General features: G+C 38.8%; 5 protein-coding genes across 5 annotated transcripts; 3 read left to right on the top strand and 2 right to left on the bottom strand.

Moving 5' to 3' along the window:
• Positions 1–10,996: 10,996 nt before the first annotated feature.
• Positions 10,997–13,180, bottom strand: LOC109156442 (ent-kaurenoic acid oxidase 2-like). The gene is made up of 7 exons (XM_019304316.1): positions 12,948–13,180; positions 12,387–12,861; positions 12,025–12,303; positions 11,816–11,905; positions 11,507–11,692; positions 11,270–11,391; positions 10,997–11,166 (listed from the first exon to the last, which is right to left on the bottom strand). The coding sequence occupies exons 1-7, from the start codon at positions 13,178–13,180 to the stop codon at positions 11,049–11,051; spliced, it is 1,503 nt and encodes a 500-aa protein (XP_019159861.1). The 3' UTR covers positions 10,997–11,048.
• Positions 13,181–31,500: 18,320 nt separating this feature from the next.
• Positions 31,501–33,789, top strand: LOC109156293. The gene is made up of 2 exons (XM_019304143.1): positions 31,501–32,106; positions 33,064–33,789. The coding sequence occupies exons 1-2, from the start codon at positions 31,501–31,503 to the stop codon at positions 33,787–33,789; spliced, it is 1,332 nt and encodes a 443-aa protein (XP_019159688.1).
• Positions 33,790–34,152: 363 nt separating this feature from the next.
• On the top strand, positions 34,153–34,620 carry LOC109156292 (uncharacterized mitochondrial protein AtMg00810-like). Its single transcript, XM_019304142.1, has one exon. It carries the CDS (start codon positions 34,153–34,155, stop codon positions 34,618–34,620), a length of 468 nt encoding a protein of 155 aa, XP_019159687.1.
• Positions 34,621–46,733: 12,113 nt separating this feature from the next.
• LOC109156227 (ent-kaurenoic acid oxidase 2-like) lies at positions 46,734–48,903 on the top strand. Its single transcript, XM_019304086.1, has 7 exons — positions 46,734–46,966; positions 47,053–47,527; positions 47,611–47,889; positions 48,009–48,098; positions 48,222–48,407; positions 48,523–48,644; positions 48,748–48,903. The coding sequence occupies exons 1-7, from the start codon at positions 46,734–46,736 to the stop codon at positions 48,863–48,865; spliced, it is 1,503 nt and encodes a 500-aa protein (XP_019159631.1). The 3' UTR covers positions 48,866–48,903.
• Positions 48,904–53,195: 4,292 nt separating this feature from the next.
• Positions 53,196–54,872, bottom strand: LOC109156291 (glutamic acid-rich protein-like). The gene is made up of 2 exons (XM_019304141.1): positions 53,647–54,872; positions 53,196–53,571 (listed from the first exon to the last, which is right to left on the bottom strand). The coding sequence occupies exons 1-2, from the start codon at positions 54,870–54,872 to the stop codon at positions 53,196–53,198; spliced, it is 1,602 nt and encodes a 533-aa protein (XP_019159686.1).
• Positions 54,873–66,766: the final 11,894 nt, after the last annotated feature.

Below are 66,766 nucleotides of genomic sequence, written 5' to 3'. Positions count from 1 at the left end.
TTTTTCCTGGCTGCGGTTAGATGACATTCTCTTGGGCTGCGGTCCACTGTTTGGTTGCGATCAAACACTCTGATGAGCTGCGGTTCATTGGTCGGTTGCGATCGGCCCCTCCGTGTTGCGATACGGGGCAGGGTGCTGCGGGGCCGTGTCAGAGCTATATGCGCTGACCCTCATGTATGGGCATGCGATTGGTCCTGTGGCGCCAACAAAGTGTGCTATGTGTTGAGATATGGTTGAGTGGTGATCATGAGTGTCTTGGGGGATGTGACTATGGGATTTATGTTGGGGATTGTTTATGTTGGGTTGTGACTATTGTTTATGCTTTGCCTTATCTGCCTTATCTGTTGTGAACTGCATATGTTTGTTATAACTGTTGCTCGTGTCTGGCCTTATCTGTCGAGTCATTCCCGGTTTTAAAGCTAGAGTTCGTAGGATATATCTTCATGCTCAAAATGGTTTTCGTATATCTATATATATCTCTATATATATTGTATTTCAACGCGTTGGAGTGGGTTACCAGCATCTCTCGCTGAACAGATATATTTGGCTTTCAGGCACAGAAGATTAAGTCACTGGAGCGTGCTAGAACTTGGAGTATAGAAGTAGATAGCTTTCCTTTTTGGCCTACGTGCCACGTTTACGTAATTACGCTTTGAGGATATTAGTTAGTTAGCCTGTGCACTTGGGTTCTCTAGCCCAGGTGTGGCATAGCACCCCGTACGCTTGTATTTATTTCTTGGGATTTAATGAGATTCTACCTTTATTATAAGTTTTAAAAAGTCTTGAAAATCTGGGGTGTTACAGTTAAGGTTTTTGAAAATCCTGTTCGTGTTCGTTTGTTAAGCGTTTGTTAGTGTTCGTTAACGTTCGCGAACACGTTCACGAACGTGTTCATTAACGTTAACAAACACGTTCACAAATATGTTCATTAACAAGCACGTTCACGAACATATTTATTTATGTTCATGAACACTTAATAAACAAAAACCTGCACATGTTCATGATCGCAATTCGTTCGTGAACAATAAATAATCTACGTTCACGAAAAATAATCAAACAAACAACACAACTACATAACTAATATAATATATATGTTTGTGAACATGTTCGCGAATATTATTAAACGAACACAAACGAGCTTGTTCACGAACATTATTAAACGAACATAAACGAGCTTGTTCACGAACATTAGTAAACAAACACAAACGAGCTTGTTCACGATCTCTTAGCAAACGAGCTTATAACTGTTCAAGCTCTGTTCGTTTATTAACCGAGCTCTAAATTTTGTTTGTTAATGTTCGTTTACATTAACAAACGAACATAAACGAACGCTTACCGAACACGAACACGAGTAGTTTGCCGAAAGCTCTGTTCGCTAACACCCCTAGTTATCCTAAGTGTATCTCTATCTAATGTTTCTATGTCTACCCGAAATAAACAGCTCTTATTATGATATAACGAAACTTTATTTGTTTCCTATTATCTCAACACGAATGATAACCCGATGACAACACGAGAGAAGTAGATCTTTATTTGATTTACTTTATCTTTTCCAGCACGAAATGTCATATCTATAGTCTCAAGTCAGGAATCTTTCTACACATTGGAACTTGGCAAACTTACAGTGTTTAGTCTTTCAAATGAAAATGTGTCATACTTCGGTATGAACACCCATTCTGGCTATAAATAGGCACACCTTATGCCTCTTTGATTACTCAATTTCCTACAATGGATAAAGGAAAGAAAAAGATTTCCTCCACTGTCTCCTTGCCGAAAAAGGACCTAAAAGAAGTTCAAGAGATGTTCAAATCTCTCAACTTATCATCTGAACATGGAGAAGGCTCTCATGGTTCGGTTGCTAAGAAGCTCCCCTCGGCTCTTCTCCAAAATGTGCCACCTCCACTTGGCTTATCATCCCCTATGATGAGCTCCTTAAAAAATGATCCATCCTATTTAATGTGGAAGGACTTCAGTAAGGAACAAATTAAAGAACTTGAGGAGCAGCTGAAAAAGAGGGTGAAAAGATCTTAAGGATATTTCTATCTCGTGTAGACCGAGAGATGAATGTAATATCTATCGTCAATATACGTTCGTGTAATAACTCATCTCTTTGTATCATGTGTGCCCCCTTTGTGTTTTAATGCATCTATGATTAGAAGTCTCGGCTTCTTAAAACTCTATTTCAACCGAGAGTTAAGTATGTTGGTCACAATATGCATTTAAATCAGACTACACGTCTTGGCGGTTGCTTGGGATTGAGGAAATTCACTCTAACCGTTCGATTATAATGATGAGGAGCTGCGTGAGGCAAGAGTCGTAGGCTTGATTGATCAACAAACGAAATCTTGGGATCCTCATATTTTATGCGATTTATTTGAACCTGACGATGCGGCTCGTATAGCTAGGATCCCTGTTAGCCCAGAGTATGAGGACTCGTGGTATTGGTACAAGGATCCAAGGGGAGAGTATTCTGTTAAAAATGCATATAGGCAGATTGTTGGAAATTTTAAGAATAATTCTGGTGCTTTTGATAAGTGGATCACATTGTGGAAGTTGAAAGTCCCACCCAAAATGGAAAACTTTTTTGTGGAGAGCCTTATGTGATATCCTACCAACCACAAACAACCTGATTATAAAGAGAGTAAAAGTTGATCCTACATGCCCTATGTGTGATACATCTCATGAGCATGTTATGCATACACTAACTTCTTGTGATTATTCTAAAATAGTTTGGAATATTTCAGGTTTGCCTATTATAAATATTATTGCTGCTACTTTTCCAGAATGGATAATGGGTGCTATGGCCAACTTAACGGATGATCAATTTGCCACAATGGTAGGGGTTCTTTATCACTTATGGAACGCCCGGAACGAAGCTGTATGGAAGAGGGCATTACCACGACCACCCGTTACATGGAGGCGTGCCGTGACGGCCAAGACGGCGTACGCCCAAGCACACTGCCTGGGCAGTATTCACGCTACACCGCCACTTGCACCGACGCAACAGGGATGTCCGCGCTGCTTCTTCGACGGAGGTTTTCGTCCACAGTCGGGCGACGCGGCTTACGGTGTTGTACTACTCCATCCGGATGGTTCGTTCAAGGCAGCAACGAATGGCAAGCTACCGAGTTGTTTTTCACCCCTTATGGCGGAGGCCCTTGCATGCAAAGAAGCTTTATCATGGCTTAAGGAGCGCAACGAAGTCAATGTGGATATGCTGACCGATTGTACACAACTACGACATCATTTACTATCTAGTCCTACGACCATCCTATCTTATGAAGGGGTGGTGGAGGATCAATGTCGGGCAACTATGGCCCTTTTTACTTATTGCTCTTAAAGTATTATTTCTAGACTAGTTAATGTTAGTGCTCATACTTTAGCTACGTTAGCTTTTGATCAGGAACACTCTATGTATTGGGACTATGTCCCTCCTGATTGTTTGATTCCTTTCATTAATTAAATTATGCCAAATATTTTGGCTTTCAAAAAAAGATAATTGGTGCGTGCAATATGTTGGGCCCTGATTTTGGACTGTGCCTCCAGCCGAAATTGTTGAATACATTTGAACATTTGAGTTTGTTGAATTGATTATCCTGTCCATTGAACTTGCAAATTTAATAGTTGATCAAATGAAATGTGAAGAGATAACTCATGATTATATTTGTGGGGTTAAGAAATGAGTAAATTCCAGTAATAATCCTCCTGCTATGTTGATTTTTCAAAATTGGTCATCGACTTTTAAATTGGACAATTTAGACATTTGACTTTCGAATCGTTTCAATATTGGTCCTTCCGTCATATGAAGATTAAGTGGACGTCAGTTTGAAGGGTGAAGTAGTCATTTCACCGCTTTGAATATAGGTCTCAACTTGTCTTTGAGTGCATCAATGTGTAGTAAAACGTCTTTATCTTGGTCAAATCCAACAACTTTTGCATCATAAGTACGCTGATCAGATAGAGTGACCCTGAGATCTGATGCACCACGAATAACATGATAATTCGTGACAATGTTACCATCTCTATCCTACACAAAACCTGAACCAGAACCTTGAGGCACCTCAAACACATCCAATGTGAACACATCTTGCCTGGCAGCAAGCTATGAAGGCGGATGCGGCATGTGACTACGAAGGCGGATGCAGCATCGATATCGGCAAGGAACAACGATGGAGACAAGACGACGGAACTGCAGGCCACGAAGATAGTATCCAAAAGCTTATTGAAGCACGAGTCCTCATCGGCGAGTAAATAAGGTCTTACAGAGCGAAAATCTGGAGCTGATCGAGGGCGAGGAGCAAGAAAAAGCTTGAGTTCAATTCGCGGAGAAAAAAGAGGAAGACGAAATCAACGAGTGCGGGCACGAAGCCATTTCCGAGGAAGCAACAGTTGACTTACATGCGTATATAGACTAGAGTGTATGTCGCGTATAAGGGAGAAAATTATACTCTAAAAAGGAAATGACTACTTTACCCCTCAAACTGACGTTGACTTAACCTTAATTTGACGGAAAGACCAACATTGGAAATAATTCAAAAGTCAAGTGTCTAAATTGTCCAAATTAAAAGTCGGGGGCCAATTGTGAAAAATCAACATAGTCAAAGGACCATTGCTTGAATTAACTCTAAAGAAATCATCCCTACACTAACTTTTTATTGATAAGAAACCGAAAGTGAAAACAGAGGATAACAAAGATTAATTTTAAAGAGACAATAGAGTAGCTATTAAATATTGCATAGTTTAGGTACTACATTGTTAGTTTTTAAATTAAGTACTAAAAGAATATTCTACTATATATGGTTTAGGTTCTATTTGGTGTGCACATATAATATAGTTTTCTAGGAACATAACAAACCAATGACTCTTAAATTACTATATACTTATATAGTATGCTAAGAAGAGTACTAAAAAAAATGTTCTACTATGGTTTAGGTTCCTCTCATCTAATGCCTTACTATAAAACAACAACATTTTGGACATCAAGGCAACTAAGGGAATTAATTAATAAAACAAAATCTCTATATAGCACAGGTATGTAGGGATTTAATACCAATATAAGAAAGTGCTATACATTACATTACTAAGAAACAAACACTAAGATACAGTGTAGCTAATCCCTACCAAGTTCACCAAGAAACTAACACATTTTAGCCTACAAAAAAAAAAAAAAAATAATAAGGAGAATCCATAAATCTGCTATATGTTCATAGACAAATGTGAACCATCAAATGGTATTTTAAAGGCAGACACATATGAAGACATTAAACATTAAACATTTCCAAAAATCAAGAAATAGACCAACAAAACACTTAAATGTATTTTTGTTTAGTCCCATATTGTTCATGTCATTATTATATGTGTTATTTCACTATCCAATTCGTTTACAAAAATTTATAGGATTAAGTGGACATGTAATTTAATTAGATGACACATGGTTTTGTAAAATTTTGTATGGCTAAATTAATAAGATAATTGGTCCATGCAACATGTTGGGCCCTGATTTTGGACTGTGCCACCAACCCAAATTGTTGAATACATTTGAAGATTTAAGTTGGTTGAATTGATTAACTTGTTCATTGAACTTGCAAATATAATTGTTGATGAAATGTGAAGAGATAGTACGTCATCATTATATTTGTGGGGTCAAGAAATCATCCCAACAATAAACTTTTTATAGATAAGGAAATTTAAAGGGAAAATAAAGGATAACATAGATTAATTTTGAAGAGATCGAGACAATAGAGTATGCAGCTACAAGTTGAGGTTGTTTATTTTGCTGTCTTGACAGTCGAAGATGATGTTCTTATTATTTTTCCCAGACAATTGTCTTTAGGCCTGGTGTGTGGTAAATACATGAGCGGACTATCAGGATTTTTTCACTGCAGCCTACAAATTAAATAAAACAAACAACGTAACCCAGTCAGCAGCGCAAAAATCCAAGAAACCTTGAAAACAAGCTAAGCAAATGTATTAATTAAATTAAACTCACTCGTAACCCAATAGAAAATGGTGAAGAAAAATAGAGATTTCGAGCTTGGCAAGGTTGTTTCCTGGGCAGAGTCTGCTTCCCGCTCCAAATGGAAGAAACGCTCCTGCTTTTGGTGTAAAATCCTGCAACAATTTCAATTATTGTGTCAGTCATATATATATATATATATATATATATATATATATATATATATATATATATATATATATATATATATATATACATTTCCAATAATAAAAAAAAAAATGTGGAAAAGAAAAGATGGATTGCTAAACGAATTGATGGAATTGAACTTACATCCCATCTAGAAGGTTTGAATGCGAATGGGTCCTCGTATAGCTCCTCATCATAGTGAGGACCTCTAAACCACGTCAAAGCTTTCCAACATCCGACATCAACTTCATCGAATCCAGAGTACCATTCATCGTTGGTGGAAGCATGTGGGATGCCCATGGATTCTTGGAATATGTTCTTGACCGCTCATTCGGAGAAAAAGTGATTAATCTTCTCAAGGAAAGCGGTTTGTATAACTTTGTTGCACACTTATATACCTACTGGTTCCCAGTTGATGTTGCTCAATTTTATATGAATGCAAGTGTTTCTACCGATGGATTGGAAATTACCTCCGAGGTAAATCATACCGCCGTAGTTCTAATCGTTGACGACTTGAAGAAGGCCTTCTCCTTTCCAGACCGAGATGACACCTATCATCCAGATTTCTCTCGATACTACTATGAGCAGAATGCCTTTTATGAAACAATCAAGAACAAGCAGGGACCAACAAGTGCAAAAATTACTTGGCCTCTAAAGAAGAAATGGTTGTGAATGGACTACGAGTTTACGATTGACATCTTCAACAAGATTGTAGAACACAAAACCTTGGGAACAGATGATGTCATGAAGGAACAACGACCGCTTGACAGAAACAATGTCTCGTCCACATCCCAACACTTCAAATCCAGATGCTCAAGATAGGCTTGCACACGAACTCAAGGAACAACGAGCTACTCTTGACAAAATCTCTAAGGAACAACATGCTCTTAAATGTGCTCACTTCGGTCTTAAAGAACGAGTGGATCTTGCTTGTACAAAGATTGATCTCGGGCATGATAATATGTTTCGGATGGCTGAATATCAACTCACCATGTTTGAATACCTCAAGGATATTCTCATTGCAGTTCAAAGCCTGACCAGATTCTCTGAAACTCCGTGTGATGATGCCAAAAAGGGGGAAAAAGACATAAAAGATTATGATGACAAGGACGATGACAGAAACAGATCTCCCCTTGGAAGAAGCAATGAAGGAAGACCAACAAGACAAGAACAAGAAAGAAGAAGCTCACCAAGACAAGAGGAAAGAAGAAACACAAGATCATCACCTTCAAGATCAAGATCTCGTCAACAACACCACTCTCGACCCAAACAGCATTCCATCAAACCTCGCCAATCCTTCGGATCCACCTCCGAGTTCTCACTTTCTGGGAAAATGAGCAGAGAGCAAAAGAACCTTCGCCAAAGGTTGATGCGAAAGGATACCGTAACGATGGATGTTGTAGGAAATTTCCACACATACCAACCTTACGAAGAAGGAAGTGGAAAACGGTTTGAAGGGTACAACATACCCGTGTGGATGAAGAAAAGAGATAATTACTTCCGGTAAGTCCATCAGACTCAAAGAAACGAAGAAATCAATAGGGCAAACCGAGAACTCTGGAATAAACAAGAAGAAGCAAGACTTGCCAGAGAGAAATAACTGGTTGAAAGAGAACGAATCAAAGAAGCCATAAAAGATGTCACAAAAGTCAAGAAAGATGTTGAGACTGGAGTCAAATATAATGTTGCCTTCAAAATTCACAAGGAATCAGGAAAAAGCTACGCCGAAGGAATGCACTCATGTGAACTCATAACATGGTGGAATCTCGGCATAGTTGAAAGAGAAAACATCCTCGAAGCATACAACAATTACGTGAGCAGCAACATCAAAGGTGAATATGAAGACATTATGAGAGAAAGCTCAATTCAAAAATACAGAGAGCATATCAACCGAGACATCGACATGAAAAGGATGCTCAAGAAACAAAAAGAGAGAGATGACAAGGAAAGAGAAGAAGCTCAGATTCAGAAGGCGAAACTTTTAGATATGTAAAGGTTTCTTTTCCCTCAACACCAGTGACAGTACTTGTAAGTGTTTTTTATCTTTATAAAAGTCACTTTTATCTCAATCTATCGTGTCTTTATCTAAGTTATTTGCTTTGTATACTTGTATTATCTTACATTCTTTTAGAAATCATATGTAAACTCTTCTCGATGGATGTTTTGTAATGAAAAATCCTTTATGGGATATTTATCGGCCTTATAAAGAGAGTATAGGTTTTGGCATAATTAAAAATGGGGAAATTGTTAGGAACATATGTATTAGGATTTTGATGATACCAATGTAACTTAGAAGTAGACCCCTAACTTTTTGTTGTTTGGCTTGTTACCTTCGTTCTAGACGAAAGGTACCTTAACTCATTCTTGTAATTCGTGTTAAGCTAGACAAACACACGAAACCGGGTTAAGCTTATTTTTAGTTAGGTATCGCTCAACGAAAGAAGAACAGTTCAATGAAGCACAACCTCACCTCTACTGGACAACGAAAGATGAGATGATCTTATAATACAGAAAGCAGAAGCTGAAAGAAGCATTCAGTTCAAGAGAACTTTATGACAGTCAAGACAACCTATTTTCTCTCAACTCAAAAAGAATGTTGTCAAACGTCTCATCTAAAGATCATCCTAGGAATAAACTCTCCTAAGGATTGAGAGCACACTTATCAAGGTGCATTAAATGACACAGTACTACTTTTCAGAGCTAGAAGACAAAATAAGCAAAAGTGCTTATCTCCAACGTATATATAGTACAACTGCATTTAATGAAGCAACAAATGCACAAGGCTCTCCGGTTATTAACCACTGGATCATAGGTTTGAAATGCCATCTCCCTCCAACGGATGGATTTCTTCACACCTATAAATACTCATCTTCTCCACATTAGAAGGTGCTGGTTTTTAGAACAACTGAATTCATTCTCTCAAAAGCTCCTTATACAAGTTCATTCTCTCAGACTTTTGAAATCCAGCGATTGAAGGTGTGAAATTTGAAGAAGACTCATCTGAATTCATTCACACATCCTTGAAGAAATCTTGCATCTTTGTACACGCTGATCATCCATCCAGCCACCAGCCAGTTAAGATTTCAACGTGTTGGAGAAACTCAATGATTATCCAATCCAACCCTCAACTCTGAAGAAGAAGTTGATAGAGGCGGAGTAAACTCAAGGAGTTGAAAAACCTTTAAGTAGCTATCTGGCTTAGTGATCAAGGAAGCTATCTTGGTGTAATTTGTACTAGGAGTGATAGTGCAAACCTTTCACAAGTTGTGGAAAAAGAGTGGAGTAGGCACAGTTGGCCGAACCACTATAAAAATTCTCTTGTCTCGGTCTCTTTACATTTCAGCATTTACTTTCGTGCATCGCATTCCATTAGCCCTAACCGAAAGTTTCTCATAAGATCAAACAGTGCAAAGAAACTTTAAAATTCACCTACATATCCGCTGCGTAATAACCCCGAAAGGAGTTATTATTCGTGAAAAATGAATTGAGTCTATTCACCCCCCCCCCCCCTCTAAACTCTCCTTTCGACCCTACCGGGACCAACAATTTTGTAAAATTTTTTATGGCTTAATTAATAAGATAATTGATGCGTGCAATATGTTGGGCCCTAATTTTGGACTGTGCCACCAAACGAAATTGTTGAATACATTGGATTGCTATATATTTAGTCGGGCTAATTATTTGATCAAAGTTTATGTTAAATTTTATATTATATATATATATTTTTAATACATTTTAACATATTCATAATATATGTTTAACAATTATGCCAACTCTAATTGGGATGAGGTTCGAACCTAAGACCTTTCTTATATAAATTAATCAGTATGTTAAGAATAATAAATAGTTAACGGAATATTCCGTTACTAAAGTTTATACTAACAGAATATAGGGTTATTTTAGGGAAGGAAATAATATAATAGAGGATAAAAAAGAAAAATAATTAAAAATTACTAAAATCAAAATAATATTAACCATTCATTTTAAAAAAACAATAGTACCAACATTTTTTTGTTTCAGTTAAGGGCCTAACATTATTGGCTCTTACTAAAATTATAGATACATATACTTATATAGTATGCTAAGAAGAGTACTAAAAAATATGTTCTACTATGGTTTAGGTTCCTCTCATCTAATGCCTCACTATAAAACAACAACATTTTGAACATCAAGACAACTAAGGGAATTAATTAATAAAACAAAATCTCTATATAGCACAGGTATGTAGGGATTTAATACGAATATAAGAAACTGCTATACATTACATTAATAAGAAACCAACACTAAGATACAGTGTAGCTAATCACTATCAAATGGGAGAATCCATAAATCTGCTATATGTTCATAGACAAATGTGAACCATCAAATGGCATTTTAAAGGCGGACACATATGAAGACATTAAACATTGAACATTACCAAAAATCAAGAAACAGACCAACAAAACACTTAAATGTATTTTTGTTTAGTCACATATTGTACATGTCATTATTATATGTGTTATTTCACTATCCAATTCGTTTACAAAAATTTATAGGTTTAAGTGGACATGTAATTTAATTAGATGACACATGGTTTTGTAAAATTTTGTATGGCTAAATTAATAAGATAATTGGTCCATGCAACATGTTGGGCCCTGATTTTGGACTGTGCCACCAACCAAAATTGTTGAATACATTTGAAGATTTAAGTTGGTTGAATTGATTAACCTGTTCATTGAACTTGCAAATATAATTGTTGATGAAATGTGAAGAGATAGTACGTCATCATTATATTTGTGGGGTCAAGAAATCATCCCAACAATAAACTTTTTATAGATAAGGAAGTTTAAAGGGAAAATAAAGGATAACATAGATTAATTTTGAAGAGATCGAGACAATAGAGTATGCCGCTACAAGTTGAGGTTGTTTATTTTGCTGTCTTGACAATCGAAGATGATGTTCTTATTATTTTTCCCAGACAATTGTCTTTAGGCCTGGTGTGTGGTAAATACATGAGCGGACTATCAGGATTTTTTCGCTGCAGCCTACAAATTAAATAAAACAAATAACGTAACCCAGTCAGCAGCGCAAAAATCCAAGAAACCTTGAAAACAAGCTAAGCAAATGTATTAATTAAATTAAACTCACTCGTAACCCAATAGAAAATGGTGAAGAAAAATAGAGATTTCGAGCTTGGCAAGATCGTTTCCTGGGCAGAGTCTGCTTCCCGCTCCAAATGGAAGAAAAGCTCCTGCTTTTGGTGTAAAATCCTGCACCAATTTCAATCATTGTGTCAGTCATATATATATACATTTCCAATGATAATAATAAAAATGGGGAAAAGAAAAGATGGATTGCTAAACGAATTGATGGAATTGAACTTACATCCCATCTAGAAGGTTTGAATGCAAATGGGTCTTCATATAGCTCCTCATCATAGTGAGGACCTCTAAACCACGTCAAAACTTTCCATCCCGCTGGAATTGTATATCCCGAAATATTGACATCCTTATTTGCCACGCGAAACACCATGAGAGAGAAGGTTACCAGACGAAGTGTTTCATCAACCACCTTAATTTCAAAACAAATAAAGATTATGTGTAGGTGAAAGCATATATAGCATATTTGGATGAGCAATATAATAAAATAATAATAGCATATATGCGTGAGAAAGGATAAAGGGCAGAGATTGACCTTGGACAAATACTCCATTTGTCGGACCTCTTTGAGTGTCAAACTCTTCTGATCAGGAGGCATATTTCGCCTAATTTCCTCTTGCTCTGCCTGCATGAGCATTATATATATGATATGATGAGAAATTAATTTATGTTTGGAAGAAAAGAAAAGAAATGATTATATTGTCCAAATAAAAATAAAAATTTTAAAAAAATAAAGTAACGAACCCTGGCTTTTTTGAAGGCCTCAGGGTGGCTCTGCAGAAACACAGTAGCCCACATTGTGATATGGCCTGATGATTCATGCCCAGCATTTAAGTACATGAGCATAACATCAATTATTTCCTCATCATCCAGCTCTCTCCCATTCTCATCTTTAACATCCATTAGTCTATCCATCATATCTTTCTTTCCATTCTCAAGAAGACTAGCCTTAGGGTTCTTCCTTCTCAACTCTCTTCTTTCATCCACTACAGATTGAAAAATAGCCACGAGCCTTTTTCGCGCCTGACAGACAGACAAACATTATTCATCAAAATCAAATCTTTTCTTTTCATCAAAATAAAATAGATTGAACAATATATATATACCTTGAGACTATTATAGTAAGCAAATCCTGGAAGATTAATTGCCAGAGCTCTAACCCCATAGTTGAGAGTTGTGTATTCCCTCTCCAAAGCCTCCGTGACCTGTTCACTCTCTGAGCTCAAGAAAATGTACATAATTATGGTAAAGGTGAGCTTCCGCATCTGTGTCAAGAACTCTATTTCTCCCATGGAAGCCCATTTCTCGAGTGCTATCTTCACACTTTTTTCAATGTAGGTAATGTAAAAAGACAATGCTTCGTGCCCATTCACGGGGGCGGCTGTCAGCTTCCGCAAACGCTTGTGCTCTTCCACAGAAATGCCAATGAAAGACTTTCTGCCCATGAGTACATTGGTGGATTCAGGCCACCCAGGCTGGAATTCATCATCTGATAGAACTCTTCGGCAGGCCTCAGGTGTTGTAACGATGATACTTGGGCTACCAAACATGAAGGTCTTGTACATCCCAGTTGCTCCATATCTATATACATGTATAGATATATATATGAGATTGATAGAGAAATTAAAGATCGAGATATATCTATCAGATCAGAGTACTATACATACTTGGAAACAAATGAGGCGATGAAGGAATCCGGGTTGTTGGACTTGAAAGCTCTTAGGAAAGACCACATGTGGCCAATGAAAGGCCAACCTAAATCACCTGGAGGCAAACTCAGTCTTTTCTTATCACCAAGCTTCAGTATCTCATAGTACCAGCAATTCACCCTCCCAAGCACCCACCAAAAGCTGCTTAAACCCAAAACCCCAGCTAATAACACACCCCACCCCAACTCCATTTTCAGTTCTTATATTTCTTTCTGATATGATTCTGATCTGCTCCGATCCCCTGCCTGCCTGCTCTTCAATTTCTCGCTCGCTATTTATAGACACGCCAGAAGCTTAGCTTAGCTTCTACACCGCCCTATTAATTCAATTTATTTTAATTTAGTATTTGAAGGGTTGGTTGGTTTTGCAATTAGCATTAGCAGGAATATTATTGGATTAAGTGCATGCATGACCTGATTTTTTAGTAATCTTGGAACTTGGAATATTATATTGGATTAAGTGCATTGTGAAATTTATTTATATTAAGAAATTATATAAACAGTTTTTAATTTTATAATTATAATTATATTTATATTATATTTATATATATTTATAATTTTATAATAATAATAATTACGGATTATTATTATTTTTATTATTATTATTTTAACATAATATTTTTTTTTATTCAAGTATAGTAATTGTCATTAATTTACTTAATTGATTAGACAAAATTTATATTACGACAAGTATTAAAAACAGTTTAATAAAAGTATAATGTGTGAATTCATTTCTTAATTACCATAATTATTAAGATTTTTTTCAAAAGTAACCGTTAGCATAATTCCATATGCATAATAATATGTGAATTGGAATAATTTGCATAATTGTATGTACGTTATAATCCCTATTATGATCATATACTTAAATTTATTTTAATATTTAATTTAGTATTTGAAGGGTTGATTTCGCAATTAGCACTAGCAAGAATATTGGGTTAAGTGCATGAGCTGATTCTTGAATAAACTTGAAAGTTGGAATATTAAAAGTTGCTATTTAATATTGCTTTCATTTAACCATTATAACTCTTTGAATATTAATTCAATTAAATCAATTAATACAAAAGCTCCAATTCAGTATGAAATTGAATTGCCAGGAATTTATATATATATATATATATATATATATATATATATATATATATATATATATATATATATAATTCTAATATTTGAGAGTGTATATTTATTTAAAATTATAAGATTTGTATATTAGTGTTTAATTGATTACTTAAAAATTTTATTAGAAATTGTCTAAACAAAGTTGGTAGGATTTTTTATATATATTTAAACAATAAAATTAATAATGAAATTATAAGTAGAGAGAGAAGGGAGCTCTTTATTATTCATGTCTTCCATTGCACTCCCCTCTATAGAATAGTAGAATATATATATATATATATATATATATATATACTACAAAAGCCATAACGATGGTATTAATATTGACCATTACATCCGTTATAGAAATAATGTCCATTTATGCTATATTTATAACACTCCCCCCTTAACATTATTTTACCATAATGTCTTGTTAAACACTTGTTAGAAAAATTCTGTGGAAAAACCTAGACAAGAAAAGAGTACAAGATATATGGATAATATATTAAAATATATATACATGGCTCGTTAAAAATCTCAGTAGGAAAACCACGTGAAAAAAAATCTAGCTAAGAAAAATAGTAAATGTTATACTGGTTGCCTCATTAAAAACTTTACTAAGAAAACTCTATGGGAAAATACTTAGTTAAGGAAAAAATAGTACAACCATGAACCTTCAGGGTTCAATCTTTCAATATTTACAAAGAGTATAATATTTCTCATGATCATCTAGATCAATAAATTTCATTGTATCTTTTTGCTCCCCCCTGAAAACAACATTTCCCTTAACCTACGTATATTAGCCTTATGGATTTTTTTTCGTAGGTAAGTACTTAGTGAATACAAAATTATCAATGGAGAAAATCTTCTAAACATATATCACTCTTCTGGAGTAAAGGAATTTTATATCAAGAGAAAACTATATACATTTTGATTAGTTCCAAATATGATGACTTCATGTCTATTAAAAAGAGGCATCAATGACAATATATACAAATATTTTACCTTGATTTGCTATTGTCCATTTTTCTCATCTCATTCCCAACTGATCAGTCGCTATGACAAAGCGAGAATATAGTAAAGCGAGATGGGAATATAAATAAAGCTCATTTAATTAATGGAACCAAGATATATAGCTAATAGAATAAGTATTTTCATTAGGCTGAAAATGCTTAAAGCCTAAATTGGTCCACAATATAAACTAAGCGTCATGATTCTAAGAGAATCTCCAAAAATATTACAAATGCAATTGAAAATTTTTTGGTCCCAATAAGTATTCAAAATGACATTTCGAGACAGTGGACTTTAGATCCAAAAATATCATTTTGGGTTTAAATGAGTCCTTTATCATTTTTGATATATTGGACATCAATTAAAATACTAAAACAACGAAGTGTGTGTATACACATATATATATATATATATATATATATATATATATATATAAAGGTATTAGGACATTTTACATACAATCTCTACGCATGTACATATTATAATTTTTACACTGTTCACGTTGCGATTTTTGCTCATCGCATTTCAAGAATTTAAATCCATCTGGGATTTTTAAAACTAGTATAGGCAACCCATATAAATATGTGGTGACTGTATATATTACCTACATATCAAATTATATTATCATGCCGATAACGTGTTGTATGTAATTATGCCCGTTAGCCTATCAACTACTAACTGATGAACTTGTAATGATATACTTAAAGCTATAGAATAAACCTAAAGATAAATACAAAGAGAGTAGAGAGAGAAGGGAGCTCTTTATTATTCATGTCTTCCACTGCACTCCCCTCAATATAATACATGACAATATATATATATATATATATATATATATATATATATATATATATAATACAAAAGTCATAATGATGGTATTAATAATGACCGTTACATCCGTTATAGAAATAATGTCCATTTATGATAATTTATAACATAATTCTAATATTTGTGATGGTTTTATTGGGATAGGGTCCACCATAAACCGGGTACAGATGGTGCCAATGATGGTTTTATTGGGACCGGGTCCACCATAAACCGGGTATAGGAACATAGGACGGGGGTATGAAAGTATTGACTTTATTACCCGGGGCGCTGGGCCGTAAACATTACGTACAAAGCCCGAGGTACAAGCCCAGAATGATGGCTCCAATAAAAAGAACAAGGCCCACAGGATGAGATATTGCTAACTATGCTACTACTTGGAATTGAACCCAGGTGACTGGATTGAAAGTATGGGATCAAGACCACTGGACTAGTGTGCCTGTCGTGTCTTCGTTGCCCCCTAGCCAGAGATCCAGGGCCCCTATTTATAACAAGCCCCCCTCCTCCTCTAGCGTCCACGTGTCCCATGCAATCCATCCCCACTTCCCCATTTATCGCTACGCAAGCGGGCACGTTCGCCATACTTCTAAAACTCCCGCGCATACTACCCTGGTCCACCATGCTCGGCGCACCCGCCCAGCACCCCCTTGGGAAAGGGGGGGGGGGGGTTTCCGTTGACAATCTGGGGGGCGCACTGCCCCCACTGACCGCGCCTCGGCATGAGGTGGCCGGCGGGACCCGCCGCCGGCCAGTCGCCGGCTGGCCAATGGCCGGCCATGGCCGGTGGTGGAGGCTGCCCTGCCCGCATATATAGGTTATATATAATTGCCGCGCCTCAATAAACAATAGTTGACATGGGCTAGTGGTATGGTGTGCGCTTGCTGAGTTGGAAATTGTGGGTTTGAATCCTGCTGACAACGTTCATGCTTTTTACTCTAGTTAAGTGCCATGCTACCTGCCCCATTCCCTGGGCGTTGTCGGCACGACTGGTGGCGCGCCGGGAACCCGGCCGGCCACCCCATTGGATTAAGTGCATTGTGAAATTTATTTATATTAAGAAATTATATAAACAGTTTTTAATTTTATAATTATAATTATATTTATATTATATTTATATATATTTATAATTTTATAATAATAATAATTACGGATTATTATTATTTTTATTATTATTATTTTAACATAATATTTTTTTTTATTCAAGTATAGTAATCGTCATTAATTTCCTTAATTGATTAGACAAAATTTATATTACGACAAGTATTAAAAACAGTTTAATAAAAGTATAATGTGTGAATTCATTTCTTAATTACCATAATTATTAAGATTTTTTTCAAAAGTAACCGTTAGCATAATTCCATATGCATAATAATATGTGAATTGAAATAATTTGCATAATTGTATGTACGTTATAATCCCTACTATGATCTATATATTATATGCTTAAATTTATTTTAATATTTAAGAGGGTGTACGGATTCAGCTTCACTGGCTGAATTTCAATGTCTTGAGGAACAATTGACCCGCATTGAAGCTAAGGAGGACGTATACTGGAGGCAGAGAGCCAAACAACACTTGCTCAAGGATGCTGATGCTAATACCAAGTTTTATCACAGGTATGTTACTCATCGTAAAAAGAAGAATACTATTTCTAGACTTATGAATAATAATGGGGAATGGGTGGAAGCAGGGTCGGTCTTGGGGCAAGGGCCCTGCCCTTGCCCAGGCCCATGCTTGGGGAGGGCTCCATCCTATCAGCTCTTATATATATGTATATATATATATATATATATATATATATATATATATATATATATATATATATATATATATATATATATATATATATATATATACTTGCACTCGGGTGCGAAAGGCTCGTCCAGGCGCGAAATAGGAATGGATTCTGTTCGTCCACGTGTCCAGATCTAATGGATAAGAAACACTGATTTTTTAAAAAAAACGCGGTGGCATTTTCGTAAATAATTGAACATCGAAGTGCATGTAAAATGTATTATAGGTGTAATTAAAAATTTACACTGAGCATCAATACTTAGTTGCACTTATAGTTCTAAGTAGTTGCACCTATAGTTCTAAGTAGTTGCACACATAGGTATAAGTAGTTGCATCTAGGTGTATGAATGTTTGCGAGTGGTTTTCAGGAGTATTAATACCCGCTGAACTCAGATCAATGAATGTTAACAAGGCAAGATTACATGCACTTATAGGTGAAAGTAGGTGCACCAATAGTTATAAGTAGTTGCACCTATAGTTATAAATAGTTGCATATATAGTTATAAGCACACCCAGGTGCATGAATGGTTGCGGAAAGTGAATGCTAACAAGGCAAAATTACATGCACTTATAGGTGAAAATAGGTGCACTTATAAGAGATTTTACTTGCACTTCGATGTTCAATTATGTACAAAAATGCCATCGCGTTTTTTTTAAGTTATTAGATCTGGACACGTGTCGCGCGCTGATTCGTTTGCATTTCCTTCCTGGGCACTTATTCGCACCTGAGTGCGTCCCTATATATATATATATATATATATATATATATATATATATATATATATATATATATATATATATATATATATATATATATATATATGTATTGAGTATAAGTAATTTATATACATATGTTTTATAGTAAGGTGAATTAGTTTGGCTGGTAAGATAATTGAATTTTAATCTCATTTAATTTAATCAAAGGCCGGTGATCCAATCCTTCCCTTCACATTTTAGAATTCCTCAACTTTACTTCTTTGCTTTCGTTAGTAACAAACTCATCAAATGATCAAAACTCCAATGAATCTGTTAGTGATATGATGAGGAGATTTGCTATCATAAATAGCAGATACTCATAATTGAAAGAGGAGAATTCTCGACTATTGATCAGCCACAATGAGCTAAGGCGAGTTCGAATTGAGAACGTAAAGCTCATTGTAAAAGATCAGCTCGACAAGCAAATTCTATCTCTCAAAGAGCAGTGTGCAGAAAGAGAAAAGTGGGAGCAACATTTGCGTGACGTTCTTGGATCATTTAATAATTCGTCCAAGCTGATGGACCGAATGGTAAATGATTCAAAACCACCTTGGGAAAGAACCGGAATTGGTTATGACCTCGGCTCCTCTTCACATGTCACCTTAAACAAACCCACTAATGTTTACACCCGAGAAAGTTTTACATCTGCTTTTGTTCAAGGTCACACACAAATGTCTGAGCCAGTGACCGAAGTAAACAATGGTGAAATACCACAATCAACAAGCCAACCTAAGGGAACGGCTGTACAACGAATTGTGGAATGGAGAAATGAAAATTCCTTGAAAGGCAATTGATTGCTGTAATTTGGGGCGAACAAATAATACCCGGAGTATTCGGGTTGTCGAACCACAGAGAGGTGGTGTACTAATCACTAGCTACTAGGTTACTCATATGAAACTGGTCCGAACAAAACTTGAAGGTTGATTGATTGCATAAAATAACAAGCAGAATAAAATAAGTAGCAAGGTTTTGTAGACAATAGAGCAAAATAGGATTCTTGGGATCACAATGTTTAATCACCTAGTGCCAATTAACGTTTGTAATATTTGGTTTGGAATTAAGATTTGTATGGGAATGCAAGGTGGAACTGAATTACTCCCGTAATCTCTATTCCTAGTGAATTTCCACTCCCATGGCTTAAACACCCAATAAGATCAAAGATCAGCATTCAATTATTCCTAATTACCACAATCTCCCGATGAGCAATAATCTAGAATAAACTTCCCCTAATAAGTTCCCCTTTCCCAAGGACCAACCATTAGGTGCAATCGTGTGTGCCCTAATTTATGCCCCAACTCCCATTGGTGACATAAACATGACTGTGAAGCTAGTAATTTAGGCCTTTAACCACCAACAACAACATATTAAAACAAGATTGCAACACAAATCATAAAACCAAACATAAATATATTAAGAAATTAACGAACTAGGCACATAGGTTCATAGACAAATTCACCCAAAAATCCCTAAGGAATTTAGCCGAGCATGGCTAAATTATACATAGCAAATATGAATAAAGGATTACAAATCATCAGAAGAGTACAAGAATTAACCAAGTGATTCTCCCAAATCTCCCTGGCTTCCTCCTTGCTTCCAAAGACGACTTGAGCCTCTTGATTTCTCTCTTTCTTGTCTACAAAGAACTCTAAAAATCTCTTGGTGTGTTTTTTTAGGGTTGAGGAAGGAGGGATTTTATAGTAGGTATAAAGTTGAGACGAAATAGGAATCTGGTACAAAATTGGACTCAAATTGGACTCAAATATCTCGCGACTTCGTGCTGTGCCCGACGCGTCGAGCCAATTCTCCACGCGTCGAGACCTGCTGCGCCCGACGCGTCGAGACCTGCTGCGCCCGACGCGTCGAGCCAATTCTCCACGCGTCGAGACCTGCTGGTCTCGATCATAAACCTTTCTGGAAATTTTCGACGCGTCGAGCCTTTGGCTCGACGCGTCGAGTCCTCTGGGTCCCGAACTTGTCCAAAATTGCTCCAAACTCATCCTTGAACTTCCCTTGCTCATAGAATTGACCTACAATGGTTCAAAAATGCTAACAAACACCGTAAAACATTCAAAACAAGTGCGAACCATAATTAAATGATAATAGCAAGGAAAACATGTATTAAATAAGCAAAATGAAAGAGCTTAATTACTGTGATGATTCAAAATAACTATAAAAACAAGCAAAGATGTGATAACATCAGCAATCCTAGGCACAAAATTGCCAAATGGAATGGACCAAACAGAAATAGAGTTAATCTATATCAAAAGAAAGGTCAGCCTACAAGGAATGATCAATCAAGGACAAAACCAAATGTTAATCAAAGGCAAAACCGTCCTAAGAATCCTCCACTAGGAAATGGACATATCAGACATGCCGAGAGATCATTCAGAAGACCGAGGACAGGCAATGGATAGAGTGGACCAATCGAGGAAGATTGATTTGATTATCCCGAACCTCTGTCAAAAGCGCAATTTGACAAGATACATCTGCATAAACAAACAAATTATTCCAAGCAGTATCATAATCCTCCTGCTGATTATTTTCAAGAGCGATATAAGAACAAAACCTTTTCAAAAATCTTTTATGATTATCGTGTCTTTAACGGGTACAAGGGACCGAGAATGATCAATATTCTAGGTTTGCTTGGATCCCAAAGTTGACCTCTAACCCCGAAGGACCCGCAACCCAAGGGGTACCTAAGAATGCACAATCTTTCTTGCAGGATAAACAAGTCATATGGTATGTGGACAGTGGATGCTCAAGACATATGACTGGTGACAAAATGATTTTGAACAACTTTAAGGAAATTGATGGCCCAAAAGTGATATTTGGAGGAGAAACAAGTTGAAAAACTTGTGGGATAGGAGATGTTATCAGAAATGGCATAACAATTCAAAATGTCTCCTATGTAGAAGGATTGAAATTCAACCTGCTAAGCACAAGTCAGTTTTGCGACAAAGGATATAACGTCGAATTCTCTAAAGACAAATGCAATATCGTCAGCACGAGAGATGGCGAAGTTGTTCTCTCAGCAAAACGAAAGAAAAACATGTACGTTATCACTTGGAACTCTTTTAATGCTAACGTTTGTCTTGTAGCTAAAAGCAATGCAGATCTATGCTGGGAATGGCACAACAAGCTGAGTCATTTAAACATAAAGACCATCAACAAACTTGCAAAGAAAAATCTAGTAGAAGGTCTACCAAAGGCAACGTGCGTTAAAGACAAGATCTGTGAAGCGTGTCAAAAAGGAAAGCAAATAAAATCATCCTTCAAGTCCAAAGAGTCAGACGTAAACTCTCGACCATTAAGTTTGCTACATATGGACCTTTTCGGACCAGTTGACCCCGTAAGTCTCAATGGACGAAAATACACACTGGTTGTGGTAGATGATCACACGAAGTATACATGGGCACTATTCCTGAAGAAGAAAAACGAAACAGAAATTGTTCTACCTAATCTGCTGAGACAACTCCAAACAGAGAAGGAAATCAACATCATAAGGATTAGATCAGATCAGGGAACTAAATTTGTTAACAAAGTCATCAAGGATTTCTGTGGACAAAACGGCATATTTCATCAACTTTCGACAGCAAGAACACCACAACAAAATGGTGTTGCCGAAAGAAGAAACAAAACCTTGAAAGAAGCAGCACGAACGATGATAGCACACTCGGGACTGCCTAAACGTTTTTGGGCCGAAGCCATCAACACAGCTTGCTACACACAAAATCGATCCCTGATCAACAAAACTCACAATCTCACTCCATATGAATTGTGGAAAGGTAAGAAACCTGTTATTAGCTACTTTCATATCTTTAGTTGCAGGTGCTTTATTCATAGCAACGGGAAGACTCATCTAAGAGCCTTTGACGAAAGAGCTGATGAAGGATTATTTATGGGATATTCTTCGGTTAGTAAAGCATACAGAGTTCTCAATAAAAGAACAATGGTCATAGAAGAATCCATACACGTTAAATTTGATGATAAATCCAAGAAAATTCCTGTTGAGATGGACAAAACAATTGGTCAAGGCTCATCCTCTCGAGAAAATGTAATCATTGATGACGAAGATTCAGACTTCGAAGATCATCTTCCTCCCTTCACAAAATATCAACCGAAGTCTACGAATTCCGAATCCAGTGCTCAAAATGTTGAAGAAACACGAGTCACTAACACGAATGTTCAACCTACCTCAGAACCAATGATATACATTGACCTACCATATATTCCTGAAATGAATGATCAGCAGCAACAACCAACTTTTGAACCAAATCTAAGATAGCTGAGAGACCACCCTCCTGATGAAGTCATTGGAGATGTAAAAGAAAGAGTAAGAACGAGAGCTTCCTTGCACGAAAATATGATGGCCTGTTTTCTATCACAAATAGAACCAAAATCTATTGAAGAAGCACTAAGCGACCCATATTGGGTTATAGCCATGCAAGAGGAACTTCACCAATTTGAACGAAATAATGTATGGGAACTAGTTCCGAGACCTACACATCAAAATGTCATTGGAACTAAATGGGTGTTCAAGAACAAAATGAGTGAAGATGGTCTCATTGTTAGGAACAAAGCTCATCTTGTTGCTAAAGGCTACTGTCAAGAAAAAGGTATTGATTTTGATGAAACTTTCGCCCCTGTAGCCAGGCTTGAAGCGATACGAATGTTCCTTGCCTATGCAGCATTTAAGGATTTCAAAGTTTACCAGATATATGTCAAAAGTGCGTTCTTAAATGGTCTTCTTGAAGAAGAAGTATTTGTTGAACAACCCCCTGGTTTCGCGATTGATTGCGGACAAGAAAAAGTCTATCATATCAAAAAGGCCTTATATGGATTTAAAAAACTCCACGAGCTTGGTATGATACACTTTCGTATTTCCTTATCAATTGTGGTTTCACGAAAGGAACTGTTGATAAAACGCTCTTTCGGATCAAAGATAATGATCATGTGTTGCTAGTTCAAATCTATGTTGATGACATCATTTTTGGAAGTACAAATTTAGATTTATGTGAGAAATTCTCAAACCTTATGCAAGGAAAATTCGAAATGAGCATGATGGGAGAATTGAACTACATTCTTGGCTTGCAAGTTAAACAATGTCCGGAAGGGATATTCATTAATCAAGCAAAATATACAAAGGACTTAATTCACAAATTTGGAATTGATGGAAAGTCCTCAGTCAAAATCCCCATGAGTACATCATTAAGAATGGATGTTGATAACGAAGGGGAAGATGTTGATCAAAAGAACTTTCGTGGAATCATCGGATCTCTTCTTTACCTCACAGCCAGTAGGCCCGATATCTCTTTTGCCGTTGGTGTATGTGCACGATTTCAATCTAAACCGAAAGAAAGTCACCTAAGTGCTGCTAAAAAGATCTTAAGATACCTTAAGGGAACCCAGAGTGTAGGACTTTGGTACCCAAAAGGAAATTCTTTTGATCTTGTTGGCTATTCAGATGCTGATTTTGCTGGGTGTAGAATTGATCGCAAGAGTACCTCAGGAACCTGCCAGTTCTTAGGGGGAAGACTCGTGTCTTGGTTTAGCAAGATGCAAAATTCTATTGCAACTAGTACTGCTGAAGCCGAATACATTGTGGCTAGCAGTTGTTGTGCACAAATCCTATGGATGATTCACCAATTAAAAGATTATGGTGTAATAGCTCGAGAAGTGCAAATAAAGTGTGACAACACAAGTGCAATTGCAATTACGCACAATCCTGTATTGCACTCTCGCACAAAGCATATTGATATCAAGTATCACTTTATCCGTGATCATGTTGAAAGAAAGAACATATCTCTTGAGTATGTTAATACTGAGGATCAATTGGCAGATATTCTCACTAAACCATTATGTGAAAATAGATTTGCCACACTCCGACACGAAATTGGAATGATTGAGTTGACATAACTTGTTGGCGTGTTAATAAGATCGTGATCCAGATATTCCTGAAATGATTCCATAAAGTAGATCTCGAGAAGTTAAAAAGGAAGCATGTTATCTACTATAACACGCAAAAGCACATCCATTCGGGCTATAAAAGGACAAATGTATGGTTCTATGAGCTCATACTAACTACTTATTCTAATAAATTTTGTTTGAGTGATCCATGTTTACAGGTATGAGTACAAAACACGAAGAGAAGACAACAATCACAGAAAACAAGGAACGAGATGAAACCGAAATATTCTGTGATCCTCTCGTAAAGGAAGAAAATGAGGGTGCTCTGAACAAAGTGATAGCAAATTCGCAATACTTGCAAAACCTCCTTTGTGCGGTTGAATGCTTCCCGTGCGGATTTGCAGTGGATTAATGTGCGTGAGATTTGTACTCAATGTGCGTGAGTGTTGTGCTTAATGTGCCTGAGATTTGTACTTAATGTGCGTGAATGTGTAAAATGCAGCAGAAAATATTGATGTCAGCTTCTTCCCCATCCCTAGTAGCCATTTTCCCCTCCCTGATGATGATGATGCGGAGACGGGCTATGGTGGTTAAGAATTATGAGAATAATACAATAGAAATCCACACTTAGCTGCTGTGCAAATTTTACTGTGCATGCGTCATTTATATAAACATTCAACTGCACTGAAGGTAGCTGATAATCAAGAATCCATGGCCAAATTGAAGGAAGAAGTAACAAGAAGCTTGGGCGTTAATGTGCGTGAGTTTCTGTTCTGCTTCCTTCTGAGCTCGTAATTCTGAAATACTCACGCACATTAAGCACAAATCTCACGCACATTAAACACAATACTCAGGCACATTAAGTACAAAACTCTCGCATATTAACATGACGCACATTAAGTACAAATCTCAGGCACATTGAGTACAAATCTCACGCACATTAAGTATAAACCTCACGCACATCCGCACGGGAAGCCACAAATGCACCTGGTCCATTCCATATATATATATATATATATATATATATATATATATATATATATATATATATATATATATATATATATATATATATATATATATATATATAAGAGCGCTCATATGTGGTCATGTCATTAGGTGTGGCGGCGTGGTCATATCTGTGTCGTTGAATTAGTTTAATCTAATGGCAGTGGCTAATTCTAAGAATTTAACGCGTTTTGGTAAGTGGGGGTGTTATGGTAATTATAGTGGCAATTTATAGCGGCCGGTTTCCAGAATACACCAATAGTGTTGACAACATGCACCAATTGTGTAATAAAACACACCACAATGAAACACACCAATAGTGTATTCCCGAACACTGCATGGTGTATTTATTCATATCTAATGGCGCATTTTTGGTGATGCGTACCTAATTTGTGTATGTTTTTTGATGTGAATTTCATAACATGGATGGTGTATATTTGTATAACAGTTGGTGCGGCCGCACTGACCACACGGGAAGGCGTTACCGCACCTGAACTTGGCACCAATGGGAATCTACAAGAATAAGACTAATAATGCACCAATTACACAAATAAAACACATAACAACATGATTTCCCTTATTTCGATGCCCTATGACGAGTTTACCCTTGCAGTTCGCTGGGTAGGAGAGCGTGCGCGAAAATATTAGAAGAATCTTGATTAATGTGATTCATTGGATCTATCTAATCTAATGGCCTGTAATTGACCACATGACCACACCTAACAACATGGCTGCACTTGATCCCCCCCCCCCCCCCTCTCTCTCTCTCTCTATATATATATATATATATATATATATATATATATATATATATATATATATCAGTTGCAAAACCTATGTTGGATACAAAAGTATAAGTATGTAGCTTTACGTGTTGGTGTGGGGTTTACTTAGCATTACTCGCTAATGTTTTTAAAGAGTAAATACCGAAAATAGTCCATCGACTGTAGCTAAATTCACAAATTGGTCCTCAACTTTCAATTTCAACCAATTAAGTCCTTAACTTTGCAATTTTGACACGATTTTGTCTTCCATCTATTTGACCGTTTGCTGACCGTGATCGACGATCTCCAGAAGAATCTTCAGCTCTCGTCGGAGCACGTGAAGGCCTCTAGGATGACGTTTCACCGGTTCGGAAACACGTCGTCTTCTTCGCTCTGGTACAAACTCAACTACATTGAATCCAAATGGAGGATGAAGAAAGGCGACCGGATTTGGTAGATTGCTTTCGTTAGTGGATTCGAATGTAACAGTGCGGTTTAGAAATGCAACCGGAACCTTAAAAAATCGATGATGGACCATGAAATTACATATATATCCTCAAAAATCACAGTCAACAAACGGTCAAATAGACAGAGGACCAAATTTTGTTAAAATTACAAAGTTAAGGAGTTAATTGGTTGAAATTGAAAGTCGAGGACCAATTTGTGAATTTAGCTATAATCGAGGGACCATTTTTGGTATTTACTCGTTTTTAAAATATGTTTTCAGGTTTGGAGTAGATTATCCTTCGAGAGTGCGCTATCTAGTCTTGATGGAGTAGTCCTACCCTTGATTTTAAATAGATATTTTGATGAATTCTATAGTTGGTTTATGTTCAGCTTTGATGTAAGAACCTTATGGAATATGTTATGGTTTATAAATTTATGAGCTTAGTTTTCGCCTTACCACTTGGATTTAAAATGACTTAAGTGTGGCATAACACCTATATAGTTTGGTTTTGCTTCCGGCATTTTGAGTAATTCAGCAATTGAACTTTATTCCTTTTCTCTTTTTTTTTTATTCTATATATTTTGATATTAGAAATTGGGGGTGTTACAAGGTCTACCATATGCTCTAATATCATCTCTAAAATTAGATTAATTTTGATTACTACTACTAAGGACACAACTAATTTACCATATGCTCTAATATCATCTCTAAAATTAAATTAATTTTGATTACTACTACTAAGGACACAACTAATTTTAGCTAATATCTTTTTACAGACTGCTGATCGTTTGAATTTCCAAACAAGGGACTTTGACTATACGCAGCCTTCTTCATCTTTATCTTTGGCTCCAATTTTAGCTCTAAAACAAAATGCTCAATTTGGGATTCGATTACACAACTTCACATTAAAATAACGTCAAGTTAATGTCCAATGCTCCACCTGAACCTTTAATTACTATTTTAGAAAATAATTTACAAGTAATACTAGAGAGTTCTATTTTCCTAGGTAATACGTAAGATTTTTGGCTTGGCTTTGGCTTAGTAGATTATTTTTGAAGACTCAAAATTATAATTTGGCTCATCAAAACTATTACAATTATTCCTAACAGTTTGGTTTACAAAATTATTAGGTTTTATATATTTGTTAGTAAGTCGTTATATCGTAGATCGCGATGCACATGCACTGCAGTAAAAAACGGCGTCGTTTCTTTAAGTAAAGAAACGGTCCGCCATTACCGTTAACGGAGTCCGCATGTTTAGTGTATTAAAACGCCAACTGACAATATAGTACATCTAAACCGATACTGCCTCACGTATTATTTTTATATTATCAAATGAAACTGCAGTTATATCAAAATGATACTGTAGTTGTGGTGAAATGAAACTGTAGTGTATATAAAATGAAACTGAATAACATTTCACATATTTGAGTGTATATTGTACAATGAAGCTGTAATTATATCAAAATGATCATGTAGTTGTGTTTTAATAAAACTAGTGTATATAAAAGAAAATTAAATAACATTTTCACATATTTAAGTCTATAAATATCGAATGAAACTGTAGTTATATCGAAATGAAGTCGTAGTTGTGCTGAACTGAAACTGCAGTGTATACAAAATGAAACTGAATAACAGAGTTACTTTTTGCGAAAAGTTGCAGAATGGCGAAAAACAAATGTCGTTTCTTTTTACTTAACAAAACGACGTCGTTTTGATGCGCGATGCATAATCGATTATGCACTGCAGTGCACGATATAACTTGCCAGAAAATGTATATTGGGCTATATGAAAGTAAGATATATAGATTAGACCAAAAAAGGTTAGGCTTAAAATAGTTGGGTTATTTGGGCTCAAGATTAATTAACTGGCATATGAATTTAAAATAGATATAGGATTAGGAATTTAAAAATCATTTGGGTTTAGAAAAATTGATACGTATAAAAATGATATTGACAAGCTCATCTCAGATAGATTTTGGATAGCAAAATTATGGGCTATAAAATAGTTTATTTAAATTTATGTGCAAAATAATTGTTTTGATAGTATTCGGGCTAAAATGTTTCGGATTGAAAAATAAATTTTATTTTAAAAAAGATTTTATTAAAATAAGATGGTTTAAAATGTTGGGGTGTCACAGCGGTAGCATCCCATTTCCCTTTTGTTGGTAAAGGCTTCCGTGGGTGTTGATTTTGTTTAGATTTGGATTTGAGTTTGGAATTGGATTTACTATCGTACTGTGAAAAAAGTATTCGGTATTTTTAAGTATTTTGTGATTTTGAAAATGGGGTGTTATAGTTGGCCAATGGTCAAGCACGTTTCCAATCGGTCTCTTTATCATTAGGGCAACTCCAATAGGGGGTTCATTCCCTAATTTTGGTACAGTAAAATACCCTTGGATGACTTCTTAGCAAATGGGAAGATAAAATTGTTGCTGAATCTTTCTCCTGTAAATATAGAAATTTTGTCAGTTTTGTAGAAAAGAAAATGGCTGGGAGAGAGACGCGTGTTGGGCATAGGCCCCACCACTGTAAAAAAGAAAATGAAGGCTAGCTTTTAAATTATGATCGCCGTTGCATTTGCAACGGCCAACTTTTCTTTCTTTTTTTTTTTTTTTTTTTTTTTTTAAATTTGAATTTTTAATTTTTATCTTAACTTTTTAACTTTTTTGTTTAACTTCAGCTTCAGCTTCAGCTTCAGCTTCAGCTTCAGCTTCTTCCACATCATTTGAGACTCCGGAGTATCAGTAGATCTTGGTAGTGCTGAAGTGATACCATTGGTTTCGAACCCAAACCCTTCCAAATACAGGTGAATTTAGCCTGTTCACTTCTGGGACAAGGTTTGCATAAAATATATTGACAAATGTTGAAAGATATGCATTGACTCGAGTATCTGTGACTTATTTCAATAGATTGTTTCTTTCTAGTAGCGAGATAATATGGGATTAACTCTAGAATTTTTTCAGATCGACAATTCTTTCTCCTAAGATATGTCTGTTGCTTATAGACTACCACTTTTTTTTCGAAGTGACATGAACATGAGCATGTAAATTGGTTCAGAGGGTGGTTCAGTTGGTGTCTCTATTGTCCCAGTTTCAGTGGGGGGAGTGGAACAGATTATGACCTCGTTGTTCTCCTTCTGATGGTAGGGCTCTTAGGGAACACCTAGATTTTCTACACAAGGTTGGTTTGCACATCAGGGTCTGCCATCTTATCTTTTCCCTTCCATTGTGTTGCAGCAGCCTATACTTCTGATGGATTAGAGAGTCTCTTCAGCAATTCCTGCAATTTTAGATTGTCATGTACTATGGGTCTCTACAAGATCATCCATTTCAAAATCCAGAGACTATATAATAGGTTGTATAATAGATGGTTCGTGAGTTGGAGATAATGGAGGCAGTTCCAGTGTCAGAGTGAACTCAATTTGGGTTAATTCAGTGTCAGGGGCAGGGGTTTGCACAGAGGCTTTAGGTAGAGAGATTTTAATGGTGTTGGATAACTATCCTGTTTGGAGAAAACTGTCTAGAACTGAGGTGGCCGTTAGGACACGCCGCCGGCCAGTCGTCGACCAGCTAATGGCGGGTGGTTAATGCTGCCACTCCGAAAATATAGGAACGAAAAGATATTGTAGCGCTTTAGTAAAAAAGTGATGGCATGGCTTGGTGGGTTGGGGTTTGCTTGCCACACAAGAGGTCCTAAGTTCCAACTTCTTGTATAGTTGGATGTAGGTCTTTTCAAGTTCTTCATATAGAAACAGAATGAATGATGCATTTCACCAATAGACAAAAGAGGCTTAAATAGCCAAGAACACAACAAAACCACCTAAGTCTATGAGTTGTTAACAAAATTATTCTATTCCTACAATCAAGGAGGAACTCAAAATTGTTCTGTTCCTACAATCAAGGAGGAACTCAAAATTATTCTATTCCTACAATCAGGGAGGAACTCAAAATTATTCTATTCCTACAATCAAGGAGGAACTCAAAATTATTCTATTCCTACAATCAAGGAGGAACTAGTCAGGTGTCTCTGATGGATCCACCATCTTGCGGGGGCGTAAGAAGGCATAATGTAGGAATAGAATAAGTCTGTTAACAACTCATAGACTTAGGTGGTTCTGTTGTGTTCTTGGCTATTTATGATTCTTTTGTCTATTGGTGAAATGCATCTTTCATTCTGTTTCTATATGGTATCCAGAGTCATACTCTAGTGAGAATAAATCATTAATTTTTTTTCTCCATGGCTTCTTCCTCAGACACCCATATCAAAAACTAAATGCTCCCACCAATTTTCCCATCTGATTAACATCTTCCAACTTCCAAGTTTGGAGAAGGCAAGTTCAAGCTTCTCTCATTGGTTTGGGGTTGCTAGGCTATATTGACGGCTCAACCCGACTCCTACTCAGTTTTCTGATACGGCTCAGAAAGAAATCAACCCTGCCTACACCATATGGTTTAGACAAGATCAAACCATTCTAAATGCCATTTTAGGGAGCTGTTCCGACACGATTCAACCAGTGATCTCGTCGGCGGTATCCTCGGCAGCCGCATGGGCCCAGTTGACGGGTAACTTCACCAGTTCCTCACCATCTCGCATCGTATCGCTCAAAACTAAGCTGGCTTCCAATCCCCAAAATGGTCGCCCCGTTGAAGAGTATGTTGATGAAATGTTCACCATTGCTGAATCGTTGGCGCTTGCTCAACATCCAATTAGTGAACAAGACTTGGTGGTTCATATTCTCACTCACTTAAATGAGGAATATGATCATGGTGTTCCTGCCCTGCGTGTGCTGCCGGAACCCATTCCCTTCTCCGAATTGAAGGACGTGCTTGTCGAATTTGAAAGCCAACAATGAAAGAAGGATGCTGCGAGACAGTCTCTAGTTGCTACGGTAAATGTAATGCAGAAGCAATATGGTTTTCCAAATTCTGGCCAGAACACCCCTAAACCAAATCGATGCAACGATGGGCAGTCTTCTCACTCCCGGATTTTCAACCAACAACGTCGGAATATCGTGTGTAAGTTCTGTAATCTTATGGGTCATGAGACCCGTGAATGTCGTAAACTACAACGCTTTCTACGAGATAATAATGTCTCCCTAGAAGCGAGGTTTGGCACAAAACCACTGGTGAATACCACCATGGCTCCTATTGTGTCCCATTTTGCTGCTCATCATCAACAACCTTGGTTATTTGATTCCGGTGCATCCCATCACACCACTTCAGACCCATCAATACTTCACTCCGTTACTGAATACGGCGGGCCGGACGAGATTCATCTAGGTGATGGTACGTCCCTGTCAATATCTCATACTGGTCAAACCACCCTCCCTGCGTCTAACCATGATTTATCTTTGTCTAGTGTTCTCTGTGTTCCCCAATTACAAAGAAACCTTGTGTCTGTTTCTAAACTTTGCAAATCTAACAACGTTTCTGTTAAATTTTTTGATACGTATTTTTGTGTGAAGGATCGATCCACGGGGGCGCTACTTCAACGATGGAAGAACGTACATGATGTGTACAGTGCTAATGTGCTCAAAAGGATCGATACACGGGGGCGCACTTTCATTTCCACCACGAATAAATGCGGCTATCAAGTCTTCTCTCACAAGTTCGCATCACACTCTAGGCCACCCATCCAATAAAACACTTGCTAATGTGCTCAAATGTGTCAATATTTCCCTCCGGCCTAACTCTGATTCAATTGTAAGTCTTGCCTAAGCAACAAAAGTCACAAGTTGCCATTTTATAATAATTCCATGACCAGCACAAGACCGCTTGAATTAGTGTACTCTGATGTTTAGTGTACTACTCAAAAGTCGGTCGATGAGTTTAATTATTATGTGATCTTTGTGGATCATTTTACAAAATATATCTGGTTATTCCCTCTAGTAAAAAAATCTGATGTGTATTCCGTGTTTTGTCACTTTAAGAATCTGGTTGAAAATAAATTCAAATTCAAGATTGTCACTCTATTCTCAGACAATGGAGGAGAGTTTATAAAATTAAAACCGCTGTTAAACTCTTGTGGTATATCTCACTTTACTAGTCCCCCGCATACTCCCGAACACAATAGAGCGTCCGAGAGTCGGCATCGACACATTGTCGATACAGGATTAACCTTGTTACATCATGCGTCTATGCCGTTAGAGTTTTGGTCACATGCGTTTCAAACAGCAGCATATCTTATTAATCGTCTACCTACCCCTATATTAAATGGTTCAACTCCTCTGCGTGCGTTGTTTGGTATAATGCCAAATTACGCTAAACTAAAACCCTTTGGGTGCTTGTGTTTCCCTTGGTTACGGCCCTATACCAGTTCAAAGATACAACCCCGATCCAAACCGTGTGTATTTTTGGGCTACTCCACTACTCAATCTGCCTTTAAATGTCTAGATAGTAGCATAGGTCGAGTTTATTTGTCCCGTCATGTTCGTTTTGTATCTAGTGGGTTTCCTATTCAGGCACTGACACGGACACGTAATTCTCCAGCAGAAGTGGTCGCGTCACAAAATAAACAGGTTATTCCGTATCATATTTATGACTCCTCCACATATTCACATACTGCTTCATTAACGCCTACATCATCTGCCTCATTTAGCTCCTCCAATCAAATACCTCCAACTGCCACCAACTCTGCAAAAGCCACGCACCTTCCTCATGCAGTAGAGGATTCCACGGCTTCGCATGCTGTCTCTCTCCAGCCACAAGGTCTTTCGGCGCCATTGGCTTCTCCTCTCCAGCCGGCGACGGAAATCGCGACGTCACACTCCACTTCCCAAACACCTGCTGTCCCCGTCTCTCACACTACATCTCCAGTGTGTCCAGGACGTTCGTCACCAAGTTTCCCTTCCCAGCCAACTACTGCTCCGACGCAAGCAGCTACTTCCCAGCCGGCTGCTTCTTCGGCGCAAGGTATTATCTCCCAATCAGCATCTTTTATGGCTACTATAGACCAAATTGATGAGGTTCCAGTAACTAGGAAGTCACAACGCCAACGCAAACCCAATCAGAAATATTATAATTCAATGTTCATTAATCTCACGTCTACACATACGTTAACTCCTCTGTTGGAGCCGACTACTGTGAGCCAAGCGCAACGATCGCCCTATTGGCGCAATGCAATGAGTGAAGAGTTTCAGGCGTTACTCAGAAATGATACGTGGGAGCTCGTTCCCCCCAGGGTCTGAACCTCCGATTGGGTGTAAATGGGTGTTCCGTATTAAACGCAAACCGGATGGGAGTATTGATCGGTATAAAGCTAGATTAGTAGCGAAAGGGTATTTACAGGAACATGGCAAAGACTATTTTGACACTTTCAATTCAGTCCAGTTGCTAAACCCGCAACGATACGGATTGTGTTATCTATTGCGTTGGCACGTAATTGGGCGTTACGACAACTGGACATGAATAATGCGTTCTTGCATGGAACGCTTACGGAACAGGTGTATATGAAACAACCGTCGGGGTTCTGTGATCCGCTACGACCGAATCATGTGTGTCGTTTGAAAAAGGCCATTTATGGCCTTAAATAGGCTCCATGGGTCTGGTATATGGCGTTATCGTCATTTTTGGTTTCTTTTAGATTTAGGAAATCTCGGGCAGATTATTCGCTCTTTATCTATCAATCTGATGACATTATGGCATATTTTATGGTGTATGTAGATGATATAATACTGACAGGGAATTCACCCGGGTTCTTGAGACAATTTATTGAATCCTTGGCAGCCCGCTTTTCTCTTAAGGATCTCGGCCCTTTGCGCCATTTTCTTGGTATTGAGCTAGTTCCCACTCCCGTGGGTATCTTTCTCTCTCAAGCTCAGTATATTACGGACATTCTTAAAGAATTTCACATGCAGGATGCTAAACCTATTTCTACCCCAGGGTCCGCTACTGAGCTACATAGTGATGATGGTTCGGGATTGGCAGATGGCGGTCTGTATCGCCGTGTTGTGGGTCTTTTGCAATACCTCTCTATCACTAGACCGGATGTACGCTTCATTGTCAACCGTCTGTCGTAGTTCTTGAATGCCCCAACCTCGGTCCACTAGCAAGGGGTGAAACGTGTGCTCCGCTATCTCAAGGATACTGTGTGTCATGGTCTGTTTTTGAGTCGCGGGTCGAGTCTGAGTCTCACCGCCTTTTCGGATGCAAGTTGGGTTGGAATCCATAATGGGGGCAGTCAACGACAGGGTATGCTGTATACTTGGGTGCTAACCTTATTTCCTGGCGTTCGGTGCATCAGAAAGCTGTTGCGCGGTCGTCTACCGAAGCTGAATATCGGGCCCTGGCGAATGTGGCCGTTGAGGTCGTTTGGTTGCAGAACTTGTTGCTTGATCTGGGTATCCGGCTCTTTGCTACGCCGATGTTATATTGTTACAACATGGGGGCGACTTATGTATGCAAAAACCTTGTGTATCATTCCCGGATGAAGCACCTCGCTTTGGATTTTTTCTTTGTTCGTGACCTTGTTGACAATGGGGCACTATGTGTTCGCTACATCCGCACACAAGATAAAATTGCTGATGTGCTTACCAAGTCCTTACCACGCCGTTCTTATGAAGGTTTTCGCGCCAAGCTGGGTATCTCTGATGGATCTACCATCTTGCGGGGGTGTAAGAAGGCATAATGTGATTAGCTTGTGATATAGACTAGTTCCTCCTTGATTGTAGGAATAGAATAAGTTTGTTAACAACTCATAGACTTAGGTGGTTCTGTTGTGTTCTTGGCTATTTAAGCCTTTTTTGTCTATTGGAGAAATGCATCATTCATTCTGTTTCTATATGAAGAACTTGAAAAGACCTACATCCAACTATACAAGAAGTTGGAACACAGGACCTCTTGTGTGGCAAGCAAACCCCAACCCACCAAGTCATGCCATCACTTGTTTACTAAGGCGCTACAATATCTATTTATTCATATATTTTCGGAGTGGCAGCATTAACCACCCGCCATTGGTTGGCCGACGACTGGCCGGCGGCGTGTCCTAACGACCACCTCAGTTCTAGACAATTTTCTCCAAACAGGATAGTTATCCAACACCATTAAAATCTCTCTACCTAAAGCCTCTGTGCAAACCCCTGCCCCTGACACTGAATTAACCCAAATTGAGTTGACTTTGTCACTGGAACTGCCTCCATTATCACCAACTCATGAACCATCTATTATACAACCTATTATAAAGCCTCTGGATTTTGAAATGGATGATCTTATAGAGACCCATAGTACATGACAATCTGAAATTGCAGGAATTGCTGAAGAGACTCTCTAATCCATCAGAAGTATAGGCTGCTGCAACACAATGGAAGGGAAAAGATAAGATGGCAGACCCTGATGTGCAAACCAACCTTGTGTAGAAAATCTAGGTATTCCCTAAGAGCCCTACCATCAGAAGGAGAACAACGAGGTCACAATCTGTTCCACTCCCCCCACTGAAACTGAGACAGTAGAGACACCAACTGAACCACCCTCTGAACCAATTTACAAGCTCATGTTCATGTCACTTCGAAAAAAAAGTGGGAATCTATAAGCAACAGACAAATCTTAGGAGAAAGAATTGTCGATCTGGAAAAATACAAGAGTAAATCCCATATTATCTCGCTACTAAAAAGAAACAATCTATTGAAATAAGTCAGAGACACTCGAGTCAATGCATATCTTTCAACATTTGTCAATATATTTTATGCAAACCTTGTCCAAGAAGTGAACTGGCTAAATTCACCTGTATTTGGAAAGGTTTGGGTTCGGAACCAATGGTATCACTTCAGCACTACCAAGATCTACTCATACTCTGGACTCTCAAATGATGTGGAAGAAGCTGAAGTTAGCCCCAACCTAATGACAAAGAGACTGATTGGAAACGTGCTTGACCATTGGCCAACTGTAACACCCCATTTTCAAAATCACAAAATACTAAAAAATACCGAATACTTTTTTTACAGTACGATACTAAATCCAATTCCAAACTCAAATCCAAATCTAAACCAAATCAACACACACAGAAGCCTTTTCCAACAAAAGGGAAACGAGATGCTACCACTATGACACCCCAACATTTTAAACCACCTTATTTTAATAAAATATTTTTTAAAATAAAATTTATTTTTCAATCCGAAACATTTTAGCCAGAATACTATCAAAACAATTATTTTGCTCTTAAATTTAAATAAATTATTTTATAGCTCATAATTTTGCTATCCAAAATGTATCTGAGATGAGCTTGTCAATATCATTTTTATACGTATCAATTTTTCTAAACCCAAATGATTTTTAAATTCCTAATCCTATATCTATTTGAAATTCTTGTGCCAGTTAATTAATCTTGAGCCCAAATAACCCAACTATTTTAAGCTTAACCTTTTTGGTCTAATCTATATATCTTACCTTCATATAGCCCAAAATACATTTTCTGGCAAATTATATCGTGCACCGCAGTGCATAATCGATTATGCATCGCGCATCAAAACGACGTCGTTTTGTTAAGTAAAAAGAAACGACATTTGTTTTTCGCCGTTCTGCAACTTTCCGCAAAAAGTAACTCTGTTATTCAGTTTCATTTTGTATACACTACAGTTTCAGTTCAACACAACTACGGTTTCATTTCGATATAACTACAGTTTCATTCGATATTTATAGACTCAAATATGTGAAAATGTTATTTAATTTTATTTTATATACACTAGTTTTATTAAAACACAACTACATGATCACTTTGATATAATTACGGCTTCATTGTACAATATACACTCAAATATGTCAAATGTTATTCAGTTTCATTTTATATACACTGCAGTTTCATTTGATAATATAAAAATAATACGTGAGGCAGTATCGATTTAGATGTACTGTATTGTCAGTTGGTGTTTAATACACCAAACATGCGGACTCCGTTAACAGTAATGGCAGACCGTTTCTTTACTTAATGAAACGACGCTGTTTTTTACCGCAGTGCATGTGCACCGCGATCTACGATATAACGACTTACTAACAAATATATAAAACCTAATAATTTTGTAAACCAAACTGTTAGGAATAATTGTAATAGTTTTGATGAGCCAAATTATAATTTTTGAAATTCCCATATTAATTTTGAGTCTTGAAAAATAATCTACTAAGCCAAAGCCAAGCCAAAAATCATACGTATTACCTAGGAAAATAGAACTCTCTAGTATTACTTGTAAATTATTTTCTAAAATAGAAATTAAAGGTTCAGGCGGAGCATTGGAGATGAGCTTGACATTATTTTAATGTAAAGTTGTGTGATCGAATCCCAAATTGAGCATTTTGTTTTAGAGCTAAAATTGGAGCCAAAGATAGAGATGAAGAAGGCTGTGTATAGTCAAAGTCAACCAAAGCTGATGTTGGAGATGGTGGAAATCTAGGTGCCTAAAATTGACAAAGGCCTTGTTTGGAAATTCAAACAATCAGCGGTCTGTAAAAAGATATTAGCTAAAATTAGTTGTGTCCTTAGTAGTAGTAATCAAAATTAATTTAATTTTAGAGATGATATTAGAGCATATGGTAAATTAGTTGTGTCCTTAGTAGTTGTAATCAAAATTAATCTAATTTTAGAGATGATATTAGAGCATATGGTAGACCTTGTAACACCCCCAATTTCTAATATCGAAATATATAGAATTAAAAAAAAAAAAGGAAAAAGGAATAAAGTTCAATTGCTGAATTAATCAAAATGCGGAAGCAAAACCAAACTATATAGAGTGTTATGCCACACTTAGGTCATCCTAAATCCAAGTGGTAAGGCGAAAGCTAAGCTCATAAATTTATAAACCATAACATATTCCATAAGGTTCTTACATCAAATCTAAACATAAGCCAACTATAGAATTCATCAAAATATCTATTTAAAATCAAGGGTAGGGCTACTCCATCAAGACTAGATAGCGCACTCTCGAAAGATAATCTACTCCAAACCTGAAAACATATTTTAAAAACATTAGCGAGTAATGCTAAGTACACCCCACACATATACTTTTATATCCAACATATATAGGGGCAATCAAGTGCAGCCATGTTGTTAGGTGTGGTCATATGGTCAATTACAGGCCATTAGATTAGATAGATCCAATGAATCACATTAATCAAGATTCTTCTAGTATTTTCGCGCACGTTCACCTACCCAGCGAACTGCAAGGGTAAACTCGTCATAGGGCACCGGAATAAGGGAAATCACGTTGTTGTGTGTTTTATTTGTGTAATTGGTGCATTATTAGTCTTACTCTTGTGTATTTGTAGATTCCCATTGGTGCCAAGTTCAGGTGCGGCAACGCCTTCCCGTGTGGTCAGTGCGGCCGCACCAACTGTTATACAAATATACGTCATCCATGTTATGAAATGCACAGTAAAAAATATACACAAATTAGGTACGCATCACCAAAAACGCGTCATTAGATATGAATAAATACACCATACAGTGTTCGGGAATACACTATTGGTGTGTTTCATTGTGGTGTGTTTTATTACACAATTGGTGCATGTTGTCAACACTGTTGGTGTATTCTGGAAACCGACCGCTATAAATGGCCACTGTAATTACCATAACACCCCCACTTACCAAAACGCGCGAAAATTCTCAAAATTTGCCACTGCCATTAGATTAAACTAATTCAACGACACAGATATGACCACACCGCCACAGCTAATGACATGACCACATATGAGCTCTCTTTTATATATATATATATATATATATATATATATATATATATATATATATATATATATATATATATATATATATAATATCATCTATCCAACTCTAACGGAAGGATTTCAAAAGACTCATTTGCCACAAGAATGCTAGGTTCAAGACTAATTCAAGAGAGAGACCACAACAATACTACTCAATTCAACTCAGAGTTAGAGACACAGTACAACAAGAGATACCAACGATATCAAACAAAGAATGCTTCATAAATAAAGGCTCACTCAAGATTGTTCATAGATGTACAAAAGGAGGAACATGCCATGGCGTACTTTCCGATTCAAGGCATAGTCAATCATAGGATTCAAAGTCTCATTTCCAACAACAAAGGAATAGCATAGCAATGCATAACAAGGGTGATCTTATCAAACCAAATACAAACAGGAACAAGTGTGGAGGTACCAATGGGCCTAGAAAGGCAGAACTCCACCGCAGTGAAGTCTAGTGAACGATGCTTCCCACACAACTGTCACCACCGCCCATCCAGCGGAATCTTACTTAACACAATAGGCCTAGCAAGGCAGAACTCCACCGCAGTGAAGTCTAGTGAACGGTGCTTCCCACACATCCGTCACCACCGCCCAAAATACACTGGCGGTGAATGGTGGGTCCTCCACCCTGCCATTCACCCCCAAAATACACTGGCAGGGTTAGTTCTTATTCGATAATACTTGTATATCTAACTTTAACCTTTAAAAAAATATAGTAATCACAATAAAACGACATCATTTTTATTGAAATTAATTATAAATTTTCCTGCACATATAGGAATTTAAACATACACATATTATGGTGGGTAATTATAGGAAAATAAACCTACACATTATGTCAATAATTAGAAGAAATTAAACATACACATATTACGTTCATATTACCAACCTGTATTTAACACTTTAATCTTACTATGGTAATTAAACATAGAGATTCCCCTCATTTCATTATAGTATATTTTTGTTACTTGAAATAATATCAATTAACCATGCTCTTCGTTTTATTTTTTGTTTAGACTATTTCTAATATAATTTTTAAGTAATCAATTTAAACACTAATATACAAATCTTATAATTTTAAATAAATTTACACTTCCAAATTGATGGGGATATGGGACCTGGGGGTCCATTTTATTGGCATAGTATTGACCCAAGTGGGGGTGGTGATGATAGGAGATTGGCCCAAGTCCTATTGGGCTAAGAAGATAAGGGGGCGTGGCGGCCCAAAAAGAAGAGAGAAGACGTTTCCGGGCAAGAAACACCGCCGGCGGCCGGCAACCGACCGGCGGGGTGGCCGGCCGGGTTCCCGGTGGCGAGGCGTGGCCGGCGGGGGCGGTGCGCCACCAGTCGTGCCGGCAGCGCCCACCGGCGCGGCTAGGGAATGGGGCAGGTAGCATGGCACTTAACTAGAGTAAAAGGTATGGACGGTGTCAGTAGGGTTTGAAGCCATGCCCTCTAAACTCAACAGGCGCACACCATACCACTAACCCACGTCAACTGTTGTTTACTGCAGCGCGGCAATTATATATAACATATATCTGCGGGCAGGGCAGCCTCCACCACCGGCCATGGCCGGTCGGCGACTGGCCGGCGGCGGGTCCCGCCGGCCACCTCAGGCCGAGGCGCGGCCAGCGGGGGCAGTGCGCCCCCCAGATTGTCAACGGCACTCCCCCCACTTTCCCGAGGGGGTGCTGGGCGGGTGCGCCGAGCATGGTGGACCAGGGTGGTATGCGCGGGAGTTTTAGAAGTATGGCGAATGTGCCCGCTTGCGTAGCGATAAATGGGGAAGTGGGGATGGATTGCATGGGACACGTGGACGCTAGAGGAGGAGGGGGGCTTGCTATAAATAGGGGCCCTGGATCTCTGGCTAGGGGGCAACGAAGACACGACAGGCACACTAGTCCAGTGGTCTTGATCCCATACTTTCAATCCAGTCACCTGGGTTCAATTCAAAGTAGTAGCATAGTTAGCAATAGCCCAACCTGTGGGCCTTGTTCTTTGTATTGGGGCCATCATTCTGGGCTTATATCTCGGGCTTTGTACGTATTGTTTACGGTCTAGCGCCCCGGGTAATAAAGTCAATACTTTCATACCCCCGTCATATGTTCCTATACCCGGTTTATGGTGGACCCGGTCCCAATAAAACCATCATTGGCACCATCTGTACCCGGTTTATGGTGGACCCTATCCCAATAAAACCATCATTGGCACCGTCTGTGGGGATCACTACAATTAGCCCGTGTTTGTAGTCTCTACCATCCTAGCAAGGTTCCGAGGTATGCCCAAATGGTTGATTCGCAAGAGGAGCTACCCTATAAGGTAACACACTTAGCACATCGAGACGCTACTCTGGTGAGTACACTTAAACACTTAGTTAGGTAAAGATTGTGTTTATTTTCCCGAACTATGTGCCCCTATGTGCTCTGCATGCTTGGCCCACGGCCACCTCAACTATATGCTCATATGTGCTCTGCACGCTTGGCCCGCGGCCACCTCAACTATATGCTCATATGTGCTCTGCATGCTTGGCCCGCGGCCACCTCAACTATGTGCTCTTACGTGATATGCATGCTGGCTCTACGGCCATGGCGGATGGGGCATGTGGGTTATCGCAACCCACATGCGCGGACTTGCCCCCGGCAAGCCGCATGGTTTTGGCGGCTGGGGCATGTGGGTTATCGCAACCCACATGCGCGGACTTGCCCCCGGTAAGCCGCATGGTTTTTGGCGGATGGGGCGTATGGGTTATCGCAACCCACATGCGCGGACTTGCCCCCGGCAAGCCGCATGGTTTTGGCGGATGGGGCATGTGGGTTATCGCAACCCACATGCGCGTACTTGCCCTCGGCAAGCCGCATGATTTCTGGATGGAGCGTGTGGGTTATCGTAACCCACATGCGCGGACTTACCCCCGGCAAGCCGCATGGCGTTGGCGGATGGGGTGTGTGGGTTATCACAACCCACATGCGCGGACTTGCCCCCGGCAAGCCGCCTGGCGTTGGCGGAGGGGGCGTGTGGGTTATCGCAACCCACACTACCCCATCCTACAATCTTCAGTTACCTTCATCCTTAAAAAAAAAAAAAAAGGTTGCATGCAGGTGTAGCATGGAGATGGAGCAAAGACATCCATTGAATATTTAAAAGAAGCATGCAGGTGCATCATGGAGAAATCGACAAAGCATACTAAATAAATGCAACAAAAGAGATGTACAATGCAAGAAGCATCCAAGAAGTGGCAATAGAGGAGTCACCTTGACCTCTCGACACTAGGTGATGAAGCGAAGGCCAGGGCAACGTGCGGTGTGTGGCAGAGGTACGGAGTAATGGCGTGACGCACAACAATGGTGATAATGGAAGGTGGCGGCGAGAGATTGAGAAAGGGAAAGAAAAGGAGGTGGTGATACCGAATTCTACTTCTTTTAGGCATCAAGGTACCTAAAAGAACTGGGGAATTGTGATGGGGATATGGGACCCGGGGGTCCATTTTATTGGCATAGTATTAACCCAAGTGGGGGTGGTGATGATAGGAGATTGGCCCAAGTCCTATTGGGCTAAGAAGATAAGGGGGCGTGGTGGCCCAAAAAGAAGAGAGAAGACGTTTCCGGGCAAGAAACACCGTCGGCGGCGGCAACCGACCGGCGGGGTGGCCGGCCGGGTTCCCGGCGCGCCACCAGTCGTGCCGACAGCGCCCAGGGAATGGGGCAGGTAGCATGGCACTTAACTAGAGTAAAAAGCATGAACGTTGTCAGCAGGATTCAAACCCACAATTTCCAACTCAGCAAGCGCACACCATACCACTAGCCCATGTCAACTATTGTTTATTGAGGCGCGGCAATTATATATAACCTATATATGCGGGCAGGGCAGCCTCCACCACCGGCCATGGCCGGCCATTGGCCAGCCGGCGACTGGCCGGCGGCGGGTCCCGCCGGCCACCTCATGCCGAGGCGCGGTCAGTGGGGGCAGTGCGCCCCCCAGATTGTCAACGGAAACCCCCCCCCCCCCTTTCCCAAGGGGGTGCTGGGCGGGTGCGCCGAGCATGGTGGACCAGGGTAGTATGCGCGGGAGTTTTAGAAGTATGGCGAACGTGCCCGCTTGCGTAGCGATAAATGGGGAAGTGGGGATGGATTGCATGGGACACGTGGACGCTAGAGGAGGAGGGGGGCTTGTTATAAATAGGGGCCCTGGATCTCTGGCTAGGGGGCAACGAAGACACGACAGGCACACTAGTCCAGTGGTCTTGATCCCATACTTTCAATCCAGTCACCTGGGTTCAATTCCAAGTAGTAGCATAGTTAGCAATATCCCATCCTGTGGGCCTTGTTCTTTTTATTGGAGCCATCATTCTGGGCTTGTACCTCGGGCTTTGTACGTAATGTTTACGGCCCAGCGCCCCGGGTAATAAAGTCAATACTTTCATACCCCCGTCCTATGTTCCTATACCCGGTTTATGGTGGGCCCGGTCCCAATAAAACCATCATTGGCACCATCTGTACCCGGTTTATGGTGGACCCTATCCCAATAAAACCATCACAAATATTAGAATTATGTTATAAATTATCATAAATGGACATTATTTCTATAACGGATGTAACGGTCATTATTAATACCATCATTATGACTTTTGTATTATATATATATATATATATATATATATATATATATATATATATATATATATATATATATTGTCATGTATTATATTGAGGGGAGTGCAGTGGAAGACATGAATAATAAATAGCTCCCTTCTCTCTCTACTCTCTTTGTATTTATCTTTAGGTTTATTCTATAGCTTTAAGTATATCATTACAAGTTCATCAGTTAGTAGTTGATAGGCTAACGGGCATAATTACATACAACACGTTATCGGCATGATAATATAATTTGATATGTAGGTAATATATACAGTCACCACATATTTATATGGGTTGCCTATACTTGTTTTAAAAATCCCAGATGGATTTAAATTCTTGAAATGCGATGAGCAAAAATCGCAACGTGAACAGTGTAAAAATTATAATATGTACATGCGTAGAGATTGTATGTAAAATGTCCTAATACCTTTATATATATATATATATATATATATATATATATATATATATATATATATATGTGTGTATACACACACTTCGTTGTTTTAGTATTTTAATTGATGTCCAATATATCAAAAATGATAAAGGACTCATTTAAACCCAAAATGATATTTTTGGATCTAAAGTCCACTGTCTCGAAATGTCATTTTGAATACTTATTGGGACCAAAAAATTTTCAATTGCATTTGTAATATTTTTGGAGATTCTCTTAGAATCATGACGCTTAGTTTATATTGTGGACCAATTTAGGCTTTAAGAATTTTCAGCCTAATGAAAATACTTATTCTATTAGCTATATATCTTGGTTCCATTAATTAAATGAGCTTTATTTATATTCCCATCTCGCTTTACTATATTCTCGCTTTGTCATAGCGACTGATCAGTTGGGAATGAGATGAGAAAAATGGACAATAGCAAATCAAGGTAAAATATTTGTATATATTGTCATTGATGCCTCTTTTTAATAGACATGAAGTCATCATATTTGGAACTAATCAAAATGTATATAGTTTTCTCTTGATATAAAATTCCTTTACTCCAGAAGAGTGATATATGTTTAGAAGATTTTCTCCATTGATAATTTTGTATTCACTAAGTACTTACCTACGAAAAAAAATCCATAAGGCTAATATACGTAGGTTAAGGGAAATGTTGTTTTCAGGGGGGAGCAAAAAGATACAATGAAATTTATTGATCTAGATGATCATGAGAAATATTATACTCTTTGTAAATATTGAAAGATTGAACCCTGAAGGTTCATGGTTGTACTATTTTTTCCTTAACTAAGTATTTTCCCATAGAGTTTTCTTAGTAAAGTTTTTAATGAGGCAACCAGTATAACATTTACTATTTTTCTTAGCTAGATTTTTTTTCACGTGGTTTTCCTACTGAGATTTTTAACGAGCCATGTATATATATTTTAATATATTATCCATATATCTTGTACTCTTTTCTTGTCTAGGTTTTTCCACAGGATTTTTCTAACAAGTGTTTAACAAGACATTATGGTAAAATAATGTTAAGGGGGGAGTGTTATAAATATAGCATAAATGGACATTATTTCTATAACGGATGTAATGGTCAATATTAATACCATCGTTATGGCTTTTGTAGTATATATATATATATATATATATATATATATATATATATTCTACTATTCTATAGAGGGGAGTGCAATGGAAGACATGAATAATAAAGAGCTCCCTTCTCTCTCTACTTATAATTTCATTATTAATTTTATTGTTTAAATATATATAAAAAATCCTACCAACTTTGTTTAGACAATTTCTAATAAAATTTTTAAGTAATCAATTAAACACTAATATACAAATCTTATAATTTTAAATAAATATACACTCTCAAATATTAGAATTATATATATATATATATATATATATATATATATATATATATAAATTCCTGGCAATTCAATTTCATACTGAATTGGAGCTTTTGTATTAATTGATTTAATTGAATTAATATTCAAAGAGTTATAATGGTTAAATGAAAGCAATATTAAATAGCAACTTTTAATATTCCAACTTTCAAGTTTATTCAAGAATCAGCTCATGCACTTAACCCAATATTCTTGCTAGTGCTAATTGCGAAATCAACCCTTCAAATACTAAATTAAATATTAAAATAAATTTAAGTATATGATCATAATAGGGATTATAACGTACATACAATTATGCAAATTATTCCAATTCACATATTATTATGCATATGGAATTATGCTAACGGTTACTTTTGAAAAAAATCTTAATAATTATGGTAATTAAGAAATGAATTCACACATTATACTTTTATTAAACTGTTTTTAATACTTGTCGTAATATAAATTTTGTCTAATCAATTAAGGAAATTAATGACAATTACTATACTTGAATAAAAAAAAATATTATGTTAAAATAATAATAATAAAAATAATAATAATCCGTAATTATTATTATTATAAAATTATAAATATATATAAATATAATATAAATATAATTATAATTATAAAATTAAAAACTGTTTATATAATTTCTTAATATAAATAAATTTCACAATGCACTTAATCCAATATAATATTCCAAGTTCCAAGATTACTAAAAAATCAGGTCATGCATGCACTTAATCCAATAATATTCCTGCTAATGCTAATTGCAAAACCAACCAACCCTTCAAATACTAAATTAAAATAAATTGAATTAATAGGGCGGTGTAGAAGCTAAGCTAAGCTTCTGGCGTGTCTATAAATAGCGAGCGAGAAATTGAAGAGCAGGCAGGCAGGGGATCGGAGCAGATCAGAATCATATCAGAAAGAAATATAAGAACTGAAAATGGAGTTGGGGTGGGGTGTGTTATTAGCTGGGGTTTTGGGTTTAAGCAGCTTTTGGTGGGTGCTTGGGAGGGTGAATTGCTGGTACTATGAGATACTGAAGCTTGGTGATAAGAAAAGACTGAGTTTGCCTCCAGGTGATTTAGGTTGGCCTTTCATTGGCCACATGTGGTCTTTCCTAAGAGCTTTCAAGTCCAACAACCCGGATTCCTTCATCGCCTCATTTGTTTCCAAGTATGTATAGTACTCTGATCTGATAGATATATCTCGATCTTTAATTTCTCTATCAATCTCATATATATATCTATACATGTATATAGATATGGAGCAACTGGGATGTACAAGACCTTCATGTTTGGTAGCCCAAGTATCATCGTTACAACACCTGAGGCCTGCCGAAGAGTTCTATCAGATGATGAATTCCAGCCTGGGTGGCCTGAATCCACCAATGTACTCATGGGCAGAAAGTCTTTCATTGGCATTTCTGTGGAAGAGCACAAGCGTTTGCGGAAGCTGACAGCCGCCCCCGTGAATGGGCACGAAGCATTGTCTTTTTACATTACCTACATTGAAAAAAGTGTGAAGATAGCACTCGAGAAATGGGCTTCCATGGGAGAAATAGAGTTCTTGACACAGATGCGGAAGCTCACCTTTACCATAATTATGTACATTTTCTTGAGCTCAGAGAGTGAACAGGTCACGGAGGCTTTGGAGAGGGAATACACAACTCTCAACTATGGGGTTAGAGCTCTGGCAATTAATCTTCCAGGATTTGCTTACTATAATAGTCTCAAGGTATATATATATTGTTCAATCTATTTTATTTTGATGAAAAGAAAAGATTTGATTTTGATGAATAATGTTTGTCTGTCTGTCAGGCGCGAAAAAGGCTCGTGGCTATTTTTCAATCTGTAGTGGATGAAAGAAGAGAGTTGAGAAGGAAGAACCCTAAGGCTAGTCTTCTTGAGAATGGAAAGAAAGATATGATGGATAGACTAATGGATGTTAAAGATGAGAATGGGAGAGAGCTGGATGATGAGGAAATAATTGATGTTATGCTCATGTACTTAAATGCTGGGCATGAATCATCAGGCCATATCACAATGTGGGCTACTGTGTTTCTGCAGAGCCACCCTGAGGCCTTCAAAAAAGCCAGGGTTCGTTACTTTATTTTTTTAAAATTTTTATTTTTATTTGGACAATATAATCATTTCTTTTCTTTTCTTCCAAACATAAATTAATTTCTCATCATATCATATATATAATGCTCATGCAGGCAGAGCAAGAGGAAATTAGGCGAAATATGCCTCCTGATCAGAAGAGTTTGACACTCAAAGAGGTCCGACAAATGGAGTATTTGTCCAAGGTCAATCTCTGCCCTTTATCCTTTCTCACGCATATATGCTATTATTATTTTATTATATTGCTCATCCAAATATGCTATATATGCTTTCACCTACACATAATCTTTATTTGTTTTGAAATTAAGGTGGTTGATGAAACACTTCGTCTGGTAACCTTCTCTCTCATGGTGTTTCGCGTGGCAAATAAGGATGTCAATATTTCGGGATATACAATTCCAGCGGGATGGAAAGTTTTGACGTGGTTTAGAGGTCCTCACTATGATGAGGAGCTATATGAAGACCCATTTGCATTCAAACCTTCTAGATGGGATGTAAGTTCAATTCCATCAATTCGTTTAGCAATCCATCTTTTCTTTTCCCCATTTTTATTATTATCATTGGAAATGTATATATATATGACTGACACAATGATTGAAATTGGTGCAGGATTTTACACCAAAAGCAGGAGCTTTTCTTCCATTTGGAGCGGGAAGCAGACTCTGCCCAGGAAACGATCTTGCCAAGCTCGAAATCTCTATTTTTCTTCACCATTTTCTATTGGGTTACGAGTGAGTTTAATTTAATTAATACATTTGCTTAGCTTGTTTTCAAGGTTTCTTGGATTTTTGCGCTGCTGACTGGGTTACGTTATTTGTTTTATTTAATTTGTAGGCTGCAGCGAAAAAATCCTGATAGTCCGCTCATGTATTTACCACACACCAGGCCTAAAGACAATTGTCTGGGAAAAATAATAAGAACATCATCTTCGATTGTCAAGACAGCAAAATAAACAACCTCAACTTGTAGCGGCATACTCTATTGTCTCGATCTCTTCAAAATTAATCTATGTTATCCTTTATTTTCCCTTTAAACTTCCTTATCTATAAAAAGTTTATTGTTGGGATGATTTCTTGACCCCACAAATATAATGATGACATACTATCTCTTCACATTTCATCAACAATTATATTTGCAAGTTCAATGAACAGGTTAATCAATTCAACCAACTTAAATCTTCAAATGTATTCAACAATTTGGGTTGGTGGCACAGTCCAAAATCAGGGCCCAACATGTTGCATGGACCAATTATCTTATTAATTTAGCCATACAAAATTTTACAAAACCATGTGTCATCTAATTAAATTACATGTCCACTTAAACCTATAAATTTTTGTAAACGAATTGGATAGTGAAATAACACATATAATAATGACATGTACAATATGTGACTAAACAAAAATACATTTAAGTGTTTTGTTGGTCTGTTTCTTGATTTTTGGTAATGTTCAATGTTTAATGTCTTCATATGTGTCTGCCTTTAAAATGCCATTTGATGGTTCACATTTGTCTATGAACATATAGCAGATTTATGGATTCTCCCATTTGATAGTGATTAGCTACACTGTATCTTAGTGTTGGTTTCTTATTAATGTAATGTATAGCAGTTTCTTATATTGGTATTAAATCCCTACATACCTGTGCTATATAGAGATTTTGTTTTATTAATTAATTCCCTTAGTTGTCTTGATGTTCAAAATGTTGTTGTTTTATAGTGAGGCATTAGATGAGAGGAACCTAAACCATAGTAGAACATATTTTTTAGTACTCTTCTTAGCATACTATATAAGTATATGTATCTATAATTTTAGTAAGAGCCAATAATGTTAGGCCCTTAACTGAAACAAAAAAATGTTGGTACTATTGTTTTTTTAAAATGAATGGTTAATATTATTTTGATTTTAGTAATTTTTAATTATTTTTCTTTTTTATCCTCTATTATATTATTTCCTTCCCTAAAATAACCCTATATTCTGTTAGTATAAACTTTAGTAACGGAATATTCCGTTAACTATTTATTATTCTTAACATACTGATTAATTTATATAAGAAAGGTCTTAGGTTCGAACCTCATCCCAATTAGAGTTGGCATAATTGTTAAACATATATTATGAATATGTTAAAATGTATTAAAAATATATATATAATATAAAATTTAACATAAACTTTGATCAAATAATTAGCCCGACTAAATATATAGCAATCCAATGTATTCAACAATTTCGTTTGGTGGCACAGTCCAAAATTAGGGCCCAACATATTGCACGCATCAATTATCTTATTAATTAAGCCATAAAAAATTTTACAAAATTGTTGGTCCCGGTAGGGTCGAAAGGAGAGTTTAGAGGGGGGGGGGGGGGGGGGTGAATAGACTCAATTCATTTTTCACGAATAATAACTCCTTTCGGGGTTATTACGCAGCGGATATGTAGGTGAATTTTAAAGTTTCTTTGCACTGTTTGATCTTATGAGAAACTTTCGGTTAGGGCTAATGGAATGCGATGCACGAAAGTAAATGCTGAAATGTAAAGAGACCGAGACAAGAGAATTTTTATAGTGGTTCGGCCAACTGTGCCTACTCCACTCTTTTTCCACAACTTGTGAAAGGTTTGCACTATCACTCCTAGTACAAATTACACCAAGATAGCTTCCTTGATCACTAAGCCAGATAGCTACTTAAAGGTTTTTCAACTCCTTGAGTTTACTCCGCCTCTATCAACTTCTTCTTCAGAGTTGAGGGTTGGATTGGATAATCATTGAGTTTCTCCAACACGTTGAAATCTTGACTGGCTGGTGGCTGGATGGATGATCAGCGTGTACAAAGATGCAAGATTTCTTCAAGGATGTGTGAATGAATTCAGATGAGTCTTCTTCAAATTTCACACCTTCAATCGCTGGATTTCAAAAGTCTGAGAGAATGAACTTGTATAAGGAGCTTTTGAGAGAATGAATTCAGTTGTTCTAAAAACCAGCACCTTCTAATGTGGAGAAGATGAGTATTTATAGGTGTGAAGAAATCCATCCGTTGGAGGGAGATGGCATTTCAAACCTATGATCCAGTGGTTAATAACCGGAGAGCCTTGTGCATTTGTTGCTTCATTAAATGCAGTTGTACTATATAGACGTTGGAGATAAGCACTTTTGCTTATTTTGTCTTCTAGCTCTGAAAAGTAGTACTGTGTCATTTAATGCACCTTGATAAGTGTGCTCTCAATCCTTATGAGAGTTTATTCCTAGGATGATCTTTAGATGAGACGTTTGACAACATTCTTTTTGAGTTGAGAGAAAATAGGTTGTCTTGACTGTCATAAAGTTCTCTTGAACTGAATGCTTCTTTCAGCTTCTGCTTTCTGTATTATAAGATCATCTCATCTTTCGTTGTCCAGTAGAGGTGAGGTTGTGCTTCATCGAACTGTTCTTCTTTCGTTGAGCGATACCTAACTAAAAATAAGCTTAACCCGGTTTCGTGTGTTTGTCTAGCTTAACACGAATTACAAGAATGAGTTAAGGTACCTTTCGTCTAGAACGAAGGTAACAAGCCAAACAACAAAAAGTTAGGGGTCTACTTCTAAGTTACATTGGTATCATCAAAATCCTAATACATATGTTCCTAACAATTTCCCCATTTTTAATTATGCCAAAACCTATACTCTCTTTATAAGGCCGATAAATATCCCATAAAGGATTTTTCATTACAAAACATCCATCGAGAAGAGTTTACATATGATTTCTAAAAGAATGTAAGATAATACAAGTATACAAAGCAAATAACTTAGATAAAGACACGATAGATTGAGATAAAAGTGACTTTTATAAAGATAAAAAACACTTACAAGTACTGTCACTGGTGTTGAGGGAAAAGAAACCTTTACATATCTAAAAGTTTCGCCTTCTGAATCTGAGCTTCTTCTCTTTCCTTGTCATCTCTCTCTTTTTGTTTCTTGAGCATCCTTTTCATGTCGATGTCTCGGTTGATATGCTCTCTGTATTTTTGAATTGAGCTTTCTCTCATAATGTCTTCATATTCACCTTTGATGTTGCTGCTCACGTAATTGTTGTATGCTTCGAGGATGTTTTCTCTTTCAACTATGCCGAGATTCCACCATGTTATGAGTTCACATGAGTGCATTCCTTCGGCGTAGCTTTTTCCTGATTCCTTGTGAATTTTGAAGGCAACATTATATTTGACTCCAGTCTCAACATCTTTCTTGACTTTTGTGACATCTTTTATGGCTTCTTTGATTCGTTCTCTTTCAACCAGTTATTTCTCTCTGGCAAGTCTTGCTTCTTCTTGTTTATTCCAGAGTTCTCGGTTTGCCCTATTGATTTCTTCGTTTCTTTGAGTCTGATGGACTTACCGGAAGTAATTATCTCTTTTCTTCATCCACACGGGTATGTTGTACCCTTCAAACCGTTTTCCACTTCCTTCTTCGTAAGGTTGGTATGTGTGGAAATTTCCTACAACATCCATCGTTACGGTATCCTTTCGCATCAACCTTTGGCGAAGGTTCTTTTGCTCTCTGCTCATTTTCCCAGAAAGTGAGAACTCGGAGGTGGATCCGAAGGATTGGCGAGGTTTGATGGAATGCTGTTTGGGTCGAGAGTGGTGTTGTTGACGAGATCTTGATCTTGAAGGTGATGATCTTGTGTTTCTTCTTTCCTCTTGTCTTGGTGAGCTTCTTCTTTCTTGTTCTTGTCTTGTTGGTCTTCCTTCATTGCTTCTTCCAAGGGGAGATCTGTTTCTGTCATCGTCCTTGTCATCATAATCTTTTATGTCTTTTTCCCCCTTTTTGGCATCATCACACGGAGTTTCAGAGAATCTGGTCAGGCTTTGAACTGCAATGAGAATATCCTTGAGGTATTCAAACATGGTGAGTTGATATTCAGCCATCCGAAACATATTATCATGCCCGAGATCAATCTTTGTACAAGCAAGATCCACTCGTTCTTTAAGACCGAAGTGAGCACATTTAAGAGCATGTTGTTCCTTAGAGATTTTGTCAAGAGTAGCTCGTTGTTCCTTGAGTTCGTGTGCAAGCCTATCTTGAGCATCTGGATTTGAAGTGTTGGGATGTGGACGAGACATTGTTTCTGTCAAGCGGTCGACCTTGGCTGATAGATCTGCTATGTTTCGACTATCTTTCTCTCCGTGATGCAGATATTGCTTGTGAATGAGTTCAGCAGTGAAAACTGTATTCAGCATTTGGTGCATGATGTGCTCAGGACTAAGATAATCCATGCCAGGTGCTTGGTCATTCGCATGAGGTGATGTTTCCCGATTTTCATAGTGATGCATCCATGTTGTCATCACGAGCTGTATCTTCAAGAGGAGGTAACATGGTGAGAGGTAACTCACGTGTTAGACCTACTATGATGGGAGAGTCACTATCATAATCCGAATTTCCATCATTAGCAAGATTAGTGTTATCTTTTCCTTCATCATCATCATCGTCATCATCTTCATCTCCGCCATCGTCATGAGAATCGTCTTGTTCATCACTTGATTTGTCATCTTCATCTTCATCTTTATCATCTTCTTCATTCACATGAGGTTCTTCATTATCATTCTCTGAATCAGAGTTCGCCTCTCTGCTTTCGTTTTCAGATGTTCTTTCGTCGTCATGTTCAATCTCCTTTCCTTCGTCATCTTTGAGTCCACTGACATTGCATGCTAGGTCGTTCTAATGAGTTCGTTCTAGCTCTGTCTTGACTTTGGACAAAAGTAGGGCATACCGAAATTCTTTCATCTCTTCGACGAAGGCTGGGTCCAATGGCGGCTTGTTGAGCTCAATGCAGATGGGTGCCTTTTCTTTCCCGAGAGTGCGATGGGTCACTTTGTATGAGTACACACGTTTGATAGTTTCAAGACGCAAAGCTTCATAGACGTCTTGTGTACCAATCCACTCTAAGGCGAACTCTTCTTCATCCTTCATTTCCTCAAACATTTCAAGAAACGTTCGTAATGGAGAGGTGCGCCATTTCTGCCATTGCATAACCCTTTGGAAATTAGTCTCAATAGATTCTCGAAGCAGTTGATCTCTTAATGGAGGAATTGGGACAGCTTCGAGTACTGACACAATTGCTTGAGAGCTTTCGGGTATAACCGATTTGGGCAAGACTTCAGGCTTGGGTTGAGCTTCTTTCTGATCGGATTTTATTAGAGGAGTCATTTCTCTCGTCTCAGCTGTTTGACTAGGTTCTTGTGGGAGACTTAAGTGACTCGAAAGATATGGTGTGGTTTCATCCTCTTCTACCCTGACAAGTTCTTGTGTCAGAATGGGAGCCATCTGCTCTGTTCGGGTAGGTTCTTGTGGGAGGGTTGGTTCAGCGACAGTTGTAATTTGACCATCGATCACTCCTCTCGTCTCTTCTGGCATGCCAGGTTCTTGTGGGAGACTTAAGTGATCGTTCAGAGGCTTAGATCCTTGAGCTTCTTTGTCCACCACGGCAGGTTCTTGTGTCAAACTCATGTCGAGTTGCTCTGCCTGGATGGGTTCTTGTGGTAAGGATTTTTTCGAACTTTCGGTGCTCTTTGATCTCTTCTTTCTTTTCTTCGATTCCTTTCTTTTCATTTCTTCCCCCTGAGAAGATGCAAGCTTCTTCTTTAGTTTGGATAGCAATATTGACTCAGGAAGGGGAGCCAGTTTCGCCATGATCTCGTTTGCTTTGGCAATTGTGGGCCGAAAGTGGCTTTTTGTTGCTTTCACAGGAGTAGATTGTGCAGCCTCTTCTTCTTCTGAGGAATCAGCAATTATAACAGGTTCGGTTGAAGATATTTGAGGAGTCTTATGAGAAACATCTTTCGTGACTACTTCCGGTTGAGGTGACGTGGGGGTTTTCATTTCAATGACTGGTGGAGCGGTAATAGTAACTTTCGGTGTTGCTTCGGGTTGTTCCAAGGATGGTTCTTTTGCTTTGGGTGCAGAAGAGCTTTTGTCCTTTCGTGGTCTTTTGGCCATGGGCACATCATCATCACTTTCCTTAGATCATTTGGACTTTCTCACTTTCTTCACTGATTCCAACGGCAAGTCAAGCTCTAATGCCTTCTGTTTGTCATAGCCAGTGGGTTTGGACTTCATGTGACACACTTTTCATCCTGGCGAGACTCCTGCTCGTAGAGGGACTTTCTTCATGGCGAGAAGATAACTGATTAAAAAACCAAAACCTATCTTCTTGGTAATATACCCTGGTGTAGAACGACTGGGCGAAGAACGACCATTCATGATGATGTGGCGAAGTTGGTTAAAGACAACTTTTGACCAATCTAATTTGTATCCTCCAAGAAAAGCATGCAGCATCTTTAGTTTGTCCTTCATGACATCATCTGTTCCCAAGGTTTTGTGTTCTACAATCTTGTTGAAGATGTCAATCGTAAACTCGTAGTCCATTCACAACCATTTCTTCTTTAGAGGCCAAGTAATTTTTGCACTTGTTGGTCCCTGCTTGTTCTTGATTGTTTCATAAAAGGCATTCTGCTCATAGTAGTATCGAGAGAAATCTGGATGATAGGTGTCATCTCGGTCTGGAAAGGAGAAGGCCTTCTTCAAGTCGTCAACGATTAGAACTACGGCGGTATGATTTACCTCGGAGGTAATTTCCGATCCATCGGTAGAAACACTTGCATTCATATAAAATTGAGCAACATCAACTGGGAACCAGTAGGTATATAAGTGTGTAACAAAGTTATACAAACCGCTTTCCTTGAGAAGATTAATCACTTTTTCTCCGAATGAGCGGTCAAGAACATATTCCAAGAATCCATGGGCATCCCACATGCTTCCACCAACGATGAATGGTACTCTGGATTCGATGAAGTTGATGTCGGATGTTGGAAAGCTTTGACGTGGTTTAGAGGTCCTCACTATGATGAGGAGCTATATGAGGACCCATTCGCATTCAAACCTTCTAGATGGGATGTAAGTTCAATTCCATCAATTCGTTTAGCAATCCATCTTTTCTTTTCCACATTTTTTTTATTATTATTGGAAATGTATATATATATATATATATATATATATATATATATATATATATATATATATATATATATATATATATATATATATATATATATATATGACTGACACAATAATTGAAATTGTTCCAGGATTTTACACCAAAAGCAGGAGCGTTTCTTCCATTTGGAGCGGGAAGCAGACTCTGCCCAGGAAACAACCTTGCCAAGCTCGAAATCTCTATTTTTTTCACAATTTTCTATTGGGTTACGAGTGAGTTTAATTTAATTAATACATTTGCTTAGCTTGTTTTCAAGGTTTCTTGGATTTTTGCGCTGCTGACTGGGTTACGTTGTTTGTTTTATTTAATTTGTAGGCTGCAGCGAAAAAATCCTGATAGTCCGCTCATGTATTTACCACACACCAGGCCTAAAGACAATTGTCTGGGAAAAATAATAAGAACATCATCTTCGACTGTCAAGACAGCAAAATAAACAACCTCAACTTGTAGCTGCATACTCTATTGTCTCGATCTCTTCAAAATTAATCTATGTTATCCTTTATTTTCCCTTTAAATTTCCTTATCTATAAAAAGTTTATTGTTGGGATGATTTCTTGACCCCACAAATATAATGATGACGTACTATCTCTTCACATTTCATCAACAATTATATTTGCAAGTTCAATGAACAGGTTAATCAATTCAACCAACTTAAATCTTCAAATGTATTCAACAATTTGGGTTGGTGGCACAGTCCAAAATCAGGGCCCAACATGTTGCATGGACCAATTATCTTATTAATTTAGCCATACAAAATTTTACAAAACCATGTGTCATCTAATTAAATTACATGTCCACTTAATCCTATAAATTTTTGTAAACGAATTGGATAGTGAAATAACACATATAATAATGACATGAACAATATGGGACTAAACAAAAATACCTTTAAGTGTTTTGTTGGTCTATTTCTTGATTTTTGGAAATGTTTAATGTTTAATGTCTTCATATGTGTCTGCCTTTAAAATACCATTTGATGGTTCACATTTGTCTATGAACATATAGCAGATTTATGGATTCTCCTTTTTTTTTTTTTTTTGTAGGCTAAAATGTGTTAGTTTCTTGGTGAACTTGGTAGGGATTAGCTACACTGTATCTTAGTGTTTGTTTCTTAGTAATGTAATGTATAGCACTTTCTTATATTGGTATTAAATCCCTACATACCTATGCTATATAGAGATTTTGTTTTATTAATTAATTCCCTTAGTTGCCTTGATGTCCAAAATGTTGTTGTTTTATAGTAAGGCATTAGATGAGAGGAACCTAAACCATAGTAGAACATTTTTTTTAGTACTCTTCTTAGCATACTATATAAGTATATAGTAATTTAAGAGTCATTGGTTTGTTACGTTCCTAGAAAACTATATTATATGTGTACACCAAATAGAACCTAAACCATATATAGTAGAATATTCTTTTAGTACTTAATTTAAAAACTAACAATGTAGTACCTAAACTATGCAATATTTAATAGCTACTCTATTGTCTCTTTAAAATTAATCTTTGTTATCCTCTGTTTTCACTTTCGGTTTCTTATCAATAAAAAGTTAGTGTAGGGATGATTTCTTTAGAGTTAATTCAAGCAATGGTCCTTTGACTATGTTGATTTTTCACAATTGGTCCCCGACTTTTAATTTGGACAATTTAGACACTTGACTTTTGAATTATTTCCAATGTTGGTCTTTCCGTCAAATTAAGGTTAAGTCAACGTCAGTTTGAGGGGTAAAGTAGTCATTTCCTTTTTAGAGTATAATTTTCTCCCTTATACGCGACATACACTCTAGTCTATATACGCATGTAAGTCAACTGTTGCTTCCTCGGAAATGGCTTCGTGCCCGCACTCGTTGATTTCGTCTTCCTCTTTTTTCTCCGCGAATTGAACTCAAGCTTTTTCTTGCTCCTCGCCCTCGATCAGCTCCAGATTTTCGCTCTGTAAGACCTTATTTACTCGCCGATGAGGACTCGTGCTTCAATAAGCTTTTGGATACTATCTTCGTGGCCTGCAGTTCCGTCGTCTTGTCTCCATCGTTGTTCCTTGCCGATATCGATGCTGCATCCGCCTTCGTAGTCACATGCCGCATCCGCCTTCATAGCTTGCTGCCAGGCAAGATGTGTTCACATTGGATGTGTTTGAGGTGCCTCAAGGTTCTGGTTCAGGTTTTGTGTAGGATAGAGATGGTAACATTGTCACGAATTATCATGTTATTCATGGTGCATCAGATCTCAGGGTCACTCTATCTGATCAGCGTACTTATGATGCAAAAGTTGTTGGATTTGACCAAGATAAAGACGTTGTACTACACATTGATGCACTCAAAGTCAAGTTGAGACCTATATTCAAAGCGGTGAAATGACTACTTCACCCTTCAAACTGACGTCCACTTAATCTTCATATGACGGAAGGACCAATATTGAAACGATTCGAAAGTCAAATGTCTAAATTGTCCAATTTAAAAGTCGATGACCAATTTTGAAAAATCAACATAGCAGGAGGATTATTACTGGAATTTACTCATTTCTTAACCCCACAAATATAATCATGAGTTATCTCTTCACATTTCATTTGATCAACTATTAAATTTGCAAGTTCAATGGACAGGATAATCAATTCAACAAACTCAAATGTTCAAATTTATTCAACAATTTCGGCTGGAGGCACAGTCTAAAATCAAGGCCCAACATATTGCACGCACCAATTATCTTTTTTTGAAAGCCAAAATATTTGGCATAATTTAATTAATGAAAGGAATCAAACAATTAGGAGGGACATAGTCCCAATACATAGAGTGTTCCTGATCAAAAGCTAACGTAGCTAAAGTATGAGCACTAACATTAACTAGTCTAGAAATAATACTTTAAGAGCAATAAGTAAAAAGGGCCATAGTTGCCCGACATTGATCCTCCACCACCCCTTCATAAGATAGGATGGTCGTAGGACTAGATAGTAAATGATGTCGTAGTTGTGTACAATCGGTCAGCATATCCACATTGACTTCGTTGCGCTCCTTAAGCCATGATAAAGCTTCTTTGCATGCAAGGGCCTCCGCCATAAGGGGTGAAAAACAACTCGGTAGCTTGCCATTCGTTGCTGCCTTGAACGAACCATCCGGATGGAGTAGTACAACACCGTAAGCCGCGTCGCCCGACTGTGGACGAAAACCTCCGTCGAAGAAGCAGCGCGGACATCCCTGTTGCGTCGGTGCAGGTGGCGGTGTAGCGTGAATACTGCCCAGGCAGTGTGCTTGGGCGTACGCCGTCTTGGCCGTCACGGCACGCCTCCATGTAACGGGTGGTCGTGGTAATGCCCTCTTCCATACAGCTTCGTTTCGGGCGTTCCATAAGTGATAAAGAACCCCTACCATTGTGGCAAATTGATCATCCGTTAAGTTGGCCATAGCACCCATTATCCATTCTGGAAAAGTAGCAGCAATAATATTTATAACAGGCAAACCTGAAATATTCCAAACTATTTTAGAATAATCACAAGAAGTTAGTGTATGCATAACATGCTCATGAGATGTATCACACATAGGGCATGTAGGATCAACTTTTACTCTCTTTATAATCAGGTTGTTTGTGGTTGGTAGGATATCACATAAGGCTCTCCACAAAAAAGTTTTCCATTTTGGGTGGGACTTTCAACTTCCACAATGTGATCCACTTATCAAAAGCACCAGAATTATTCTCAAAATTTCCAACAATCTGCCTATATGCATTTTTAATAGAATACTCTCCCCTTGGATCCTTGTACCAATACCACGAGTCCTCATACTCTGGGCTAACAGGGATCCTAGCTATACGAGCCACATCGTCAGGTTCAAATAAATCGCATAAAATATGAGGATCCCAAGATTTCGTTTATTGATCAATCAAGCCTACGACTCTTGCCTCACGCAGCTCCTCAGGCATTACTGTCTGTATTAAAGGACTCGGATCATCAGGTAACCAGGGATGTCCCCAGATCTGAGTTTTTTCCCCATTTCCAATCCTTCTCCTGACTCTAGAGCAAACTATTTCATGGGCATCCATTATACTCCGCCAACAATAACTGGGACAATTCCCTATCTTTGCATCAATAAAGGAAGTCTTCGGGTAGTAATGAGCTTTATATATCCTTGCTGCAAGAGAGGTTGGATTAGTAAGAAATCTCCATGCCTGCTTCCCTAACATAGCCAGGTTAAAAGAACGAAGATCTTTAAAACCCAAACTCCCATATTTCTTAGGAACACACAACTTATCCCAGGCCTTCCAATGGATCCCTCTCTCCACCCCTTTTCCCAACCAATATATGTGTAACACCCCGTGTTACAGCCCCTAAGACCATTTAATTAATCAATCAATAGCCCAAGAGAAGGAATAAATCATAATGATTAATTAGGGAAAAAGGCCCACCATAGTCCATGGGCCCTCATATATAAACCCAACCCCTAAACCCAATCCTTAGTTCCAAAAGGAATAGAATTAGCGAGCCTATAATATTAGTTCCTAATTAGGACTCCTAAATACATAAATAGGGGACTTAGGAGGCACCTAGAACTTCCCACAAGAATAACGCCCCACCACCCCAAAAGAGCTCCAAGAATCCCCTTAGGAGAAATCAAGAAAGCAAGGAAGCTTAAAGAAAGATCCTTCATAGCCAAGGAATTAATTAAGGCTAAGAGGTAACCCATGTCTCAACAAAACCTATTTTCATAGCTATGATTCCCCCTTAGGGTTTCCCCCATATTATTGTGTATTGGCGAGATATGATGATTATTATTGATGTTTGATGTGATGATCCCATGAGGGATCTTGATGATCTTGATATTGGGAGATTCTTGATTATAGAATTCTTGATGATTATATAGAGTTCTTGATGATTATGTGTTGTTCTTGATAATTACATGATGCTCTTGATGTTTAGGTGTTATTCTTACCGAACCTTGCAATTAGAAGACGAACCGTATTCTTGTTGATATAAAAGTGATTAGAACCCTAGGTTGTATCGTATGATCTTATTCTTGGATTATCGGGTGGGGAAATCGCATGTTTGGGTGTTGATTATATTTAGAAAAGCATGATAGGTTATGTGCCGTTCGTTTCTTGTATTTGATTCGTTAATTGTCTACGTGTTGTCATTAATTGCGTTGTAAAGTGTCCAAGCATGGTTTCGGGTTCCACAACGGTTCCCGGGGCGTAAAGTGTGTGAAAAGAATCAGTGGGGGGTAGGTGGGGGGTAGGGGACCCGCCACCTACCCACGGCCGTGAAACACCGCCCGGCAGCGGGTGGCCGGCGGGCGGGCAGCTGCCCGCCGGCGACCCGCTGCCCGGAACAGTATTATCCGGCGGGCAGCCGGCGGGTGACCCCCACCCACCGGCTACCCGCTGGAAATTCATCCCACCCGGGATCCCGGCTTCCCCGTTTGATGTTCCCCCGTTCCCCGTGGTGTCCCAACGGACTCCGTTTATCGTGCCTATGTCTAGTTTGATGTTTCGGGTACCGTTCGTAGGTTTATGAGTCTATTGTATTGCATGCTAGTTGAATTGGTATCCCGTTGACCTAGGTGGAAGGAGTATGAACCCCTTAGGACTTTTCTTAGTATGTGATGGATCACACATAGGTTTTGTTATACGTTTTCTCCCCCTTCCTAATGTGTAATGTGGGTTGCATGTGCTTGCTATGTGTTATGTGTGTGTTACCCCAATTCGGTTGCGATCGAATTGGTTATCCTGAGCTGCAGTTCAGAAGCTGGCTGCGGTCAGATTGATACTCTTGGGCTGCGGTCCACCGTTTGGTTGCGATCAAACGTTTCTATACGAGCTGCGGTTCGTCCTTTTTCGTGGCTGCGGTCAGATGACATTCTCTTGGGCTGCGGTCCACTATTTGGTTGCGATCAAACACTATGATGAGCTGCGGTTCATCGGTCGGTTGCGATCGACCCTTCCGTGTTGCGATACGGGGCAGGGTGCTGCGGGGCCGTGTCAGAGCTATATGCGCTGACCCTCATGTATGGGCATGCGATTGGTCCTGTGGCGCCAACAAAGTGTGTTATGTGTTGTGACATGGACGAGTTGTGATTACGAGTGTCTTGGGGGATGTGACTATGGGATTTATATTGGGGATTGTTCATGTTGGGTTATGATCATTGTTTATGCTTTGCCTTATCTGCCTTATCTGTTGTGAACTGCATATGCTCGTTATAACTATGCTTGTGTCTGGCCTTATCTGTCGAGTCATTCCCGGTTTTAAAGCTAGTGTTCGTAGGATATATCTTCATGCTCAAAATGGTTTTCGCATATCTATATATACCTCTATATGTATTGTATTTCAACGCGTTGGAGTGGGTTACCAGCATCTCTCGCTGAACAGATATATTTGGCTTTCATGCACAGAAGATTAAGTCACTGGAGCGTGCTAGAACTTGGAGTATAGAAGTAGACAGTTTTCCCTTTTGGCCTGCATGCCACGTTGACGTAATTACGCTTTGAGGATATTAGTTAGTTAGCCTGTGCACTTGGGTTCTCTAGCCCAGGTGTGGCATAGCACCCCGTACGCTTGTATTTATTTCTTGGGATTTAATGAGATTCTACCTTTATTATAAGTTTTAAAAAGCCTTGAAAATCTGGGGTGTTACAGTTGGTATCAGAGCCTAAGTTTGACCCTAGGATAAGACTCTTAAGACCGGACTTTAGGACATTAGGCTTGAACTCTAGGTACCTAGGAACATAGGACTCAGGAATCTTAGGATGCGCGGTGAGATTGTGAAACCTACACATAACTTCTCTACACTTTACCCTTCCTCATTCTAAAAACCCTTCCCCACTTATCACTTCATAAGAAGTGCGTCAGACTCTAATTCAACGTTCTTATAAACACTGACCAGAAAGACGATAGCATGGCACCAAACAGAAGGCAATCAAGAACTCCAGAGCCCGCCACAGACGACCCCTTGACCCAAACCCTACGACAGCTGACACAAGTCGCACAGGCACTAAGTGACGCGGCCCTTCGCAACAACAGGCCCCCACCACCTCCATCAAACGCAAACTCAGACGTCGCCCGACAAGTTTCAAATCACCGACCACCCACGTTTTCGGGAGAAGAGGATCCCGCGGTCCTAGAAGAATGGATCCGAACCCTTGACAAGATTTTTGGGGTAGTAGAATGCCCGGAGGAACGCCGCGTAGAGATAGCCTCGTTCTACTTCGGGCACGAGGCCGATCTCTGGTGGATCCACGAGGGACCCACTTTTCAACAAGAACCGGGGTTCAATTGGGAGAACCTCAAGACACGGCTACGAGAGAGAGTCTATCCAACCCACGTGAAAGCATCCATGTACGAAGAGTTCCTTCATCTAAAACAAGGAACGACCACCGTCGTAGAATACCATAAACGATTCCTCGAGTTGGCACGCTTCGCGCCAGAGCTAGTCCCCACCGAGGTAACCAAGATAGAGAGATTCGTGTCGGGCCTCAACTTCGAAGCTCGAAAGGCGCTAGTGGTAAGCAGACCTCGGACCCTCAACGAGGCTTACTCCAGTGCCGCGAATCTCTATCGGATCCAACTACTCCAATGCGGAGTTCAGGAATAAATACGAAGAAGAAACACCGGAAGTGGGGCACCGCCAGTGAAAAGAACGAGAAACGACACCGGCACAAGGACGAACAACCCGACCAACCAGAGACCGACCCTGAGAAACAACGAAGCTAATCCAAGAAGCTTCCCTTGCCCGAGATGCAACAAAAGCCACAGGGGCAAGGATTGCGCAGGCAATCCCTGGCGATGCTTCAACTGCGGAGAGGACGGGCACAAGGCCTTCCAGTGCACTCGACCCCAAAGACCGCGCCCCGCCACCGTGGGCCAACACGGGGGCACCGGTCATCAAGGAAGTTACGGCACTCCCGGAAAGGTATTCGTTATGAGCCACACTCAAGCCAACCTCGAAAACGAAGAGGACCTGGAAGGGGGAAACCCAATCCCGGAGGACGAGGACCATACGGATCCCACAGAAGAAAACCCAGAAAACGAGTTCTGTCTAGGATAAACCCTCACACCCCTTGTAATCACCCCCGTGTCGTAAAGACCACTTATTTAGCTTAGCTATTTCGAAAGTATTATGAATAAAGATTTTGATTGAATTTCAATTCCACTACGGAGGTAAAGCACAAGTTACACTATCAACCCAACCCTTCCCCCACTAAAGGACAAAACAAGGAAAATGACAAAAATCATACCATCAAGAAATACCTAATATTACCATTAGGAATTGAACTCTAAACCTCACACTTACAAGTCCAAGCTCCAACCACCAAGCCATGAGTGTTTCTTGAAACCTCAAGGGAATACTCTTTTGTTAAACCCCTCCAAGTCCCTAAAACCCACAAAACCCCCAAATCAAAAACCCTTCTTCTTCTTCTTCTTCCCCAATCCCTTCCCTTCTTCCCCTCCCACACGAACCACCACCTCCTACCCGTGAAACCACCCACCTCTCACACCACCGCCGATCGGACGCCGCCACCACCCGACCACGCCCCGACGACGCCGCACCACCGTACCGCCGTCCGAACCACTTCGCCGGAGACCACCCACAGCACCGAGGACGCCACCCGCCATCCACCCGAGCTCCGCCCGCTGCTATCAACGCCCCACGTAACCGAAGACCCCCGTCGCCCCGCCGAGCAATCGCCGGACTCCACCCCAACCGGCGCCACATCGCCGCAGTTCGAACCTCCATCGGAAAAGAGGCTCGCCGGAAATTTCGCCGGAGGCCTGCCGGAAAACTCGCCGGAAAAGTGCCACATATCACGATGCCAAAGAAACCCCTCGGAATCCACACCCCGGAGTGGAGCAACGCCGATTACACCGTAATCGGAGGTAAAGCACTTGAACCCGACCAATTCTCTCCGAAATTGGTTGACATGCTCAAACACCAAGGGCTTTTAGATACTTACCTCGCCATCAAAGGGGACACATACCCCAAATTGGTGAAAGAATTCTACCAACACCTTGTGGCCACCAAACGGGGTGACAAAGTAGAAATTACCACCAAGGTCCGTGGCAAGGAAATTGTGCTTTCCGAAGGCCGGTTGGCCAAGCTCTTGAAATTGACCACCACGGGTGTGTCTAACTATGACCGAAAGGGGTGGATTGATACCCAAACTACGGGATACAAAGACTATCTAGGGTACTTACTCGGGAAAGAGGACGGGTTCACCTCGGCCACTCGACCAAACCGAAAGTGGCTATCGGCGGAGCAAAAGATATTGGTTATGATTATAACCGATAGCCTCTTGCCCACCAATAACAAGAGCAAGGATGTGGGGAGCTTGGAGTGCACCTTTGCGTATCTCCTAAAACATAAAATCAAGTTCAACCTGCCGGCACTCATGCTAAAGCACATAGAGTTCTGCAAAACAAACAACCGGCTTAGCCTACCTTACGGGATGATCCTAAGTTGGATCATGGAGAAAAAGGGGGTAGACCTAAGCCACACCGAGGTCAAAACCGCCAATGGCATGGTTTTCAATGCCCAAAACCTCCGCCGCAACGACATCTACTACACCGAAGGAGGACACTATCTCACCCTCGAAGAAATTTGCCAAAAACCCGAGGAGGAACGTAGGGAATTGGTTGATCGGTTGGACATCTCCAACAAAAAGCTCTAGTGGGCCATGCAAGATTGCGGAGGCACGGAGGGAAATGAAGGACAAGAGGAGGAAGACGGGCCTAACCCGTCAGTGCACCCACAGCCAGGAGGGAACCCGAGGGGGCAAGACGAGGGTTCGGTCAACGAATGCATACTCGCACAGCTCGGCCGGCAGAATCACATCATGGAAGAAGGGTTCTCACCCCTGATTCGCACCACACGCGCACTCGATCAAAGGGTAGCAGCGATCGAGGCCGCCTTGGGCACTCGCGGTGCACCCAGTTCCAGCGCAGGAAACCGAGGTACAACCGAAAACTTCTTCATCACAACACCATCAAAAGTTCAGCCTACCCCAAGCCAAGACAAATGTAAGGCCGCAACCCTAATCAGGAGGCCGAGCTACGAGGTGTCTAGGGGTGAAAGGATGGACTATAACACCGGGCTTCGGGGACGAAGCCCCTTGTAAGGGGGGGAGAGTGTAACACCCCGTGTTACGGCCCCTAAGACCATTTAATTAATCAATCAATAGCCCAAGAGAAGGAATAAATCATAATGATTAATTAGGGAAAAAGGCCCACCATAGTCCATGGGCCCTCATATATAAACCCAACCCCTAAACCCAATCCTTAGTTCCAAAAGGAATAGAATTAGCGAGCCTATAATATTAGTTCCTAATTAGGACTCCTAAATATATAAATAGGGGACTTAGGAGGCACCTAGAACTTCCCACAAGAATAACGCCCCACCACCCCAAAAGAGCTCCAAGAATCCCCTTAGGAGAAATCAAGAAAGCAAGGAAGCTTAAAGAAAGATCCTTCATAGCCAAGGAATTAATTAAGGCTAAGAGGTAACCCATGTCTCAACAAAACCTATTTTCATAGCTATGATTCCCCCTTAGGGTTTCCCCCATATTATTGTGTATTGGCAAGATATGATGATTATTATTGATGTTTGATGTGATGATCCCATGAGGGATCTTGATGATCTTGATATTGGGAGATTCTTGATTATAGAATTCTTGATGATTATATAGAGTTCTTGATGATTATGTGTTGTTCTTGATAATTACGTGATGCTCTTGATGTTTAGGTGTTATTCTTACCGAACCTTGCAATTAGAAGACGAACTGTATTCTTGTTGATATAAAAGTGATTAGAACCCTAGGTTGTATCGTATGATCTTATTCTTGGATTATCGGGTGGGGAAATCGC

This window comes from Ipomoea nil, unplaced genomic scaffold, assembly GCF_001879475.1.
Source record: "Ipomoea nil cultivar Tokyo-kokei standard unplaced genomic scaffold, Asagao_1.1 scaffold2705, whole genome shotgun sequence".
Lineage (NCBI taxonomy): Eukaryota > Viridiplantae > Streptophyta > Magnoliopsida > Solanales > Convolvulaceae > Ipomoea > Ipomoea nil.
The sequence above is the reverse complement of the archived record's forward strand: the minus strand, read 5'-3'. Positions and strand labels throughout refer to the sequence as shown.

Excerpts from the sequence above, each read along its gene's own strand:
- LOC109156227 (XM_019304086.1), top strand. The coding sequence starts at position 46,734 with ATGGAGTTGGGGTGGGGTGTGTTATTAGCTGGGGTTTTGGGTTTAAGC. Across the intron at positions 47,890-48,008 it reads AGGCCTTCAAAAAAGCCAGG|GCAGAGCAAGAGGAAATTAG; the intron begins GTTCGTTACTTT and ends ATGCTCATGCAG. Across the intron at positions 48,408-48,522 it reads TCAAACCTTCTAGATGGGAT|GATTTTACACCAAAAGCAGG; the intron begins GTAAGTTCAATT and ends AAATTGGTGCAG.
- LOC109156291 (XM_019304141.1), bottom strand. The coding sequence starts at position 54,872 with ATGGCCAAAAGACCACGAAAGGACAAAAGCTCTTCTGCACCCAAAGCA. Across the intron at positions 53,572-53,646 it reads GAAGAGATGAAAGAATTTCG|TGGACTCAAAGATGACGAAG; the intron begins GTATGCCCTACT and ends ATGCAATGTCAG.
- LOC109156293 (XM_019304143.1), top strand. The coding sequence starts at position 31,501 with ATGCAGAAGCAATATGGTTTTCCAAATTCTGGCCAGAACACCCCTAAA. Across the intron at positions 32,107-33,063 it reads TACTTCAACGATGGAAGAAC|GCACTGACACGGACACGTAA; the intron begins GTACATGATGTG and ends TTTCCTATTCAG.
- LOC109156292 (XM_019304142.1), top strand. The coding sequence starts at position 34,153 with ATGGCGTTATCGTCATTTTTGGTTTCTTTTAGATTTAGGAAATCTCGG.
- LOC109156442 (XM_019304316.1), bottom strand. The coding sequence starts at position 13,180 with ATGGAGTTGGGGTGGGGTGTGTTATTAGCTGGGGTTTTGGGTTTAAGC. Across the intron at positions 11,906-12,024 it reads AGGCCTTCAAAAAAGCCAGG|GCAGAGCAAGAGGAAATTAG; the intron begins GTTCGTTACTTT and ends ATGCTCATGCAG. Across the intron at positions 11,167-11,269 it reads CATTTTCTATTGGGTTACGA|GCTGCAGCGAAAAAATCCTG; the intron begins GTGAGTTTAATT and ends TTTAATTTGTAG.